Below are 70,145 nucleotides of genomic sequence, written 5' to 3'. Positions count from 1 at the left end.
GCACAATTGCACTCATCTCACACGCTAGTACAGTCATGCTCAAAATTCTCCAAGCCAGGCTTCAGCAATATGTGATCCGTGAACTCCCAGATGTTCAAGCAGGTTTTAGAAAAGGCAGAGGCACCAGAGATCAAATTGCCAACATCCGCTGGATCATGGAGAAAGCGAGAGAGTTCCAGAAAAACATCTATTTCTTCTTCATTGACTATGCCAAAGCCTTTGACTGTGTGGATCACAATAAACTGTGGAAGATTCTGAAAGAGATGGGAATACGAGACCACCTGACCTGCCTCTTTAGAAACCTGTATGCAGGTCAGGAAGCAACAGTCAGAACTGTGCATGGAACAACAGACTGGTTCCAAATAGGAAAAGGAGTACGTCAAGGCTGTATATTGTAATCTTGCTTATTTAACTTATATGCAGAGTGCATCATGAGAAATGCTGGGCTGGAAGAAGAACAACTGGAATCAAGATTGCTGGGAGAAATATCAATAACCTCAGATATGCAGATGACACCACCTTTAGGGCAGAAAGTGAGGAGGAACTCAAAAGCCTCTTGATGAAAGTGAAAGAGGAGAGTGAAAAGGTTGGCTTGAAGCTCAACATTCAGAAAACAAAGGTGATGGAATCTGGTCCCAACACTTCACGGGAAATAGATGGAAAAACAGTGGAAACAGTGTCACACTTTAGTTTTTGGGGCTCCAAAATCACTGCAGATGCTGATTGAAGCCATGAAATTAAAAGGCGCTTACTCCTTGGAAGGAAAGTTATGATCAACCTTGATAGTACATTAAAAAGCAGAGACATCACTTTGCCAAAAAAGCTCCATCTAGTCAAAGCTATGGCTTTTCCCGTGGTCATGTATGGATGTGAGAGTTGGACTGTGAAGAAAGCTGATCGCCAAAGAACTGATGCTTTCGAACTGTGGTATTGGAGAAGACTCTTGAGAGTCCCTTGGACTGCAAGAAGATCCAACCAGTCCATTCTAAGGGAGATCAATCGTCGGTGTTCATTGGAAGGACTGATGCTAAAGCTGAAATTGCAATACTTCGGCCACCTCATGCGATGAGTTGACTCACTGGAAAAGATTCTGATGCTAGGAGAGGTTGGGGGCTGAAGGAGAAGGGGACGACAGAGAATGAGATGGCTGGATAGCATCACCGACTCTGTGGCCATGAGTTTGAGTGAACTCCGGGAGTTGGTGTAGGACAGGGAGGCCTAGCGTACAGTGATTCATGGGGTCGCGGAGAGTCGGACACGACTGAGCGACTGAACTGAACTGAACTGAATAAAGTGTGTCAAATACCCTTTTCCCTTTCAGGCGGGAATGTGGGATTTCTCTTGAAATTCTGCAGCGCAAAATTTCTTCATCTCGCATTGAGGGGATAATTTTGGGGTGATTCTCGACTTGCGGCGGGAAGCAGGGGGTATTCCTCGAGATGCGAAGGGGACCTCAGGAACTCACTCGAGTTACTTCAGGGAAGTCAGGTCCCCGATTGTGCTGGAAGGGGAACTTCCGGATTACTCTCGAGCCGTTAAATGGGAATATTGCCTCTTCTCGATTTGAGTCCTTAAAGTGTGTTCTCCTCTCCACTGAGGACGGATGTTAGGGACCCGTCTGATTCGCCTAAAGGGAGTCAAGTTCCCTTTTGCCTTTCAAGCGGGAATGTGGGCTATCTCTTGAGATTCTGCAGTGCAAAATTTCCTCATCTCGCATGGAGGGGATAATTATGTGCTGTTACACGAATTGGGCTGGGAAGCTGGGGGTGCTTCTAGAGTTGTGATGGGGACCTCAGGAACTCGCTGGGGTTGCTTCAGGGAAGTCAGGTCCCCTTTGGTGTTGGAAGGGGAACTTCCGGTTTCCTCTCGAGCCCTTCAATGTGCACAGGGTCTCCTCCCGAATTGAGTCCGTAAAGTGTGTTCTCCTCTCCAAAGGGGACGGCTGTGTGAGGCAACTTTCTGAGTCGAATAAAGGGTGTCAAGTACCTTTTTGCCTTTCTAGAGGGAATGTGGTATTTCTCTTGAGATGCTGCATCGCCAAATTTCCTCATCTCGCATGGAGGGGATAATTTTGGGGTGTTTCTCGAGTTGCGGCAGGAAATTGGGGGTGCTTCTCGAGTTGCGACGGGGACCTCAGGAACTCGCTGGGGTTTCTTCAGGGAAGTCAGGTCCCCTTTGGTGTTGGAAGAGGATCTTGCGGTTTCCTCTCGAGCCCTTAAATGTGAACAGGGTCTCATCTCGAATGGAGTCCATAAAGTGTGTTCTCCTCTCTAACGTGGATGGCAGTGAGAAAACTTTCTGAGTCGAATAAAGGGTGTCAAGTACCTTTTTGCCTTTCAAGAGGGAATGTGGTATTACTCTTGAAATTCTGCATCGTAAAAATTTCCTCATCTCGCTTAGAGGGGATAATTTTGTGGTGTTTCTCGAGTTGAAACGGGAAGCTGGGGGTGCTTCGCGAGTTGCGGCGGGACTTCAGTAACTCGCTGGTGTTACTTCAGGGAAGTCAGGTCCCAATGGAGTTGGAAGGGGAACGTCCGGTTTCCTCTCGAGCCCTTCAATGTGCACAGGGGCTCCTGTCGAATTGAGTCCATAAAGTGTGTTCTCCTCTCCAAAGGGGAAGGCTGTGTGAGTGAACTTTCTGAGTCGAATAAAGGGTGTCAAGTAACTTTTTGCCTTTCCAGAGGGAATGTGGTATTTCTCTTGAGATGCTGCATTGCAAAATTTCCTCATCTCACATTGAGGGGATAATTTTGGGGTGTTTCTCCAGTTGCGGCGGGAAGCAGGGGGTGCTTCTCGAGTTGCGACGGGGACCTCAGGATCTCGCTGGGGTTGCTTCAGGGAAGTCAGGTCCCGTTTTGTGCTGGAAGGGGAACTTCCGGATTGTTCTCGAGCCCTTTAATGGGAATAGGGCCTCCTCTCGATTTGAGTCCATAAATTGTGTTCTCCTCTCCAATGGGTACGGATGTTAGGGAAATTTCTGAGTGGCATAAAGTGTGTCAAGTACACTTTTGCCTTTCAAGCGGGAATGTGGGATTTCTCTTGAGATTCTGCAGCGCAAAATTACCTCATCTCGCATTGAGGGGATAATTTTGTGGTATGTCTCGAGTTGCAGAGGGAAGCAGGGGATACTTCTCGACTTGCAACGGGGACCTCAGGAACTCGCTCGGGTTTCTTCAGTGAAGTCAAGTCCCCTTCTGTGTTGGAAGGGGAACTTCCAGATTACTCTCGAGCCGTTAAATGGGAACATTGCCTCTTCTCGATTTGAGTCCAGAGAGTGTGTTCTCCTCTGCACTGAGGACGGATGTTAAGGAACACTCTGAGTCGCCTAAAGGGAGTCAAGTACACTGTTGCCTTTCAAGCGGGAATGTGGGATTTCTCTTGAGATTCTGCAGCGCAAAATTTCTTCATCTCGCATGGAGGGGATAATTTTTTGGTGTTTCACGAATTGGGTTGGGAAGCTGGGGGTACTTCTGCAGTTCCGACGAGTACCTCTGGACTACACTCGAGTTACTTCAGAGAAGTCTGGTCCCATTTTGTGCTGGAAGGGGAACTTCCCTATTACTCTCGAACCCTTTAATGTGAATAGGGCCTCTTCTCGAATAGAGTCCATAAAGTGTGTACTCCTCCCAATGGGGACGGTTGTGTGAGGGAAATTTCAGAGTTGCATAAAGGGTGTTTTGTACCCTTTTGCCTTTTATGAGGAAATGTGGTATTTCTCTTGAGATTCTGTAGCGCAGAATTTCCTCATCTCGCATTGAGGGGATAATTTTGGGGTGTTTCTCGAGTTGCGACGGGAAGCTGGGGGTGCTTCTAGAGTTGCGATGGGGACCTCAGGAACTCGCTGCGGTTGCTTCAGGGAAGTCAGGTCCCCTTTGATGTAGGAAGGGGAACTCCGGTTTCCTCTCGAGGCCTTAAATGTGAACAGGGGCTCATCTCGAATTGAGTCCATAAAGTGTGTTTTCCTCTCCAAAGGGGACGGCTGTGTGAGGGAACTTTCTGAGTCGAATAAAGGGTGTCAAGTACCTTTTTGCTTTCAAGAGGGAATGTGGTATTTCTCTTGAGATTCTGCATCGCAAAATTTCCTCCTCTCACATTGAGGGGATAATTTTTGGGTGTTTCCCGAGTTGCTGCGGGAAGCTGGGGGTGCTTCTCAGGTTGCGACGGGGACTTCAGCAACTCGCTCGGGTTGCTTCACGGAAGTCAGGACCCCTATTTTGTTGGAAGGGGAACCTCCGGTTTACTCTTGAGCCGTTAATGGGATAGGGGCTCATCTTGAATTGAGTCCATAAAATGTGTTCTCCTCTCCAATGGGGACTCATATTACTGAAATTTCTGAGTCGAATAAAGGGTGTCAAGTACCCATTTCCTTTCAAGAGGGAATGTGGTATTTCACTTGAGATTCTGAAGCGCAAAATTTCCTCATCTCGCATTGAGTCTCTAATATTGTGGTGTTTCTATAGTTGCGGCGAGAAGCTGGGGGTACTTCTCGAAGTGCGTCGGGGACCTCAGGAACTCGCTCGGGTTGATTCAGGGAAGTCAGGTCCCCTTTCGTTTTGGAATAGGAACGACTGGTTTACTCTGGAGCCGTTAAATGGGAATAGGGCCTCCTCTGGAACTGAGTCCTTAAAGTGTGTTCTCCTCTCTAATTGGGACGGCTGTGTGAGGGAACATTTTGAGTCGCATAAAGGGTGTCAAGTACCCTTTTGCCTTTCAAGAGGGAATGTGGTAATTCTCTTGAGATGCAGCACAAAATTTCCTCACCTCGCATTGCGGGGAAAATTTTGTGGTTTTTCTCGTGTTGCAGCGGGAAGCTGGGGTAACTGCTCCAGTTGCGACGGGGACCCCAGGAAGTCGCTCTGGTTGCTTCAGGGAAGTCAGGTCCCCATTGGAGTTGGAAAGGGAACTTCCGGTTTACTCTCGAGCCGTTAAATGGGTATAGGGGCTCATCTCGTATTGAGTGCATAAAGTGTGTTATCCTATCCAACGCGGATGGCTCTGTGAGGGAAATTTCTGAGTCGCAAAAAGGGTGTCCTGTACCCTTTTGCCTTGCAAGAAGGAATGTGGTATTTCTCTTGAAATTCTGCAGTGCAAAATTTCTTCATCTCGCATTGAGGGGATAATATTGGGGTGTTTCTCGAGTTGCGGCTGGAAGATGCGGGTGCTTCTCGAGTTGCGACGGGGACCTCAAAAAGTCGCTCGGGTTGCCTCACAGAAGAAAGGTCCCCTTTGTTGTTGGAAGGGGAACTTCCGGTTTACTTCCTAGCCCTTAATTGTGAGCTGGGGCTCATCTCGAACTGAGTCCATAAAGTGTGTTCTCCTCTCCAATGGGGACGGCTGTGTGAGGAAACTTTCTGAGTCCAATAAAGGGTGTCAAGAAACTTTAAGTATTTCAAGAGGGAATGTGGTATTTCTCTTGAAATTCTGCATCACAAAATTTCCTCATCTCTCATTGAGGGGATACTTTTGTGGTGTTTCTCAAGTTGCGGCGGGATGCTGGGGTGCTTCTCGAGTTGCGACGGGGACCTCAGGAACTCGCTGGGGTTTATTCAGGGAAGTCAGGTCTCCTTTGGTGTTGGAAGGGGATCTTGCGGTTTCCTCTCGAGTCCTTAAATGTGAACAGGGGCTCATCTCGAATGGAGTCCATAAAGTGTGTTCTCCTCTCTAACGTGGATGGCAGTGAGAAAACTTTCTGAGTCGAATAAAGGGTGTCAAGTAGCTTTTTGCCTTTCAAGAGGGAATGTGGTATTTCTCTTGAAATTTTGCATCGTAAAAATTTCCTCATCTCGCTTAGAGGGGATAATATTGTGGTGTTTCTCGAGTTGAAACGGGAAGCTGGGGGTGCTTCGCGAGTTGCGTCGGGACTTCAGTAACTCGCTGGGGTTGCTTCAGGGAAGTCAGGTCCCATTTGGAGTTGGAAGGGGAACTTCCGGTTTCCTCTCGAGCCCTTCAATGTGCACAGGGGCTCCTCTCGAATTGAGTCCGTAAAGTGTGTTTCCTCTCCAAAGGGGACGGCTGTTTGAGGGAACTTTCTGAGTCCCATAAAGGGTGTCAAGTACCTTTTTGCCTTTCCAGAAGGAATGTGGTATTTCTCGTGAGATGCTGCATCGCCAAATTTCCTCATCTCGCATGGAGGGGACATTTTGGGGTGTTTCTCTAGTTGCGGTTGGAAGCTGGGGGTGCTTCTCGAGTTGCGACTGGGACCTCAGGAACTCGCTGGGGTTGCTTCAGGTAAGTCAGGTCCCCTTTGTTGTTGGAAGGGGAAATTCCGGTTTACTCTCGAGCCCTTCAATGTGCACAGGGGCTCCTGTCGAATTGAGTCCGTAAAGTGTGTTCTCCTCTCCAAAGGAGATGGCTGTGTGAGGGAACTTCCTGAGTCGAACGAAGGGTGTCAAGTACTTTTTGCCTTTCCAGAGGGAATGTGGTATTTCTCGTGAGATGGTGCATCGCCAAATTTCCTCATCTCGCATGGAGGGGATAATTTTGGGGTGTTTCTCGAGTTGCGGTGGGAAGCTGGGGGTGCTTCTCGAGTTGCGACGGGGACCTCAGGAACTCGCTGGGGTTGCTTCATGGAAGTAGGGTCCCTTTGATGTTGGAAGGGGAACTTCCGGTTTCCTCTTAAGCCCTTCAATGTGCACAGGGGCTCATCTCGAATTGAGTCCATGAAGTTTGTTCTCCTCTCGAAAGTGGACGGCTGTGTGAGGGAACTTTCTGAGTCGAATAAAGGGTGTCAAATACCTTTTTGCCTTTCAAGAGGGAATGTGGTATTTCTCTTGTGATGCTGCATCGCAAAATTTCCTCATCTCGCATGGAGTGGTTAATTTTGGGGTGTTTCTCGAGTTGCGGCGGGAAGCTGGGGTTGCTTCTCGAGTTGCGACGGGGACCTCAGGAACTCGCTGATGTTGCTTCAGGGAAGTCAGATCCCCTTTGGTGTTGGAAGGGGAACTTCCGGTTTGCTCTCAAGCCCTTAAATGTACACAGGGTCTCATCTCGAATTGAGTCCGTAAAGTGTATTCTCCTCGCCAAAGTGGACGGCTGTGTGAGGGAACTTTGAGAGACGAATAAAGGGTTTCAAGTACCTTATTTCCTTTCAAGAGGAAATGTGGTATTTCTCTTGAGATGCTGCATCGCAAAATTTCCTCCTCTCGCATGGAGGTTGTTTCTCGAGTTGCGGCGGGTAGCTGGGGGTGCTTCTCGAGTTGCGGCTGGGACCTCGGAAACTCGCTGGGGTTGCTTCAGAAAAGTCAGGTCCACTTTGGTGTTGGAAGGGGAACTTCCGGGTTCCTCTCGAGCCATTAAAGGTGCACAGGGGCTCATCTCGAATTGAGTCCATAAAGTGTGTTCTCCTCTCCAAAGGGGACGGCTGTCTGAGGGACCCGCCGAGTCGAATAAAGGGTGTCAAGTACCTTTTAGCCTTTGAAGAGGGAATGTGGTATTTCTCTTCAGATGCTGCATCGCAAGATTTCCTCATCTGGAATTGAGGGGATAATTTTAGGTTGCTTCTCGGGTTGCGACGGGGAACGCAGGAACTCGCTGTGGTTGCTTCAGGGAAGTCAGGTCCCCTTTGGTGTTGGAAGGGGAACTTCCGGTTTCCTCTCGACCCTTAAATATGCACAGGGGCTCATCTCGAATTGAGTCCATAAAGGGTGTTCTCCTCTCCAAAGGGGACGGCTGTGTGAGGGAACTTTCGGAGTCGAATAAAAGGTGTCAAGGACCTTTTTGGCTTCCAAGAGAGAATGTGGTATTTCTCTTGAGATGATGCATCTCCAAATTTCCTCATCTCGCATGGAGGGGATAATTTTTGTGTGTTTCTCGAGTTGCGGCGGGAAACTGGGGGTGCTTCTCGAGTTGCGACGGGGAACTAAGGAACTCGCTGGGTTTGCTTCAGGGAAGTCAGGTCCCCTTTGCTGTTGGATGGGTAACTTCCGGGTTCTTCTCGAGCACTTCAATGTGCACAGGGGCTCATCTCGATTTGAGTCTGTAAAGTGTGTTCTCCTCTCCACAGGGGACGGCTGTGTGAGGGAACTTTCTGAGTCGAATAAAGGGTGTCAAGTACCTTTTTGCCTTTGAAGAGGGAAAGTGGTATTTCTCTTGAGATGCTTCATCGCCAAATTTCCACAACTCGCATGGAGGGGATAATTTTGGGGTGTTTCTCGAGTTGCGGTGGGAACCTGGGGGTGCTTCTCGAGTTGCCACGGGGACCTCAGGAAAACGCTGGGGTTGCTTCAGGGAAGTCAGGTCCCCTTTGGTGTTGGATGGGTAACTTCCGGGTTCCTCTCGAGCCCTTCAATGTGCACAGGGGCTCATCTGGAATTGAGTCCATAAAGTGTGTTCTCTCCAAAGGGGACGTCTGTGTGAGGGAACATACTGAGTCGAATGAAGGGTGTCAAGTACCATTTAGCCTTTCAAGAGGGAATGTGGTATTTCTCTTGAGATGCTGCATCGCAAAATTTCCTCATCTCGCATGGAGGGGATAATTTTGGGGTGTTTCTCGAGTTGCAGCGGGAAGCTGGGGTTGCTACTCGAGTTGCGACGGGGACCTCAGGAACTCGCTGGGGTTGCTTCAGGGAAGTCAGGTCCCCTTTGCTGTTGGAAGGGGAACTTCCGGTTTCCTCTCGAGCCCTTCAATGTGCACAGGGGCTCATCTCGAATAGAGTCCATAAAGTGTGTTCTCCTCTCCAGAGGGGACGGCTGTGTGAGGGAACTTTCTGAGTCGAATAAAGGGTGTCCAGTACCATTTTGCCTTTCATGAGTGAATGTGGTATTTCTCTTGAGATGCTGCATCGCAAAATATCCTCATCTCGAATGGAGGGGTTAATTTTGGGGTGTTTCTCGAGTTGCGGTGGGAAGCTGGGGGTGCTTGTCAAGTTGCGACGGGGAACTCAGGAACTCCCTGGGGTTGCTTCAGGGAAGTCAGGTCCCCTTTGCTGTTGGAAGGGGAACTTCCGGGTTCCTCTCGAGCTCTTAAATGAGCAAAGGGGTTCATCTCGAATTGAGTCCATAAAGTGTATTCTCCTCTCAAAGGCGACGGCTGTGTGAGGAAACTTTCTGAGTCGAATAAAGGGTGTCAAGTACCTTTTTGCCTTTCAAGATGGAATGTGGTATTTCTATTGAGATGCTGCATAGCAAAATTTCCTCATCTCGCATTGAGGGATTAATTTACGGGTGTTTCTTGAGTTGGCAGTGGAAGTTGGGGCTGCTTCGCGAGTTGCGACCAGGACCTCAGAAACTCGCTGGGGTTGCTTCAGGGAAGTCAGTTCTCCTTTGGTGTTGGATGGGGAACTTCCGGTTTCTTCTCGAGCCCTTAAATGTGCACAGGGGTTCATCTCGAATTGTGTCCATGAAGTGTGATCTCCTCTCCAAAGGGGATGGCTGTGTGAGGGAACTTTCTGAGTCGAAGAAAGGGTGTCAATTACCTTTTTTCCTTTCAAGAGGGAATGTGGTATTTCTCTTGAGATGCTGTATCGAAAAATTTCCTCATCTGGCAAGGAGGGGTTAATTTTGGGGTGTTTCTCGAGTTGCGGCGGGAAGCTGAGGTGCTTCTTGAGTTGCGACGGGGTCCTCAGGAACTGACTGGGGTTGCTTCAGGGAAGTAGGGTCCCCTTTGTTGTTGGAAGGGGAACTTCCGGTTTTCTCTCGAGCCTTTAAATGTGCACAGGGACTCATCTGGAATTGAGTCCATGAAGTGTGTTCTCCTCTCGAAAGGGGACGTCTGTGTGAGGGAACTTTCTGAGTCGAAGAAAGGGTGTCAAGTACCTTTTGACCTTTCAAGAGGAAATGTGGTATTTCACTTGAGATGCTGCATCGCCAAATTTCCTCCTCTCGCATGAAGGGGATAATTTTGGGGTGTTTCTCGAGTTGCGGCTGTAAGCTGGGGATGCTTCTCGAGTTGCGACGGGGACATCAGGACCTCGCTGGGGTTGCTTCAGGGAAGTCAGGTCCCCTTTGGTGTTGGAAGGGGAACTTCCGGTTTCCTCTCGAGCCCTTCAATGTGCACAGGGACTCCTCTCGAATTCAGTTCGTAAAGTGTGTTCTCCTCTCCAATGGGGACGGCTGTGTGAGGGAACTTTCTGAGTCGAATAAAGGGTGTCAAGTACCTTTTGGCCTTTCAAGAGGGAATGTGGTTTTTCTCTTGAGATGCTGCATCGCAGAATTTCCTCATCTCGCATGGAGGGGATAATTTTGGGGTGTTTCTCGAGTTGCCGCGGGAAGCAGGGTTGTTTCTCGAGTTGCGACGGGGACCTCAGGAACTCGCTGAGGTTTCTTCAGGGAAGTCAGGTCCCCTTTGGTGTTAGAAGGGGAACTTCCGGTTTCCTCTCGAGCCCTTCAATGTGCACAGGGGCTCCTTTCGAATTGAGTCCGAAAAGTGTGTTCTCCTCTCCAAAGGGGACGGTTGTGTGAGGGAACTTTCTGAGTCAAATAAAGGGTGTCAAGTACCTTTTTGCCTTTCAAGAGGGAATGTGGAATTTCTCTTGAGATGCTACATCGCCAAATTTCCTCAACTCGCATGGAGGGGATAATTTTGGGGTGTTACTCGAGTTGTGGCGGGAGGCTGGGTTGTTTCTCGAGTTGCGACGGGGACCTCAGGAACAGGCTGGGGTTGCTTCAGGCAAGTCAGGTCCCCTTTGGTGTTGGAAGGGGAACTTCCGGTTTCCTGTCGAGCCCTTCAATGTACACAGGGTCTCCTCTCGAATTGAGTCCGGAATGTGTGTTCTCCTCTCCAAAGGGGATGGCTGTGTGAGGGAACTTTCTGAGTCGAATAAAGGGTGTCAAGTACCTTTTTGCCTTTCCAGAGCGAATGTGGTATTTTTCTGGAGATGCTGCATCGCCAACTTTCCTCACCTCGCATGGAGGGGATCATTTTGGGGTGTTTCTCGAGTTGCGGCGGGAAGCTTGGGGTGCTTCTCGAGTTGCGACGGGGACCTTAGGAACTCGCTGGTGTTGCTTCAGGGAAGTCAGTTCCCCTTCGGTGTTGCAAGGGGAAATTCCGGTTTCCTCTCGAGCCCTTAAATGTGCCCAGGGGATCATCTCTAATTGATTCCTTAAAGTGTGTTCCCCTCTCCAAAGGGGACGGCTGTTGAGGGAACTTTCTGAGTCGAATAAAGGGTGTAAATTCCCTTTTTGCCTTTCAAGAGGGATGTGGTATTTCTCTTGAGATGCTGCATCGCAAAATTTCCTCATCTCACATGGAGGGGATAATTTTGGTGTGTTTCGCGAGTGGCGGCAGGAAGCTGGGGGTGCTTCTCGAGTTGCGACGGGGACCTCAAGAACTCGCTGGTGTTGCTTCAGGGAAGTCAGGTCCCCTTTGGTGTTGGAAGCGGAACTTCCGGTTTTCTCTCAAGCCCTTAAGTGTGCACAGGGTTACATCTCGAATTGAGTCCATGACGTGTGTTCTCCTCTCCAAAGGGGACGGCTGTGTAAGGGAACTTTCTCAGTCGAATATAGGGTGTCAAGTCCCTTTTTGCCTTTCCAGAGGGAATGTGGTATTTCTCTTGAGAGGCTGCATCGCCAAATTTCCTCATCTCGCATGGAGGGGATAATTTTGGGGTGTTTCTCGAGTTGCGGCGGGAAGCTGGGCGTGCTTCTCGAGTTGCGACGGGCACCTCAGGAACTCGCTGTGTTGCTTCAGGGAAGTGAGCTCCCCTTTGCTGTTGGAAGGGCAAATTCCGGGTTCCTCTCGAGCCCTACAATGTGCACAGGGGCTCATCTCGAATTGAGTCAATGAAGTGTATAGTCCTCTCAAATGGCACGGTTGTGTGAGGGAATTTTCTGAATCGAATAAGGGGTGTCAAGTACCTTTTTTCCTTTCAAGAGGGAACGTGGTATTTTTCTTGAGATGCTGCATCGCAAAATGTCCTCATCTCGCATTGAGTGGATAATTTTGGGGTATTTCTCGAGTTGCGGCAGGAACCTGGGAGTGCTTCTCGAGTTGCGACGGGGACCTCAGGAACTCGCTGGGGTTTCTTCAGCTAAGTCAGGTCCCCTTTGCTGTTGGAAGGGGAACTTCCGGGTTCCTCTCGAGCCCTTTAATGTACACAGGGCTCATCTCGAATTGAGTCCATAAAGTGTGTTCTCTCCAAAGGGTACTGCTGTGTGAGGGAAGTTTCTGAGTCGAATAAAGGGTGTCAAGTATCTTTTTGCCTTTCAAGAAGGAATGTGGTATTTCTCTTGAGATGCTGCATCTCAAAATTTCCTCATCTCGCATTGAGGGGATAATTTTGGGGTGTTTCTCGAGTTCCGGAAGGAAGCTGGGGGTGCTTCTCGAGTTGTGACGGGGACCTCAGGAACTCGCTGGGGTTGCTTCAGGGAAGTCAGCTCCCCTTTGCTGTTGGAAGGGGAACTTCCGGGTTCCTCTCGAGCCCATAAATGTGCTCAGGGACTCATGTCAAATTGAGTCCATAAAGTGTGTTCTCTCCAAAGGGGACGGCTGTGTGAGGGAACTTTCTGAGTCGAATAAAGGGTGTCATGTATCTTTTTGCCTATCAAGAGGGAATGTGGTATTTGTCTTGAGAAGCTTCATCGCAAAATTTCCTCATCTCGCATGGAGGGTATAATTTTGTGGTGTTTCTCGAGTTGCGGCGGAAAGCTGGGGGTGCTTCTCGAGTAACGACGGGGACCTCAGGACATCGCTGGGGTTGCTTCAGGGAAGTCAATTCTTCTTTGTTGTTGGAAGGGGAACTTCCGTTTTCCTCTGGAGCCCTTAAATGTGCACAGGGTCTCATCTCGAATTGAGTCCATAAAGTGTGTTCTCCTCTCCAAACGGGACGGCTGTGTGAGGGAACTTTCTGAGTCGAATAAAGGGTTGCCAGTACCTTTTTGCCTTTCAAGTGGGAATGTGGTATTTCTCTTGAGATGCTGCATCGCAAAGTTTCCTCATTTCGCATGGAGGGGATAATTTTGGCGTGTTTCTCGATTTGCGGTGGGAAGCTGGGGGTGCTTCTCGAGTTGCGACGGGGACCTCAGGAACTCGCTGGGGTTGCTTCAGGGAAGTCAGGTCACCTTTCGTGTTGGAAGGGGAACTTCCGTTTCCTCTCGAGCCCTTCAAAGTGCACAGGGGCTCCTCTCGAATTGAGTCCATAAAGTGTGTTCTCTCCAAAGGGGACTGCTGTGTGAGGGAATTTTCTGAATCAAATAAAGGGTGTCAAGTACCTTTTTCCCTTTTAAGAGGGAATGTGGTATTTCTCTTGAGATGCTGCATCTGAAAATTTCCCCATCTCGCATGGAGGGGATAATTTTGGGGTGTTTCTCGAGTTCCGGAAGGAAGTTGGGGGTGCATCTCGAGTTGTGACGGGGAACTCAGGAACTCGCTGGGGTTGCTTCAGGGAAATCAGGTCCCCTTTGCTGTTGGAAGGGGAACTTCCGGGTTCCTCTCGAGCCCTTAAATGGGCACAGGGGCTCATCTCGAATTGAGTCCATAAATTGTGTTCTCTCCAAAGGGGACGGCTGTGTGAGGGAACTTTCTGAGTCGAATAAAGGGTGTCAATTATCTTTTTGCCTATCAAGAGTGAATGTGGTATATCTCTTGAGATGCTGCATCGCAAAATTTCCTCATCTTGCATGGAGGGAGTAATTTTGTGGTGTTTCTCGAGTAGCGGCGGAAAGCTGGGCGTGCTTCTCGAGTTGCGACGGGGACCTCAGGACATCGCTGGGGTTGCTTCAGGGAAGTCAATACTTCTTTGTTGTTGGAAGGGGAACTTCCGTTTTCCTCTGTAGCCCTTACATGTGCACAGGGGCTCATCTCGAATTGAGTCCATAAAGTGTGTTCTCCTCTCCAAACGGGATGGCTGTGTGAGGGAACTTTCTGAGTCGAATAAAGGGTTGCCAGTACCTTTTTGCCTTTCAAGTGGGAATGTGGTATTTCTCTTGAGATGCTGCATCTGAAAATTTCCTCATTTCGCATGGAGGGGATAATTTTGGCGTGTTTCTCGAGTTGCGGCGGGAAGCTGGGGGTGCTTCTCGAGTTGCGACGGGGACCTCAGGAACTCGCTGGGGTTGCTTCAGGGAAGTCAGGTCCCCTTTGGTGTTGGAAGGGGAAATTCCGGTTTCCTCTCGAGCCTTTAAATGTGCACAGGGGCTCATCTCGAATTGAGTCCATAAAGTGTGTTCTCTCCAAAGGGGACTGCTGTGTGAGGGAATTTTCTGAGTCGAATCAAGGGTGTCAAGTACCTTTTTCCCTATTAAGAGGGAATGTGGTATTTCTCTTGAGATGCTGCATCTGAAAATTTCCTCATCTCGCATGGAGGGGATAATTTTGGGGTGTTTCTCGAGTTGCGGCTGGAAGCTGGGGGTGCATCTCGAGTTGTGCGGGTACCTCAGGAACTCGCTGGGGTTGCTTCAGGGAAATCAGGTCCCCTTTGCTGTTGGAAGGGGAACTTCCGGGTTCCTCTCGAGCCCTTAAATGTGCACAAGGTCTCATCTCGAATTGAGTCCATAAAGTGTGTTCTCCTCTCCAAACGGGACGGCTGTGTGAGGGAACTTTCTGAGTCGAATAAAGGGTTGCCAGTACATTTTTGCCTTTCAAGTGGGAATGTGGTATTTCTCTTGAGATGCTGCATCGCAAAATTTCCTCATTTCGCATGGAGGGGATAATTTTTGCGTGTTTCTCGAGTTGCGGTGGGAAGCTGGGGGTCCTTCTCGAGTTGCCACGGGGACCTCAGGAACTCGCTGGGGTTGCTTCAGGGAAGTCAGGTCCCCTTTGGTGTTGGAAGGGGAAATTCCGGTTTCCTCTCGAGCCTTTAAATGTGCACAGGGGCTCATCTCGAATTGAGTCCATAAAGTGTGTTCTCTCCAATGGGGACTGCTGTGTGAGGGAATTTTCTGAGTCGAATCAAGGGTGTCAAGTACCTTTTTCCCTTTTAAGAGGGAAAGTGGTATTTCTCTTGAGATGCTGCTACTGAAAATTTCCTCATCTCGCATGGAGGGGATAATTTTTGGGTGTTTCTCGAGTTGCGGTGATAAGCTGGGGGTGCTGCTCGAGTTGGGACGGAACCTCAGGAACTCTCTGGGGGAGCTTCAAGAAAGTCAGGTCCCCTTTGCTGTTGGAAGGGGAACTTCTGAATCCCTCCTCAGCACTTAAATATGCACAGGGGCTCATCTCGAATTGAGTCCATAAAATGTGTTCTCCTCTAAAAGGGGACGGCTGTGTGAGGGAACTTTCTCAGTCAAATAAAGGGTGTCAAGTACCTTTTTACCTTTCAAGAGGGAAGGTGTTATTTCTCTTGAGATGCTGCATCCAAAATTTCCTCATCTCGCATTGAAGGGATAATTTTGGGGTGTATCTCGAATTGCGGCGGGAAGCTGGGGGTCCTTCTCGGGTTGCGACGTGGATCTCAGGAACTGGCCTGGGTTGCTTCAGGGAAGTCAGGTCCCCTTTGCTGTTGGAAGGGCAAATTCCGGGTTCCTCTCGAGCCCTTCAATGTGCACAGGGGCTCATCTCGAATTGAGTCAATGAAGTGTATAGTCCTCTCAAATGGCACGGTTGTGTGAGGGAATTTTCTGAATCGAATAAAGGGTGTCAAGCACCTTTTTGCCTTTCAAGAGGGAACGTGGTATTTCTCTTGAGATGCTGCATCGCAAAATTTCCTCATCTCGCATTGAGCGGATAATTTTGGGGTATTTCTCGAGTTGCGGCGGGAAGCTGGGAGTGCTTCTCGAGTTGCGACGGGGACCTCAGGAACTCGCTGGCGTTTCTTCAGCTAAGTCAGGTCCCCTTTGCTGTTGGAAGGGGAATTTCCGGGTTCCTTTCGAGCCCTTTAATGTGCACAGGGCTCATCTCGAATTGAGTCCATAAAGTGTGTTCTCTCCAAAGGGTACTGCTGTGTGAGGGAAGTTTCTGAGTCGAATAAAGGGTGTCAAGTACCTTTTTGCCTTTCAAGAGGGAATGTGGTATTTTTCTTGAGATGCTGCATCTCAAAATTTCCTCATCTCGCATTGAGGGGATAATTTTAGGGTGTTTCTCGAGTTCCGGAAGAAAGCTGGGGGTGCTTCTCGAGTTGTGACGGGGACCTCAGGAACTCGCTGGTGTTGCTTCAGGGAAGGCAGCTCTCCTTTGCTGTTGGAAGGGGAACTTCCGGGTTCCTCTCGAGCCCTTAAATGTGCTCAGGGACTCATGTCAAATTGAGTCCATAAAGTGTATTCTCTCCAAAGGGGACGGCTGTGTGAGGGAAATTTCTGACTCGAATAAAGGGTGTCAAGTACCTTTTTGCCTTTCAAGAGCCAATGTGGTATTTCTCTTGAGATGCTGCATCACAAAATTTCCTCATCTCGCATTGAGGGGATAATTTAGGGGTTTTTCTCGAGTTGCGGCGGGAAGCTGGGGGTGCTTCTCAAGTTGTGACGGGGACCTCAGGAACTCGCTGGGGTTGATTCAGGAAGTCAGGTCCCCTTTGGTGTTGAAAGGGGAACTTCCGGTTTCCACTCGAGCCCTACAATGTGCACAGGGGCTCCTCTCGAATTGATTCTGTAAAGTGTGTTCTCCTCTCCAAAGGGGACGGCTGTGTGAGGGAACTTTCTGAGTCGAATAAAGGGTGTCAAGTACCTTTTTGCCTTTCCAGAGGGAATGTGGTATTTGTCTTGAGATGCTGCATCGCCAAATTTCCTCATCTCGCATGGAGGGGATAATTTTGGGGTGTTTCTCGAGTTGCGGCGGGAAGCTGGGGGTGCTTCTGGAGTTGCGACGGGGACCTCAGGAACTCGCTGGGGTTGCTTCAGGGAAGTCAGGTCCCCTTTGCTGTTGGAAGGGCAAATTCCGGGTTCCTCTCGAGCCCTACAATGTGCCCAGGGGCTCATCTTGAATTGAGTCAATGAAGTGTATAGTCCTCTCAAATGGCACGGTTGTGTGAGGGAATTTTCTGAATCGAATAAAGGGTGTCAAGCACCTTTTTGCCTTTCAAGAGGGAACGTGGCATTTCTCTTGAGATGCTGCATCGCAAAATTTCCTCATCTCGCATTGAGGGGATAATTTTGGGGTATTTCTCGAGTTGCGGCAGGAAGCTGGGAGTGCTTCTCGAGTTGCGACGGGGACCTCAGGAACTCGCTGGGGTTTCTTCAGCTAAGTCAGGTCCCCTTTGCTGTTGGAAGGGGAACTTCCGAGTTCCTCTCGAGCCCTTTAATGTGCACAGGGCTCATCTCGAATTGAGTCCATAAAGTGTGTTCTCTCCAAAGGGTACTGCTGTGTGAGGGAAGTTTCTGAGTCGAATAAAGGGTGTCAAGTATCTTTTTGCCTTTCAAGAGGGAATGTGGTATTTCTCTTGAGATGCTGCATCTCAAAATTTCCTCATCTCGCATTGAGGGGATAATTTTGGGGTGTTTCTCGAGTTCCGGAAGGAAGCTGGGGGTGCTTCTCGAGTTGTGACGGGGACCTCAGGAACTCGCTGGGGTTGCTTCAGGGAAGTCAACTCCCCTTTGCTGTTGGAAGGGGATCTTCCGGGTTCCTCTCGAGCCCTTAAATGTGCTCAGGGACTCATCTCAAATTGAGTCCATAAAGTGTGTTCTCTCCAAAGGGGACGGCTGTGTGAGGGAACTTTCTGAGTCGAATAAAGGGTGTCAAGTATCTTTTTGCCTATCAAGAGGGAACGTGGTATTTCTCTTGAGATTCTTCATCGCAAAATTTCCTCATCTTGCATTGAGGGGATAATTTTGGGGTGTTTCTCGAGTTGCGGCGGGAACCTGGGGGTACTTCTCGAGTTGCGACGGGGACCTCAGGACATAGCTGGGGTTGCTTCAGGGAAGTCAAGTCTTCTTTGGTGTTGGAAGGGGAACTTCCGTTTTCCTCTCGAGCCCTTAAATGTGCACTAGGGCTCATCTCGAATTGAGTCCATAAAGTGTGTTCTCCTCTCCAAACGGGACGCCTGTGTGAGGGAACTTTCTGAGTTGAATAAAGGGTTGCCAGTATCTTTTTGCCTTTCAAGTGGGAATGTGGTATTTCTCTTCAGATGCTGCATCGCAAAGTTTCCTCATTTCGCATGGAGGGGATAATTTTGGCGTGTTTCTCGAGTTCAGGAAGGAAGCTGGGGGTGCTTCTCGAGTTGTGACGGGGACCTCAGGAACTCGCTGTGGTTGCTTCAGGGAAGTCAGGTCCCCTTTGCTGTTGGAAGGGGAACTTCCGGGTTCCTCTCGAGCCCTTAAATGTGCACAGGGGCTCATCTCGAATTGAGTCCATAAAGTGTGTTCTCTCCAAAGGGGACGGCTGTGTGAGGGAACTTTCTTAGTCGAATAAAGGGTGAGAAGTATCTTTTTGCCTATCAAGAGGGAACGTGGTATTTCTCTTGAGATGCTGCATCGCAAAATTTCCTCATCTTGCATTGAGGGGATAATTTTGGGGTGTTTCTCGAGTTGCGGCGGGAACCTGGGGGTGCTTCTCGAGTTGCGACGGGGACCTCAGGAACTCGCTGGGGTAGCTTCAGGAATGTCAGGTCCCGTTTGCTGTTGGAAGAGGAAATTCCGGGTTCCTCTCGAGCCCTTAAATGTGCACAGGGGCTCATCTCGTATTGAGTCCATAAAGTGTGTTCTCTCCAAATGGGACGGCTGTGTGAGGAAAGTTTCTGAGTCGAATAAAGGGTGTCAAGTACCTTTTTGCCTTTCAAGAGGGAATGTGGTATTTCTCTTGAGATGCTGCATCGCAAAATTACCTCATCTCGCATTGAGGGGATAATTTTGGGGTGTTTCTCGAGTTGCGGCGATAAGCTGGGGGTGCTGCTCGAGTTGCGACGCGACCTCAGGAACTCACTGGGGTAGCTTCAAGAAAGTAAGTTCCCCTTTGCTGTTGGAAGGGGAACTTCCGAATCCCTCTCCAGCCCTTAAATGTGCACAGGGGCTCATCTCGAATTGAGTCCATAAAATGTGTTCTCCTCTAAAAGGGGACGGCTGTGTGAGGGAACTTTCTGAGTCGAATAAAGGGTGTCAAGTACGTTTTTACCTTCCAAGAGGGAAGGTGTTATTTCTCTAGAGATGCTGCATCCAACATTTCCTCATCTCGCATTGAGGGGATAATTTTGGGGTGTATCTCGAGTTGCGGCGGGAAGCTGGGTGTCCTTCTCAGGTTGTGACGTGGATCTCAGGAACTGGCCTGGGTTGCTTCAAGGAAGTCACGTCCCCTTTGCTGTTGGAAAGTCAAATTCCGGGTTCCTGTCGGGCCCTTAAATGTGCACAGGGGCTCATCTCAAATTGAGACAATGAAGTGTATAGTCCTCTCAAATGGCACGGTTGTGTGAAGGAATTTTCTGAATCGAATAAAGGGTGTCAAGTACCTTTTTGTCTTTCAAGAGGGAACGTGGTATTTCTCTTGAGATGCTGCATCGCAAAATTTCCTCATCTCGCATTGAGCGGATAATTTTGGGGTATTTCTCGAGTTGCGGCGGGAAGCTGGGAGTGCTTCTCGAGTTGCGACGGGGAAGTCAGGAACTCGCTGGGGTTTCTTCAGCTAAGTCAGGTCCCCTTTGCTGTTGGAAGGGGAACTTCCGGGTTCCTCTCGAGCCCTTTAATGTGCACAGGGCTCATCTCGAATTGAGTCCATAAAGTGTGTTCTCTCCAAAGGGTACTGCTGTGTGAGGGAAGTTTCTGAGTCGAATAAAGGGTGTCAAGTATCTTTTTGCCTTTCAAGAAGGAATGTGGTATTTCTCTTGAGATGCTGCATCTGAAAATTTCCTCATCTCGCATTGAGGGGATAATTTTGGGGTGTTTCTCGAGTTCCGGAAGGAAGCTGGGGGTGCTTCTCGAGTTGTGACGGGGACCTCAGGAACTCGCTGGGGTTACTTCAGGGATGTCAGCTCCCCTTTGCTGTTGGAAGGGGAACTTCCGGGTTCCTCTCGAACCCTTAAATGTGCTCAGGGACTCATCTCAAATTGAGTCCATAAAGTGTGTTCTCTCCAAAGGGGACGGTGTGTGAGGGAACTTTCTGAGTCGAATAAAGGGTGTCAAGTATCTTTTTGCCTATCAAGAGGGAATGTGGTATTTCTCTTGAGGTGCTTCATCGCAAAATTTCCTCATATCGCATGGAGGGTATAATTTTGTGGTGTTTCTCGAGTTGCGGTGGAAAGCTGGGGGTGCTTCTCGGGTTGCGACGGGGACCTCAGGAACTCGCTGGGGTTGCTTCAGGGAAGTCAGGTCCCCTTTGGTGTTGGAAGGGGAAATTCCGGTTTCCTCTCGAGCCTTTAAATGTGCACAGGGGCTCATCTCAAATTGCGTCCATAAAGTGTGTTCACTCCAACGGGGACTGCTGTGTGAGGGAATTTTCTGAGTCGAATAAAGGGTGTCAAGTACCTTTTTCCCTTTTAAGAGGGAATGTGGTATTTCTCTTGAGATGCTGCATCTGAAAATTTCCTCATCTCGCATGTAGGGGATAATTTTGGGGTGTTTCTCGAGTTCCGGAAGGAAGCTGGGGGTGCTTCTCGAGTTGTGACGGGGACCTCAGGAACTCGCTGGGGTTGCTTCAGGGAAATCAGGTCCCCTTTGCTGTTGGAAGGGGAACTTCCGGGTTCCTCTCGAGCCCTTAAATGTGCTCAGGGACTCATGTCAAATTGAGTCCATAAAGTGTATTCTCTCCAAAGGGGACGGCTGTGTGAGGGAAATTTCTGACTCGAATAAAGGGTGTCAAGTACCTTTTTGCCTTTCAAGAGCCAATGTGGTATTTCTCTTGAGATGCTGCATCACAAAATTTCCTCATCTCGCATTGAGGGGATAATTTAGGGGTTTTTCTCGAGTTGCGGCGGGAAGCTGGGGGTGCTTCTCAAGTTGTGACGGGGACCTCAGGAACTCGCTGGGGTTGATTCAGGAAGTCAGGTCCCCTTTGGTGTTGAAAGGGGAACTTCCGGTTTCCACTCGAGCCCTACAATGTGCACAGGGGCTCCTCTCGAATTGATTCTGTAAAGTGTGTTCTCCTCTCCAAAGGGGACGGCTGTGTGAGGGAACTTTCTGAGTCGAATAAAGGGTGTCAAGTACCTTTTTGCCTTTCCAGAGGGAATGTGGTATTTGTCTTGAGATGCTGCATCGCCAAATTTCCTCATCTCGCATGGAGGGGATAATTTTGGGGTGTTTCTCGAGTTGCGGCGGGAAGCTGGGGGTGCTTCTGGAGTTGCGACGGGGACCTCAGGAACTCGCTGGGGTTGCTTCAGGGAAGTCAGGTCCCCTTTGCTGTTGGAAGGGCAAATTCCGGGTTCCTCTCGAGCCCTACAATGTGCCCAGGGGCTCATCTTGAATTGAGTCAATGAAGTGTATAGTCCTCTCAAATGGCACGGTTGTGTGAGGGAATTTTCTGAATCGAATAAAGGGTGTCAAGCACCTTTTTGCCTTTCAAGAGGGAACGTGGCATTTCTCTTGAGATGCTGCATCGCAAAATTTCCTCATCTCGCATTGAGGGGATAATTTTGGGGTATTTCTCGAGTTGCGGCAGGAAGCTGGGAGTGCTTCTCGAGTTGCGACGGGGACCTCAGGAACTCGCTGGGGTTTCTTCAGCTAAGTCAGGTCCCCTTTGCTGTTGGAAGGGGAACTTCCGAGTTCCTCTCGAGCCCTTTAATGTGCACAGGGCTCATCTCGAATTGAGTCCATAAAGTGTGTTCTCTCCAAAGGGTACTGCTGTGTGAGGGAAGTTTCTGAGTCGAATAAAGGGTGTCAAGTATCTTTTTGCCTTTCAAGAGGGAATGTGGTATTTCTCTTGAGATGCTGCATCTCAAAATTTCCTCATCTCGCATTGAGGGGATAATTTTGGGGTGTTTCTCGAGTTCCGGAAGGAAGCTGGGGGTGCTTCTCGAGTTGTGACGGGGACCTCAGGAACTCGCTGGGGTTGCTTCAGGGAAGTCAACTCCCCTTTGCTGTTGGAAGGGGATCTTCCGGGTTCCTCTCGAGCCCTTAAATGTGCTCAGGGACTCATCTCAAATTGAGTCCATAAAGTGTGTTCTCTCCAAAGGGGACGGCTGTGTGAGGGAACTTTCTGAGTCGAATAAAGGGTGTCAAGTATCTTTTTGCCTATCAAGAGGGAACGTGGTATTTCTCTTGAGATTCTTCATCGCAAAATTTCCTCATCTTGCATTGAGGGGATAATTTTGGGGTGTTTCTCGAGTTGCGGCGGGAACCTGGGGGTACTTCTCGAGTTGCGACGGGGACCTCAGGACATAGCTGGGGTTGCTTCAGGGAAGTCAAGTCTTCTTTGGTGTTGGAAGGGGAACTTCCGTTTTCCTCTCGAGCCCTTAAATGTGCACTAGGGCTCATCTCGAATTGAGTCCATAAAGTGTGTTCTCCTCTCCAAACGGGACGCCTGTGTGAGGGAACTTTCTGAGTTGAATAAAGGGTTGCCAGTATCTTTTTGCCTTTCAAGTGGGAATGTGGTATTTCTCTTCAGATGCTGCATCGCAAAGTTTCCTCATTTCGCATGGAGGGGATAATTTTGGCGTGTTTCTCGAGTTCAGGAAGGAAGCTGGGGGTGCTTCTCGAGTTGTGACGGGGACCTCAGGAACTCGCTGTGGTTGCTTCAGGGAAGTCAGGTCCCCTTTGCTGTTGGAAGGGGAACTTCCGGGTTCCTCTCGAGCCCTTAAATGTGCACAGGGGCTCATCTCGAATTGAGTCCATAAAGTGTGTTCTCTCCAAAGGGGACGGCTGTGTGAGGGAACTTTCTTAGTCGAATAAAGGGTGAGAAGTATCTTTTTGCCTATCAAGAGGGAACGTGGTATTTCTCTTGAGATGCTGCATCGCAAAATTTCCTCATCTTGCATTGAGGGGATAATTTTGGGGTGTTTCTCGAGTTGCGGCGGGAACCTGGGGGTGCTTCTCGAGTTGCGACGGGGACCTCAGGAACTCGCTGGGGTAGCTTCAGGAATGTCAGGTCCCGTTTGCTGTTGGAAGAGGAAATTCCGGGTTCCTCTCGAGCCCTTAAATGTGCACAGGGGCTCATCTCGTATTGAGTCCATAAAGTGTGTTCTCTCCAAATGGGACGGCTGTGTGAGGAAAGTTTCTGAGTCGAATAAAGGGTGTCAAGTACCTTTTTGCCTTTCAAGAGGGAATGTGGTATTTCTCTTGAGATGCTGCATCGCAAAATTACCTCATCTCGCATTGAGGGGATAATTTTGGGGTGTTTCTCGAGTTGCGGCGATAAGCTGGGGGTGCTGCTCGAGTTGCGACGCGACCTCAGGAACTCACTGGGGTAGCTTCAAGAAAGTAAGTTCCCCTTTGCTGTTGGAAGGGGAACTTCCGAATCCCTCTCCAGCCCTTAAATGTGCACAGGGGCTCATCTCGAATTGAGTCCATAAAATGTGTTCTCCTCTAAAAGGGGACGGCTGTGTGAGGGAACTTTCTGAGTCGAATAAAGGGTGTCAAGTACGTTTTTACCTTCCAAGAGGGAAGGTGTTATTTCTCTAGAGATGCTGCATCCAACATTTCCTCATCTCGCATTGAGGGGATAATTTTGGGGTGTATCTCGAGTTGCGGCGGGAAGCTGGGTGTCCTTCTCAGGTTGTGACGTGGATCTCAGGAACTGGCCTGGGTTGCTTCAAGGAAGTCACGTCCCCTTTGCTGTTGGAAAGTCAAATTCCGGGTTCCTGTCGGGCCCTTAAATGTGCACAGGGGCTCATCTCAAATTGAGACAATGAAGTGTATAGTCCTCTCAAATGGCACGGTTGTGTGAAGGAATTTTCTGAATCGAATAAAGGGTGTCAAGTACCTTTTTGTCTTTCAAGAGGGAACGTGGTATTTCTCTTGAGATGCTGCATCGCAAAATTTCCTCATCTCGCATTGAGCGGATAATTTTGGGGTATTTCTCGAGTTGCGGCGGGAAGCTGGGAGTGCTTCTCGAGTTGCGACGGGGAAGTCAGGAACTCGCTGGGGTTTCTTCAGCTAAGTCAGGTCCCCTTTGCTGTTGGAAGGGGAACTTCCGGGTTCCTCTCGAGCCCTTTAATGTGCACAGGGCTCATCTCGAATTGAGTCCATAAAGTGTGTTCTCTCCAAAGGGTACTGCTGTGTGAGGGAAGTTTCTGAGTCGAATAAAGGGTGTCAAGTATCTTTTTGCCTTTCAAGAAGGAATGTGGTATTTCTCTTGAGATGCTGCATCTGAAAATTTCCTCATCTCGCATTGAGGGGATAATTTTGGGGTGTTTCTCGAGTTCCGGAAGGAAGCTGGGGGTGCTTCTCGAGTTGTGACGGGGACCTCAGGAACTCGCTGGGGTTACTTCAGGGATGTCAGCTCCCCTTTGCTGTTGGAAGGGGAACTTCCGGGTTCCTCTCGAACCCTTAAATGTGCTCAGGGACTCATCTCAAATTGAGTCCATAAAGTGTGTTCTCTCCAAAGGGGACGGTGTGTGAGGGAACTTTCTGAGTCGAATAAAGGGTGTCAAGTATCTTTTTGCCTATCAAGAGGGAATGTGGTATTTCTCTTGAGATGCTTCATCGCAAAATTTCCTCATATCGCATGGAGGGTATAATTTTGTGGTGTTTCTCGAGTTGCGGTGGAAAGCTGGGGGTGCTTCTCGGGTTGCGACGGGGACCTCAGGAACTCGCTGGGGTTGCTTCAGGGAAGTCAGGTCCCCTTTGGTGTTGGAAGGGGAAATTCCGGTTTCCTCTCGAGCCTTTAAATGTGCACAGGGGCTCATCTCAAATTGCGTCCATAAAGTGTGTTCACTCCAACGGGGACTGCTGTGTGAGGGAATTTTCTGAGTCGAATAAAGGGTGTCAAGTACCTTTTTCCCTTTTAAGAGGGAATGTGGTATTTCTCTTGAGATGCTGCATCTGAAAATTTCCTCATCTCGCATGTAGGGGATAATTTTGGGGTGTTTCTCGAGTTCCGGAAGGAAGCTGGGGGTGCTTCTCGAGTTGTGACGGGGACCTCAGGAACTCGCTGGGGTTGCTTCAGGGAAATCAGGTCCCCTTTGCTGTTGGAAGGGGAACTTCCGGGTTCCTCTCGAGCCCTTAAATGTGCACAGGGGCTCATCTCAAATTGCGTCCATAAAGTGTGTTCTCTCCAAAGGGGACGGCTGTGTGAGGGAACTTTCTGAGTCGAATAAAGGGTGTCAAGTACCTTTTTGCCTTTCAAGAGGGAATGTGGTGTTTCTCTTGAGATGCTGCATCGCAAAATTACCTCATCTCGCATTGAGGGTATAATTTTGGGGTGTTTCTCGAGTTGCGGTGATAAGCTGGGGGTGCTGCTCGAGTTGGGACGGAACCTCAGGAACTCTCTGGGGGAGCTTCAAGAAAGTCAGGTCCCCTTTGCTGTTGGAAGCGGAACTTCTGAATCCCTCCTCAGCACTTAAATATGCACAGGGGCTCATCTCGAATTGAGTCCATAAAATGTGTTCTCCTCTAAAAGGGGACGGCTGTGTGAGGGAACTTTCTCAGTCAAATAAAGGGTGTCAAGTACCTTTTTACCTTTCAAGAGGGAAGGTGTTATTTCTCTTGAGATGCTGCATCCAAAATTTCCTCATCTCGCATTGAGGGGATAATTTTGGGGTGTATCTGGAGTTGCGGCGGGAAGCTGGGGGTCCTTCTCGGGTTGCGACGTGGATCTCAGGAACTGGCCTGGGTTGCTTCAGGGAAGTCAGGTCCCCTTTGCTGTTGGAAGGGCAAATTCCGGGTTCCTCTCGAGCCCTTCAATGTGCACAGGGGCTCATCTCGAATTGAGTCAATGAAGTGTATAGTCCTCTCAAATGGCACGGTTGTGTGAGGGAATTTTCTGAATCGAATAAAGGGTGTCAAGCACCTTTTTGCCTTTCAAGAGGGAACGTGGTATTTCTCTTGAGATGCTGCATCGCAAAATTTCCTCATCTCGCATTGAGCGGATAATTTTGGGGTATTTCTCGAGTTGCGGCGGGAAGCTGGGAGTGCTTCTCGAGTTGCGACGGGGACCTCAGGAACTCGCTGGCGTTTCTTCAGCTAAGTCAGGTCCCCTTTGCTGTTGGAAGGGGAATTTCCGGGTTCCTTTCGAGCCCTTTAATGTGCACAGGGCTCATCTCGAATTGAGTCCATAAAGTGTGTTCTCTCCAAAGGGTACTGCTGTGTGAGGGAAGTTTCTGAGTCGAATAAAGGGTGTCAAGTACCTTTTTGCCTTTCAAGAGGGAATGTGGTATTTTTCTTGAGATGCTGCATCTCAAAATTTCCTCATCTCGCATTGAGGGGATAATTTTAGGGTGTTTCTCGAGTTCCGGAAGAAAGCTGGGGGAGCTTCTCGAGTTGTGACGGGGACCTCAGGAACTCGCTGGTGTTGCTTCAGGGAAGGCAGCTCTCCTTTGCTGTTGGAAGGGGAACTTCCGGGTTCCTCTCGAGCCCTTAAATGTGCTCAGGGACTCATGTCAAATTGAGTCCATAAAGTGTATTCTCTCCAAAGGGGACGGCTGTGTGAGGGAAATTTCTGACTCGAATAAAGGGTGTCAAGTACCTTTTTGCCTTTCAAGAGCCAATGTGGTATTTCTCTTGAGATGCTGCATCACAAAATTTCCTCATCTCGCATTGAGGGGATAATTTAGGGGTTTTTCTCGAGTTGCGGCGGGAAGCTGGGGGTGCTTCTCAAGTTGTGACGGGGACCTCAGGAACTCGCTGGGGTTGATTCAGGAAGTCAGGTCCCCTTTGGTGTTGAAAGGGGAACTTCCGGTTTCCACTCGAGCCCTTCAATGTGCACAGGGGCTCCTCTCGAATTGATTCTGTAAAGTGTGTTCTCCTCTCCAAAGGGGACGGCTGTGTGAGGGAACTTTCTGAGTCGAATAAAGGGTGTCAAGTACCTTTTTGCCTTTCCAGAGGGAATGTGGTGTTTCTCTTGAGATGCTGCATCGCAAAATTTCCTCATCTCGCATGGAGGGGATAATTTTGGGGTGTTTCTCGAGTTGCGGTGATAAGCTGGGGGTGCTGCTCGAGTTGGGACGGAACCTCAGGAACTCTCTGGGGGAGCTTCAAGAAAGTCAGGTCCCCTTTGCTGTTGGAAGGGGAACTTCTGAATCCCTCCTCAGCACTTAAATATGCACAGGGGCTCATCTCGAATTGAGTCCATAAAATGTGTTCTCCTCTAAAAGGGGACGGCTGTGTGAGGGAACTTTCTCAGTCAAATAAAGGGTGTCAAGTACCTTTTTACCTTTCAAGAGGGAAGGTGTTATTTCTCTTGAGATGCTGCATTCAAAATTTCCTCATCTCGCATTGAGGGGATAATTTTGGGGTGTATCTGGAGTTGCGGCGGGAAGCTGGGGGTCCTTCTCGGGTTGCGACGTGGATCTCAGGAACTGGCCTGGGTTGCTTCAGGGAAGTCAGGTCCCCTTTGCTGTTGGAAGGGCAAATTCCGGGTTCCTCTCGAGCCCTTCAATGTGCACAGGGGCTCATCTCGAATTGAGTCAATGAAGTGTATAGTCCCCTCAAATGGCACGGTTGTGTGAGGGAATTTTCTGAATCGAATAAAGGGTGTCAAGCACCTTTTTGCCTTTCAAGAGGGAACGTGGTATTTCTCTTGAGATGCTGCATCGCAAAATTTCCTCATCTCGCATTGAGCGGATAATTTTGGGGTATTTCTCGAGTTGCGGCGGGAAGCTGGGAGTGCTTCTCGAGTTGCGACGGGGACCTCAGGAACTCGCTGGCGTTTCTTCAGCTAAGTCAGGTCCCCTTTGCTGTTGGAAGGGGAATTTCCGGGTTCCTTTCGAGCCCTTTAATGTGCACAGGGCTCATCTCGAATTGAGTCCATAAAGTGTGTTCTCTCCAAAGGGTACTGCTGTGTGAGGGAAGTTTCTGAGTCGAATAAAGGGTGTCAAGTATCTTTTTGCCTTTCAAGAAGGAATGTGGTATTTCTCTTGAGATGCTGCATCTGAAAATTTCCTCATCTCGCATTGAGGGGATAATTTTGGGGTGTTTCTCGAGTTCCGGAAGGAAGCTGGGGGTGCTTCTCGAGTTGTGACGGGGACCTCAGGAACTCGCTGGGGTTACTTCAGGGATGTCAGCTCCCCTTTGCTGTTGGAAGGGGAACTTCCGGGTTCCTCTCGAACCCTTAAATGTGCTCAGGGACTCATCTCAAATTGAGTCCATAAAGTGTGTTCTCTCCAAAGGGGACGGTGTGTGAGGGAACTTTCTGAGTCGAATAAAGGGTGTCAAGTATCTTTTTGCCTATCAAGAGGGAATGTGGTATTTCTCTTGAGATGCTTCATCGCAAAATTTCCTCATATCGCATGGAGGGTATAATTTTGTGGTGTTTCTCGAGTTGCGGTGGAAAGCTGGGGGTGCTTCTCGGGTTGCGACGGGGACCTCAGGAACTCGCTGGGGTTGCTTCAGGGAAGTCAGGTCCCCTTTGGTGTTGGAAGGGGAAATTCCGGTTTCCTCTCGAGCCTTTAAATGTGCACAGGGGCTCATCTCAAATTGCGTCCATAAAGTGTGTTCACTCCAACGGGGACTGCTGTGTGAGGGAATTTTCTGAGTCGAATAAAGGGTGTCAAGTACCTTTTTCCCTTTTAAGAGGGAATGTGGTATTTCTCTTGAGATGCTGCATCTGAAAATTTCCTCATCTCGCATGTAGGGGATAATTTTGGGGTGTTTCTCGAGTTCCGGAAGGAAGCTGGGGGTGCTTCTCGAGTTGTGACGGGGACCTCAGGAACTCGCTGGGGTTGCTTCAGGGAAATCAGGTCCCCTTTGCTGTTGGAAGGGGAACTTCCGGGTTCCTCTCGAGCCCTTAAATGTGCACAGGGGCTCATCTCAAATTGCGTCCATAAAGTGTGTTCTCTCCAAAGGGGACGGCTGTGTGAGGGAACTTTCTGAGTCGAATAAAGGGTGTCAAGTACCTTTTTGCCTTTCAAGAGGGAATGTGGTGTTTCTCTTGAGATGCTGCATCGCAAAATTACCTCATCTCGCATTGAGGGTATAATTTTGGGGTGTTTCTCGAGTTGCGGTGATAAGCTGGGGGTGCTGCTCGAGTTGGGACGGAACCTCAGGAACTCTCTGGGGGAGCTTCAAGAAAGTCAGGTCCCCTTTGCTGTTGGAAGCGGAACTTCTGAATCCCTCCTCAGCACTTAAATATGCACAGGGGCTCATCTCGAATTGAGTCCATAAAATGTGTTCTCCTCTAAAAGGGGACGGCTGTGTGAGGGAACTTTCTCAGTCAAATAAAGGGTGTCAAGTACCTTTTTACCTTTCAAGAGGGAAGGTGTTATTTCTCTTGAGATGCTGCATCCAAAATTTCCTCATCTCGCATTGAGGGGATAATTTTGGGGTGTATCTGGAGTTGCGGCGGGAAGCTGGGGGTCCTTCTCGGGTTGCGACGTGGATCTCAGGAACTGGCCTGGGTTGCTTCAGGGAAGTCAGGTCCCCTTTGCTGTTGGAAGGGCAAATTCCGGGTTCCTCTCGAGCCCTTCAATGTGCACAGGGGCTCATCTCGAATTGAGTCAATGAAGTGTATAGTCCTCTCAAATGGCACGGTTGTGTGAGGGAATTTTCTGAATCGAATAAAGGGTGTCAAGCACCTTTTTGCCTTTCAAGAGGGAACGTGGTATTTCTCTTGAGATGCTGCATCGCAAAATTTCCTCATCTCGCATTGAGCGGATAATTTTGGGGTATTTCTCGAGTTGCGGCGGGAAGCTGGGAGTGCTTCTCGAGTTGCGACGGGGACCTCAGGAACTCGCTGGCGTTTCTTCAGCTAAGTCAGGTCCCCTTTGCTGTTGGAAGGGGAATTTCCGGGTTCCTTTCGAGCCCTTTAATGTGCACAGGGCTCATCTCGAATTGAGTCCATAAAGTGTGTTCTCTCCAAAGGGTACTGCTGTGTGAGGGAAGTTTCTGAGTCGAATAAAGGGTGTCAAGTACCTTTTTGCCTTTCAAGAGGGAATGTGGTATTTTTCTTGAGATGCTGCATCTCAAAATTTCCTCATCTCGCATTGAGGGGATAATTTTAGGGTGTTTCTCGAGTTCCGGAAGAAAGCTGGGGGAGCTTCTCGAGTTGTGACGGGGACCTCAGGAACTCGCTGGTGTTGCTTCAGGGAAGGCAGCTCTCCTTTGCTGTTGGAAGGGGAACTTCCGGGTTCCTCTCGAGCCCTTAAATGTGCTCAGGGACTCATGTCAAATTGAGTCCATAAAGTGTATTCTCTCCAAAGGGGACGGCTGTGTGAGGGAAATTTCTGACTCGAATAAAGGGTGTCAAGTACCTTTTTGCCTTTCAAGAGCCAATGTGGTATTTCTCTTGAGATGCTGCATCACAAAATTTCCTCATCTCGCATTGAGGGGATAATTTAGGGGTTTTTCTCGAGTTGCGGCGGGAAGCTGGGGGTGCTTCTCAAGTTGTGACGGGGACCTCAGGAACTCGCTGGGGTTGATTCAGGAAGTCAGGTCCCCTTTGGTGTTGAAAGGGGAACTTCCGGTTTCCACTCGAGCCCTTCAATGTGCACAGGGGCTCCTCTCGAATTGATTCTGTAAAGTGTGTTCTCCTCTCCAAAGGGGACGGCTGTGTGAGGGAACTTTCTGAGTCGAATAAAGGGTGTCAAGTACCTTTTTGCCTTTCCAGAGGGAATGTGGTGTTTCTCTTGAGATGCTGCATCGCAAAATTTCCTCATCTCGCATGGAGGGGATAATTTTGGGGTGTTTCTCGAGTTGCGGTGATAAGCTGGGGGTGCTGCTCGAGTTGGGACGGAACCTCAGGAACTCTCTGGGGGAGCTTCAAGAAAGTCAGGTCCCCTTTGCTGTTGGAAGGGGAACTTCTGAATCCCTCCTCAGCACTTAAATATGCACAGGGGCTCATCTCGAATTGAGTCCATAAAATGTGTTCTCCTCTAAAAGGGGACGGCTGTGTGAGGGAACTTTCTCAGTCAAATAAAGGGTGTCAAGTACCTTTTTACCTTTCAAGAGGGAAGGTGTTATTTCTCTTGAGATGCTGCATTCAAAATTTCCTCATCTCGCATTGAGGGGATAATTTTGGGGTGTATCTGGAGTTGCGGCGGGAAGCTGGGGGTCCTTCTCGGGTTGCGACGTGGATCTCAGGAACTGGCCTGGGTTGCTTCAGGGAAGTCAGGTCCCCTTTGCTGTTGGAAGGGCAAATTCCGGGTTCCTCTCGAGCCCTTCAATGTGCACAGGGGCTCATCTCGAATTGAGTCAATGAAGTGTATAGTCCCCTCAAATGGCACGGTTGTGTGAGGGAATTTTCTGAATCGAATAAAGGGTGTCAAGCACCTTTTTGCCTTTCAAGAGGGAACGTGGTATTTCTCTTGAGATGCTGCATCGCAAAATTTCCTCATCTCGCATTGAGCGGATAATTTTGGGGTATTTCTCGAGTTGCGGCGGGAAGCTGGGAGTGCTTCTCGAGTTGCGACGGGGACCTCAGGAACTCGCTGGCGTTTCTTCAGCTAAGTCAGGTCCCCTTTGCTGTTGGAAGGGGAATTTCCGGGTTCCTTTCGAGCCCTTTAATGTGCACAGGGCTCATCTCGAATTGAGTCCATAAAGTGTGTTCTCTCCAAAGGGTACTGCTGTGCGAGGGAAGTTTCTGAGTCGAATAAAGGGTGTCAAGTATCTTTTTGCCTTTCAAGAGGGAATGTGGTATTTCTCTTGAGTTGCTTCATCTGAAAATTTCCTCATCTCGCATTGAGGGGATAAATTTAGGGTGTTTCTCGAGTTCCGGAAGGAAGCTGGGGGAGCTTCTCGAGTTGTGACGGGGACCTCAGCAACTCGCTGGGGTTGCTTCAGGGAAGGCAGCTCTCCTTTGCTGTTGGAAGGGGAACTTCCGGGTTCCTCTCGAGCCCTTAAATGTGCTCAGGGACTCATGTCAAATTGAGTCCATAAAGTGTGTTCTCCCCAAAGGGGACGGCTGTGTGAGGGAACTTTCTGAGTCGAATAAAGGGTGTCAAGTATCTTTTTGCCCCCTCAAGAGGGAATGTGGTATTTCTCTTGAGATGCTTCATCGTACAATTTCCTCATCTCGCATGGAGGTTATAATTTTGTGGTGTTTCCCGAGTTACGGCGGAAAGCTGGGGGTGCTTCTCGAGTTTCGAAGGGGACCTCAGGACATCGCTGGGGTTGCTTCAGGGAAGTCAAGTCTTCTTCGGTGTTGGAAGGGGAAATTCCGTTTTCCTCTCGAGCCCTTAAATATGCACAGGGGCACATCTCGAATTGAGTCCATAAAGTGTGTTCTCCTCTCCAAACGGGACGGCTGTGTGAGGGAACTTTCTGAGTCGAATAAAGGGTTTCCAGTACCTTTTTGACTTTCAAGTGGGAATGTGGTATTTCTCTTGAGATGCTGCATCGCAAAGTTTCCTCATTTCGCATGGAGGGGATAATTTTGGCGTGTTTCTCGAGTTGCGGCGGGAAGCTGGGTGTGCTTCTCGAGTTGCTACGGGGACCTCAGGAACTCGCTGGGGTTGCTTCAGGGAAGTCAGGTCCCTTTTGGTGTTGGAAGGGGAACTTCCGGTTTCCTCTCGAGCCTTTAAAAGTGCACAGGGGTTCATCTCGAATTACGTCCATAAAGTGTGTTCTCTCCAAAGGGGAATGCTGTGTGAGGGAAGTTTCTGAGTCGAATAAAGGGTGTCAAGTACCTTTTTGCCTTTCAAGAGGGAATGTGGTATTTCTCTTGAGATGCTGCATCTCAAAATTTCCTCATCTCGCATTGAGGGGATAATTTTGGTGTGTTTCTCCAGTTCCGGTAGGAAGCTGGGGGTGCTTCTCGAGTTGTGACGGGGACCTCAGGAACTCGCTGGGGTTGCTTCAGGGAAGTCAGGTCCCCTTTGCTGTTGGAAGCGGCACTTCCGGGTTCCTCTCGAGCCCTTAAATGTGCACAGGGGCTCATCTCGAATTGAGTCCATAAAGTGTGTTCTCTCCAAAGGGGACAGCTGTGTGAGGGAACTTTCTGAGTCGAATAAAGGGTGTCAAGTACCTTTTTGCCTTTCAAGAGCGAATGTGGTATTTCTCTTGAGATGCTGCATCACAAAATTTCCTCATCTCGCATTGAGGGGATAATTTAGGGGTTTTTCTCGAGTTGCGGCGGGAAGCTGGGGGTGCTTCTCGAGTTGCGACAGGGACCTCAGGAACTCGCTGGGGTTGCTTCTGGTAAGTCAGGTCCCCTTTGCTGTTGGAAGGGGAACTTCTGGGTTCCTCTCGAGCCCTTAAATGTGCACAGGGGCTCATCTCGAATTGAGTCCATAAAGTGAGTTCTCTCCAAACGGGAGGGCTTTTTGAAGGCAATTTCTGAGTAGAATAAAGGGTCTCAAGTACCTTTTTGCCTATCAAGAAGGAATGTGGTATTTCTCTTGAGATGCTGCATCGGAAAAATTCCTCATCTTGCATTGAGGGGATAATTATGGGGTGCTTCTCGAGTTGCGGCGAGAAGCTGGGGGTGCTTCTCGAGTTGCGACGGGGACCTCAGGAACTCGCTGGGGTTGCTTCAGGGAACTCAGGTCCTCTTTGGTGATGGAAGGGGAACTTCCGGGTTCTTCTCGAGCCGTTAAATGTGCACAGGGTCTCATCTCGAATTGAGTTCATAAAGTGTGTTCTCCTCTAAAAAGGGACGGCTGTGTGAGGGAACTTTCTGAGTCGAATAAAGAGTGTCAAGTACCTTTTTGCCTTTCAAGATGAAATGTGGTATTTATCTTGAGATGCTGCATCGCAAAATTTCCTCATCTCGCATTCAGGGAATAATTTTGGTGTGTTTCTCGAGTTGCAGCGGGAAAATGGGGTGCTTCTCGAGTTGCGACCGGGACCACAGGAACTCACTGTGGTTGCTTCAGTGAAGTCAGGTCCCCTTTGGTGTTGGAAGGGGAAATTCCGGTTTCCTCTCCAGCCCTTAAATGTGCACAGGGGCTCATCTCGAATTGAGTCCATAAAGTGTGTTCTCCTATCCAAAGGGGACGGCTGTGTGAGGGAACTTTCTGAGTCGAATAAAGGGTGCCAAGGACCTTTTTGCCGTTCAAGAGGGAATGTGGTGTTTCTCTTGAAATGCTGCATCGCCAAATTTCCTCATCTCGCATGGAGGGGATAATTTTTGGGTGTTTCTCGAGTTGCGGCGGGAAGCTGGGGGTGCTTCTGAAGTTGCGACGGGGACCTCAGGTACTCGCTGGGGTTGCTTCAGGGAACTCAGGTCCTCTTTAGTGATGTAAGGGGAACTTCCGGGTTCTTCTCGAGCCGTTAAATGTGCACAGGGGCTCATCTCGAATTGAGTTCATAAAGTGTGTTCTCCTCTAAAAGGGGACGGCTGTGTGAGGGAACTTTCTGAGTCGAATAAAGAGTGTCAAGTACCTTTTTGCCTTTCAAGAGGAAATGTGGTATTTCTCTTGAGATGCTGCATCGCAAAATTTCCTCATCTCGCATTCAGGGAATAATTTTGGTGGTGTTTCTCGAGTTGCAGAGGGAAAATGGGGTGCTTCTCGAGTTGCGACCAGGACCACAGGAACTCACTGTGGTTGCTTCAGTGAAGTCAGGTCCCCTTTGGTGTTGGAAGGGGAACTTCAGGTTTCCTCTCCAGCCCTTAAATGTGCACAGGGGTTCATCTCGGATTGAGCCCATAAAGTGTGTTCTCCTCTCCAAAGGGGACGGCTGTGTGAGGGGAATTTCTGAGTCGAATAAAGAGTGTCAAGAACCTTTTTTCCTTTCAAGACGGAATGTGGTATTTCTCTTGAGATGCTGCATCGCAAAATTTCCTCATCACGCATGGTGGGGATAATTTTCGGGTGTTTCGCGAGTTGTGGCGGGAAGCTGGGGGTGCTTCTCGAGTTGCGACGTGGACCTCAGAAACTCGCTGGGGTTGCTTCAGCGAAATCAGTTCCCCTTTGGTGTTGGAAGGGGAACTTCCGGTTTCCTCTCGAGCCGTTAAATGTGCACAGGGGCTCATCTCAAATTGAGTCCATAAAGTGTGTTCTCCTCTCCAAAAAAGACAGCTGTGTAAGGGAACTTTCTGAGTCGAATAAAGGGTGTCAAGTACCTTTTTGCCATTCAAGAGGGAATGTGGTATTTCTCTTGAGATGCTGCATCGCAAAGTTTCCTCATTTCGCATGGAGGGGATAATTTTGGCGTGTTTCTCGAGTTGCGGCGGGAAGCTGGAGGTGCTTCTCGAGTTGCGACGGGGACCTCAGGAACTCGCTGGGGTTGCTTCAGGGAAGTCAGGTCCCCTTTGATGTTGGAAGGGGTACTTCCGGTTTCCTCTCAAGAATTTAAATGTGCACAGGGGCTCATCTCGAATTGAGTCCATAAAGTGTGTTCTCTCCAAAGGGGACTGCTGTGTGAGGGAATTTTCTGAGTCGAATAAAGGGTGTCAAGTACCTTTTTGCCTTTCAAGAGGGAATGTGGCATTTCTCTTGAGATGCTGCATCTGAAAATTTCCTCATCTCGCATTGAGGGGATAATTTTGGGGTGTTTCTCGAGTTCCGGAAGGAAGCTGGGGGTGCTTCTCGAGTTGTGACGGGGACCTCAGGAACTCGCTGGGGTTGCTTCAGTTAAGTCAGGTCCCCTTTGCTGTTGGAAGGGGAACTTCCGGGTTCCTCTCGAGCCCTTAAATGTGCTCAGGGACTCATCTCGAATTGAGTCCATAAAGTGTGTTCTCTCCAAAGGGGACGGCTGTGTGAGGGAACTTTCTGAGTCGAAGAAACGGTGTCAAGTATCTTTTTGCCTATCAAGAGGGAATGTGGTATTTTTCTTGAGATGCTGCATCGCAAAATTTCCTCATCTTGCATGGAGGGGATAATATTGGTGTGTTTCTCGAGTTGCGGCGGGAAGCTGGGTGTGCTTCTCGAGTTGTGACGGGGACCTCAGGAACTCGCTAGGGTTGCTTCAGGGAAGTCAGTTCCCCTTTGCTGTTGGAAGGGGAACTTCCGGTTTCCTCTCCAGCCCTTAAATGTGCACAGGGGCTCATCTCGAATTGAGTCCATAAACTGTGTTCTCCTCTCCAAAGGGGACGGCTCTGTGAGGGAACTTTCTGAGTCAAATAAAGGGTGTCAAGTACATTTTCCTCTCAAGAGGGAATGTGGTATTTCTCTTGAGATGCTGCAAGGCAAAATTTCCTCATCTCGCATGGAGGGGCTAATTTTGGGATATTTCTCGAGTTGCGGTGGGAAGCTGGGGGTGCTTCTCGAGTTGCGACGGGGACCTCATGAACTCTCTGGGGTTACTTCGGGGAAGTCAGTTCCCCTTTATTGTTCGAAGGGGAACTTCCAGGTTCCTCTCGAGACATTAAATGTGCACAGGGGCTCATCTCTAATTGAGTCCATAAAGTGTGTTCTCTCCAAAAGGGACGGCTATGTGAGGGAACATTCTCAGTCTTATAAAGGGTGTCAAGTACCTTTTTGCCTTTCAAGAGGGAATGTGTTATTTCTCTTGAGATGCTGCATCGCAAAATTTCCTCATCTCGCATTGAGGGGATAATTTTTTGGTGTTTCCCGAGTTGCAGAAGGAAGCTGGGGGTACATCTCAATTTGCTACGGGGACCTCAGGAACTTGCTCGGGTCGATTCAGGGAAGTCAGGTTCCCTTTGGTGTTGGAAGGGGAACTTCCGGTTTCCTCTCGAGCCCTTAAATGTGAACAGGGGCTCATCTCGAATTGAGTCCATAAAGTGTGTTCTCCTCTCCAAAGGGGACAGCTGTGTGAGGGATTTTTATGAGTCGAATAAAGGGTGTCAAGTAACTTTTTGCCTTTCAAGAGGGAATGTGGTATTTCTCTTGAGAAGCTGCATCGCAAAATTTCCTCATCTCGCATTGAGGGGATAATTTTGGGGTGTTCCTCGAGTTGCGGCGGGAAGCTGGGGGTCCTTCTTTAGTTGCGACGGAGACGTCAGGAATTCGCTGGGGTTGCTTCAGGGAAGTCAGGTTCCCTTTCGTGTTGGAAGGGGACCTTCTGGTTTCCTCTCAAGCCCTTAAATTTGAACAGGGGCTCATCACGAATTGAGAACATAAAGTGTGTTCTCCTCTCAAAGGGGACGGCTGTGTGAGGGAACTTTCTGAGTCGCATAAAAAGTGTCAAGTACCTTTTTGCCTTTCAAGAGGGAATGTGGTATTTCACTTGAGATTCTGCATAGAAAAATTTCCTCATCTCGCATTGAGGGGATAATTCTGGGGTGTTTCTCGAGTTGGGGCGGGAAGAAGGGTGTGCTATTCGAGTTGCGACAGGACCTCAGGAACTCACTGGGGTTGCTTCAGGGAAGTCAGGTCCACTTTGGTGTTGGAAGGGGAACTTCCGGGTAACTCTTGAGACCTTAAATGTGCACAGGGACTCATCTGGAATTGAGTCCATAAAGTGTGTTCTCCTCTAAAAGGGGACGGTGTGTGAGGGAACTTTCTGAGTCGAATAAAGGGTGTCAAGTACCTTTTGCCTTTCAAGAGGGAATGTGGTATTTCTCTTGAGATGCTGCATCGCAAAATTTCCTCATCTCGCATTGAGGGGATAATTTTTGGGTGTTTTTCGAGTTGCGGCTGGAAGTTGGGGGTGCTTCTCGAGTTGAGAAGGGGACCTCAGGAACCTGCTGGTGTTGCTTCAGGGAAGTCAGGTCCCCTTTGGTGTTGGAAGTGGAATTTCCGGGTTCATCTGGAGCCCTTTAATGTGCACAGGGGCTCATCTTGAATTGAGTCCATAAAGTGTGTTCTCCACTAAAAGGGGACGGCTGTGTGAGGGAACTTTATGAGTGGAATAAAGGGTGTCAAGTACCTTTTTGCCTTTCAAGAGGGAATGTGGTATTTCTCTTGAGATGCTGCATCGCAAAAATTCCTCATCTCGCATTGAGGGAATAATTTTGGGTTGTTTCTCGAGTTGCCTCGGGAAGCTGGGGGTGCTTCAAGAGTTGAGACGGGGACCTCAGGGACTCGCTGGGGGTGCTTCAGGGAAGTCAGGTCCTCTTTGGTGTTGGAAGGGGTACTTCTGGGTTCCTCTCGAGCCCTTAAATATGCACAGGGGCTCATCTCGAATTGAGTCCATAAAGTTTGTTCTCTTCTAAAAGGGGACGGCTGTGTGAGGGAACTTTATGAGTCAAATAAAGGGTGTCAAGTACCTTTTTGCCTTTCAAGAGGGAATGTGGTATTTCTCTTGAGATGCTGCATCGCAAAATTTCCTCATCTCGCATTGAGGGGATAATTTTGGGCTGTTTCACGAGTTGCGGCGGGAAGCTGGGGTTGCTCCTCGAGTTGCGTCTGGAACCTCAGGAAGTCGCTGGGGTTGCTTCAGGGAAGTCAGGTCCCCTTTGGTGTTAGAAGGGGAATTTCCGGGTTCCTCTGGAGCCCTTAAATGTGTACAGGGGCTTATCTCGAAATGAGCAGATAAACTGTGTTCTCCTCTAAAAGGGGACGGCTGTGTGAGGTAACTTTCTGAGTCAAATAAAGGGTGTCAAGTACCATTTTGCCTTTCAAGAGGGAATGTGGTATTTCTCTTTAGATGCTGCAACGAAAAATTTCCTCATCTCGCATTGAGGGGATAATTTTGGGGTGTTTCTCGACTTGCGGCAGGAAGCTCGGGGTCCTTCTCGAGTTGCGACGGGGACCTCAGGAACTCGCTGTGGTTGCTTCAGAGAAGTCATGTCCCCTTTGGTGTTGGAAGGGGAACTTCCGGGTTCCTCTCAAGCCCTTAAATGTGCACAGGGGCTCATCTCGAATTGATTCCATAAACTGTGTTCTCTCCAAAGGTGACGGCTTTGTGAGGGAACTTTCTGAGTGGAATAAAGGGTGTCAAGTACTTTTTGCCTTTGAAGAGGGAATGTGGTATTTCTCTTGAGATGCTGCATCGCATAATTTCCTCATCTCACATTGAGGGGATAATTTTGGGGTGTTTTTCGAGTTGCGGCGGGAAGCTGGGGGTGCTTCTCGAGTTGTGACGGGGACCTCAGGAACTCGCTGGAGTTGCTTCAGGTAAGTCAGTTCCTCTTTAATGTTGGAAGGGGAACTTCCGGGTTCCTCTCGAGCACTTAAATGTGCACAGGGGCTCATCTCGAATTGAGTCCATAAATCTGTTTTATCTCCAAAGGGGACGGCTGTGTGAGGGAACTTTCTGAGTCTAATAAAGGGTGTCAAGTACCTTTTTGCCTTTCAAGAGGGAATGTGGTATTTCTCTTGAGATGCTGCATCGCAAAATTTCCTCATCTCGCATTGAGGCGATAATTTTGGGGTGTTTCTCGCGTTGCGGCGGGAAGCTGGGGGTGCTTCTCGAGTTGCGACGGGGACCTCAGGAACTCGCTGGGGTAGCTTTAGGGAAGTCAGGTCCCCTTTGGTGTTGGAAGGGGAAGTTCCGGTTTCCTCTGGAGCCCTTAAATGTGCATAGGGGCTCATCTCGAATTGATTCCATGAAGTGTGTTCTCCGCTCAAAAGGGGACGGCTGTGTGATGGAACATTCTGAGTCGAATAAAGGGTGTCAAGTTCCTTTTTGCCTTTCTTTTTTTTTTGGATTAAACAACATAAATTTATTTTCTTAAAATACTGATGATTAGAATTCCAATATCTAGGTGCAGCAGGGTTGTTATTTTCTGAGACCCTCTAAGCTTTCAGCTCCTTATTGCTGTGTTTTCAGATGGTCTTCCCTCTGTAGCTCTCTGTGCCCTGATCTATTCTTTTTTTTTTTTAATTTTCTTTTTTTTCCTTATTTATTTATTTATTTGCATTACAATAGTTTAATATGAACAATCAGAACTAATTAACAGTATAACAATATTTTACAACTGAAATAATTAAAATAAACTATAAAATTACTACATAAAACAGGTCTGATCTAGCTTATTTACTTTCTATAATCTCTTCAGTGCTGCAAAACCATTTATTTCTTTTTCTTTTTTCATGTTTTAATAAACACTTCGTCTTTTTGTATTGTTTTCTTTTTCATCACAATAATAGAAATATAACACCATATATCACTGTAAAACACATTTCCACATAAATGATGATAAGCACAAAATATTTTTCATCATTTACATTTTAACTGTAATAATATATGGCAGGATTAAATCTGCATCCATCATGTGTCTAACTAACCTTGCTGTAATGAATTTTTTTTTAAACTTTTAACAATATATAAAAGACTGTGCTGTTTATTTTTTATTTTTTTTAAATCAAATAATCCAATTTTATTTATTTTTTTTTCAAGTTGAACAGACTAAATTTCTTTAAACAAACTTACTTATACTCCAGAGTCCTTTAAAAACTTAATAGCATTTATACATTGAAGGTATGTGATTTTCTTGTAACTAGCACTTCAAATGCAACAAGCATTTGAAGCAACAAGCATTTGACCCAACAAGTAAAACTTCCTACAGTTCATAACTTTAATAAATAAAATAAATTAAATGTACAGTGAATAAGTTCTCTGAAATATTTCAATATTTCTGCAGGTTTAGTAACATCGTAAAATACATTTCAACTAAAATTCACAATTCTAAAAACCTGTTAGGCATTTTTAGGCATTTTAAGTTGGAAATGAAGACCAATGTTACATTGTAATATGCCAATTACAAATAATACTTCAAATAGCAAATACTACAGTTTGTCCCAAACTTTAAAAACTATTCATGAACTCAACACTGAACTATTGATGGCTATGAGAATTGTTTCCTAGCCTTTTTGAAAATTTCAACCCATTTACGTTTAAGGTAATTATTGATAAGTACGATCCCGTAGCCATTTTCTTTATTGCTTTGGGTTCAAGTTTATACACTTTTTCTGTGTTTCCTATCTATAGAAGATCCTTTAGCATTTGTTGGAGAGCTGGTTTGGTGATGCTGAATTCCCTCAGCTTTTGCTTGTCTGTAAAGCTTTTTTTTGATTTCTCCTTCATATTTGAATGATATCCTTGCTGGGTATAGTAATCTGGGCTGTAGGGTATTTTCTTTCATCACTTTAAGTATGTCTTGCCACTCCCTTCTGGCCTGAAGAGTTTCTGTTGAAAGATCAGCTGTTATCCTTATGGGAATCCCCTTTTGTGTTATTTGCTGCTTTTCCCTTGCTGCTTTTAATATTTGTTCTTTGTGTTTGATCTTTGTTAATTTGATTAATATGTGTCTTGGAGTATTTCGCCTTGGGTTTATCCTGTTGGGGACTCTCTGGGTTTCTTGGACTTGGGTGATTATTTCTTTCTCCATTTTAGGGAAGTTTTCAACTATTATCTCCTCAAGTATTCTCTCATGGTCTTTCTTTTTGTCTTCTTCTTCTGGGACTCCTATGATTCGAATGTTGGAGCGTTTAACATTGTCCCAGAGGTCTCTAATATTGTCCTCATTTCTTTTAATTCGTTTTTCTTTTTTCCTCTCTGTTTCATTTATTTCTACAATTCTATCTTCTAGATTTCTTATCCTGTCTTCTGCCTCTGTTATTCTACTGTTTGTTCCCTCCAGAGTGTTTCTGATCTCATCTATTGCATTATTCATTGTATATTGACTCTTTTTTATTTCTTCTAAGTCATTATTAAATCTTTCTTCCATCTTCTCAGTCCTTTTCTCCAGGTTATTTATCTGTAACTCCATTTTGCTTTCAAGATTTTGAATCATTTTCACCATCAAAATTTGAAATTCTTTATCAGGTAAATTCCCTATATCTTCTTCTTTTGTTTGTGTTGGTGGGCAATTATCTTGTTCCTTTACTTGCTGGATATTTCTCTGCCTCTTCATCTTGCTTATATTGCTTTGCTTGGGGTGGCCTTTCCCTCTTCATGCAGTTTGTGGAGTTCTCTTTATTATGTAGTTTCTTCGCTGTGTGTGGGGTTGGACGGGTGACTTGTCCGGGTTCCCTGGTTAGGGAAGCATGTGTCGGTGTTCTGGTGGGTACAGCTGGATTTCTTCTCTCTCCTTTAGAAGACAACGGGCTGCTTTTCTGGGAGCCTGATGTCCTCTGCCAGTATTCATAAGTTGTTCTGTGGACTTTACTCCGCGTTCAAATGTTCTTTTGATGAATTTGTGGGGGAGAAAGTGGTCTTGCCATCTTATCCCTCCGCCATCTTGTTCCTTCCTCCCCAGAACACTGGATTCTTATATTCCACTTGGTCGTGGAGTATCTCTTCCCAGCTGCTCCAGCAAGGTGCAGCCGCTGTACCTTACCTTGGACGAGGGGTATCTCCTCAAGGCCGCCTCTCCTGCTTTGAATGTGGATCAGCTCCTCTCGGCCCTCCAGTGCCCAAGCAGCCACCGCCTCCTGGACGTGGTACAGCTCCTCTCGGCCACCGCCCCAACCCTGGGCGCGGAGTAGCTCATCTCAGCCACGATTCTGCACGTGGTCGGTTGCGCCGGAGCCGGGCGTCTCCCGCGCCTGCGCCACCGGAGCCGGGCGTCTCCCGAGCCTGCGCCTGCGCCGCCGGAGCCGGGCGTCTCCTGCGTCTCAATTCCCCTTTTTGCCTTTCAAGAGGGAATGTGGTATTTCTCTTGAGATGCTGCATCGCAAAATTTCCTCATTTCGAAATTGAGGGAATAATTTTCGGGTGTTTCACGAGTTCTGGCGCGAAGCTGGGGGTGCTTCTCTATTTGTGACTGGGACTACAGGAATTCACTGGGGTTGCTTCAGGGAAGTCAGGTCCCCTTTGGTGTTGGAAGGGGAACTTCCGGTTTCCTCTCGAGCCCTTAAATGTGCACAGGGGCTCTTCTCGAATTGAGTCCATAAAGTGTTTTCTCCTCTCCAAAGGGGAAGGCTGTGTGAGGGAACTTTCTGAGTCTAACAAAGGGTGTCAAGTACCTTTTTGCCTTTCAAGAGGGAATGTGGTATTTCTCTTGAGATGCTTCATCGCAAAATTTCCTCATCTCGCATTGAGGGGATAATTTTGGGGTGTTACTCGAGTTGCGGCGGGAAGCTGGGAGTGCTTCTCGAGTTGCGACGGGGACCTCAGGAACTCGCTTTGGTAGCTTCAGGGAAGTCAGGTCCACTTTGGGGTTGGAAGGGGAAATTCCAGTTGCCTCTGGAGCCCTTAAATGTGCATAGGGGCTCATCTCGAATTGATTCCATAAAGTGTGTTCTCCTCTCAAAAGGGGACGGCTGTGTGAGGGAACATTCTGAGTCGAATAAAGGGTGTCAAGTACATTTTTGCCATTCAAGAGGGAATGTGGTATTTCTCTTGAGATGCTGCATCGCAAAATTTCCTCACTCGAAATTGAGGGAATAATTTTCGGGTGTTTCACGAGTTGCGGCGCGAAGCTGGGGGTGCTTCTCTATTTTGACTGGTACTACAGGAATTCACTGGGGTTGCTTCAGGGAAGTCAGGTCCCCTTTGGTGTTGGAAGGGGAACTTCCGGTTTCCTCTCGAGCCCTTAAATGTGCACAGGGGCTCATCTCGAATTGAGTCCATAAAGTGTTTTCTCCTCTCCAAAGGGGAAGGCTGTGTGAGGGAACTTTCTGAGACGAATAAAGGGTGTCAAATATCTTTTTGCCTTTCAAGAGGGAATGTGGTATTTCTCTTGAGATGCTGCGTCGCAAAATTTCCTCATCTCGCATTGAGGGGATAATTTTGGGGTGATTCTCGAGTTGCAGCGGGAAGCTGTGGGTGCTTTTCGAGTTGCGACGGGGACCTCAGGAACTCGCTGATGTTACTTCAGGGAAGTCATGTCCCCTTTGGTGTTGGAAGGGAACATCCGTTTGCCTCTCGAGCCCTTAAATGTGCATAGGGGCTCATCTGGAACTGATTCCATAAAGTGTGTTCTCCTCTCCAAAGGGGACGGCTGTGTGAGGGAACTTTCTGAGTCGAATAAAGGATGTTAAGTATCGTTTTGCCTTTGAAGAGGGAATGTGGTATTTCTCTTGAGATGCTGCATCGGAAAATTTCCTCATCTCGCAAGGAGGGGAGAATTTTGCGGTGTTTCTCTAGTTGCGGCGGGAAGCTGGGGGTGCTTCTCGAGTTGCGATGGGGACCTCAGTTACCCGCTGGGGTTGCTTCTGGGAAGTCAGATCCCCTTTGCTGTTGGAAGGGGAACTTCCGGTTTCCTCTGGAGCCCTTCAATGTGCACAGGGGCTCATCTCGAATTGTGTCAATAAAGTGTGTTCTCCTCTAAAAGGGGACGGCTGTGTGAGGGAAGTTTCTGAATCGAATAAAGCGTGTCAAGTACCTTTTTGCCTTTCAAGAGGGAATGTGGTATTTCTCTTGAGATGTTGCATCGCAAAATTTCCTCATCTCGCATGGAGGGGATACCTTTGGGGAGTTACACGAGTTACGGCGGGAAGCTGGGGGTGCTTCTGGACTTGCGAAGGGGATCTCAGGAACTCGCTGATGTTCCTTCAGGGAAGTCAGGTCCCCTTTGTTGTTAGAAGGGGAACTTCCGGTTTCCTCTCGAGAGCTTAAATGTGCACAGGGGCTCATCTCGAATTGAATCCATAAAGGGTTTTCTCCTCCCCAAAGGGACGGCTGTGTGAGGGAACTTTCTCAGTCGAATAAAGAGTGTCAAGTACCGTTTTGCCTTTCAGGAGGGAATGTGGTATTTCTCTTGAGGTGCTGCATCGCAAAATTTCCTCATCTCGCATGGAGGGGATAAATTTGGGGTGTTTCTCGAGTTGTGGTGGGAAACTAGGGGTGCTACTTGAGTTGAGACGGGGACCTCAGCAACTCTCTGGGGTTGCTTCAGGGAAGTCAGGTCCCCTTCGGTGTTGGAAGGGGAAATTCCGGTTGCCTCTGGAGCCCTTAAATGTGCATAGGGGCTCATCTCGAATTGATTCCATAAAGTGTGTTCTCCTCTCAAAAGGGGACGGCTGTGTGAGGGAACATTCTGAGTCGAATAAAGGGTGTCAAGTACATTTTTGCCATTCAAGAGGGAATGTGGTATTTCTCTTGAGATGCTGCATCGCAAAATTTCCTCATGTCGAAATTGAGGGAATAATTTTCGGGTGTTTCACGAGTTGCGGCGCGAAGCTGGGGGTGCTTCTCTATTTTGACTGCTACTACAGGAATTCACTGGGGTTGCTTCAGGGAAGTCAGGTCCCCTTTGGTGTTGGAAGGGGAATTTCCTGTTTCCTCTCGAGCCCTTAAATGTGCACAGGGGCTCATCTCGAATTGAGTCCATAAAGTGTTTTCTCCTCTCCAAAGGGGAAGGCTGTGTGAGGGAAATTTCTGAGACGAATAAAGGGTGTCAAATATCTTTTTGCCTTTCAAGAGGGAATGTGGTATTTCTCTTGAGATGCTGCGTCGCAAAATTTCCTCATCTCGCTTTGAGGAGATAATTTTGGGGTGATTCTCGAGTTGCAGCGGGAAGCTGGGGGTGCTTTTCGAGTTGCGACGGGGACCCCAGTTACCCGCTGGGGTTGCTTCTGGGAAGTCAGATCCCCTTTGCTGTTGGAAGGGGAACTTCCGGTTTCCTCTGGAGCCCTTCAATGTGCACAGGGGCTCTTCTCGAATTGTGTCAATAAAGTGTGTTCTCCTCTAAAAGGGGACGGCTGTGTGAGGGAAGTTTCTGAATCGAATAAAGCGTGTCAAGTACCTTTTTGCCTTTCAAGAGGGAATGTGGTATTTCTCTTGAGATGTTGCATCGCAAATTTTCCTCATCTCGCATGGAGGGGATACCTTTGGGGTGTTACACGAGTTACGGCGGGAAGCTGGGGGTGCTTCTGGACTTGCGAAGGGGATCTCAGGAACTCGCTGATGTTCCTTCAGGGAAGTCAGGTCCCCTTTGTTGTTAGAAGGGGAACTTCCGGTTTCCTCTCGAGAGCTTAAATGTGCAAAGGGGCTCATCTCGAATTGAATCCATAAAGGGTTTTCTCCTCCCCAAAGGGACGGCTGTGTGAGGGAACTTTCTCAGTCGAATAAAGAGTGTCAAGTACCGTTTTGCCTTTCAAGAGGGAATGTGGTATTTCTCTTGAGATGCTGCATCGCCACATTTCCTCATCTCGCATTGAGGGGATAATTTTGGGGTGTTTCTCGAGTTTCGGCGGGAAGCTGGGGGTGCTTCTCGAGTTGCGACGGGGAGCTCAGGAACTCGCTGGGGTAGCTTTAAGGAAGTTAGGTCCACTTTGGTGTTGGAAGGGGAAGTTCCGGTTGCCTATGGAGCCCTTAAATGTGCATAGGGGCTCATCTCGAATTGATCCCATAAAGTGTGTTCTCCTCTGAAAAGTGGACGGCTGTGTGAGGGAACATTCAGAGTCGAATAAAGGGTGTCAAGTACCTTTTTGCCTTTCAAGAGAGAATGTGGTATTTCTCTTGAGATGCTGCATCGCAAAATTTCCTCATCTCGAAATTGAGGGAATAATTTTCGGGTGTTTCACGAGTTGCGGCGCGAAGCTGGTGGTGCTTCTCTATGTGTGACTGGGACTACAGGAATTCACTGGGGTTGTTTCAGGGAAGTCATGTCCCCTTTGGTGTTGGAAGGGGAACATCTGTTTGCCTCTCGAGCCCTTAAATGTGCATAGGGGCTCATCTCGAACTGATTCCATAAAGTGTGTTCTCCTCTACAAAGGGGACGGCTGTGTGAGGGAACTTTCTGAGTCGAATAAAGGCTGTTAAGTATCGTTTTGCCTTTGAAGAGGGAATGTGGTATTTCTCTTGAGATTCTGCATTGCAAAATTTCCTCCTCTCGCATTGAGGGGATAATTTTGGGGGTGTTTCGCGAGTTGCGGCGGGGTCTGGGGGTGCATCTCGAGTTACGACGGGGACCTCAGGAACTCGCTGGGGTTGCTTCAGGGAAGTCAGGTCCACTTTGGTGTTGGAAGGGGAAATTCCGGTTTGCTCTCGAGCCCTTAAATGTGCACAGGGGCTAATCTCGAATTGAGTCCATAAAGTGTGTTCTCCTCTCCAAAAGGGACGGTTGTGTGAGGGAACTTTCGTAGTCGAGTAAAGGGTGTCAAGTACCTTTTTGCCTTTCAAGAGAGAATGTGGTATTTCTCTTGAGTTGCTGCATCGTAAAATTTCCTCATCTCGCAATGAGGAGATAATTTTGGGGTGTTTCTCGAGTTGCGCCTGGAAGCTGGGGGTGCTACTCGAGTTGCGACGGGGACCTCTGGAACTCGCTGGGATTGCTTCAGGGAAGTCAGTTCCCCTTTGGTGTTGGAAGGGGAACTTCCGGTTTCCTCTCGAGCCCTTGAGTGTGCACAGGGGCTCCTGTCGAATTGAGCCCGTAAAGTGTGTTCTCCTCTCCAAAGGGACGGCTGTGTGAGGGAACTTTCTGAGTCGAATAAAGGGTGTCAAGTACATTTTTGCCTTTCCAGAGGGAATGTGGTATTTCTCTTGAGATGCTGCATCGCAAAATTTCCTCATCTCGCATCGAGGGGATAATTTTGTGGTGTTTTCGAGTTGTGGCGGGAAACTTGGGGTGCTACTTGAGTTGCGACGGGGACCTCAGCAACTCGTTGGGGTTGCTTCAGGGAAGTTAGGTCCCCTTTGGTGTTGGAAGGGGAACTTCCGGTTTCCTCTCGAGCCCTTCAATGTGCACAGGGGCTCCTCTCGAATTGAGTCCGTAAAATGTGTTCTACTCTCCAAAGGGGACGGCTGGGTGGGGGAACTTTCTGAGTGGAATAAAGGGTGTCAAGTAACTTTATGCCTTTCCAGAGGGAATGTGGTATTTCTCTTGAGATGCTGAATCGCAAAATTTCCTCATCTCGCATGGAGGGGATAAATTTGGGGTGTTTCTCGAGTTGTGGCGGGAAGCTGGGAGTGCTTCTCGAGTTGCGACGGGGACCTCAGAAACTCGCTGAGGTTTCTTCATGGAAGTCAGGTCCCCTTTGCTGTTTGAAGGGGAACAACTTCCGGTTTCCTCTCGAGCCCTTCAATGTGCACAGGGGCTCCTCTCGAATTGAGTCCGTAAAGTGTGTTCTCCTCTCCAAAGGGGACGGCTGTGTGAGGAAACTTTCTGAGTCGAATAAAGGGTGTCAAGTAACTTTTTGCCTTTCCAGAGGGAATGTGGTATTTCTCTTGAGATGCTGCATCGACAAATTTCCCTATCTCGCATGGAGGAGATAATTTTGGTGTGTTTCTCGAGTTCTGGCGGGAAGCTGGGGTGCTTCTCGAGTTGCGACGGGGACCTCAGGAACTCGCTGGGGTTGCTTCAGGGAAGTCAGGTCCCCTTTGGTGTTGGAAGGGGAACTTCCGGTTTCCTCTCGAGCCCTTCAATGTGCACAGGGGCTCCTCTCGAATTGAGTCCGTAAAGTGTGTTCTCCTCTCCAAAGGGGACGGCTGTGTGAGGGAACTTTCTGAGTGGAATAAAGGGTGTCAAGTAACTTTTTGCCTTTCAAGAGAGAATGTGGTATTTCTCTTCAGATGCTGCATCGCCAAATTTCCTCATCTCGCATGGAGGGGATAATTTTGGGGTGTTTCTCGAGCTGCGGCAGGAAGCTGGGGGTGCTTCTCGAGTTGCGACGGGGACCTCAGGAACTCGCTGGGGTTGCTTCAGGGAAGTCAGGTCCCCTTTGGTGTTGGAAGGGGAACTTCCGGTTTCCTCTCGAGCCCTTCAATGTGCACAGGGGCTCCTCTCGAATTGAGTCCGTAAAGTGTGTTCTCCTCTCCAAAGGGGACGGCTGTGTGAGGGAACTTTGTGAGTGGAATAAAGGGTGTCAAGTAACTTTTTGCCTTTCAAGAGAGAATGTGGTATTTCTCTTCAGATGCTGCATCGCCAAATTTCCTCATCTCGCATGGAGGGGATAATTTTGGGGTGTTTCTCGAGCTGCGGCAGGAAGCTGGGGGTGCTTCTCGAGTTGCGACGGGGACCTCAGGAACTCGCTGGGGTTGCTTCAGGGAAGTCAGGTCCCCTTTGGTGTTGGAAGGGGAACTTCCCGTTTCCTCTCGAGCCGTTCAATGTACACAGGGCCTCCTCTCGAATTGAGTCCGTAAAGTTTGTTCTCCTCTCCAAAGGGGACGTCTGTGTGAGGGAACTTTCTGAGTCGTATAAAGGGTGTCAAGAACCTTTTTGCCTTTCAAGAGGGAATGTGGTATTTTTCTTGAGATGCTGCATCGCCAAATTTCGTCATCTCGCATGGAGGGGAAAATTTTGGGGTGTTTCTCGAGTTGCTGCGGGAAGCTGGGGGTGCTTCTCGAGTTGCGACGGGGACCTCCGGAACTCGCTGAGATTGCCTCAGGGAAGTCAGGTCCCCTTTGGTGTTGGAATGGGAACTTCCGGTTTCCTCTCGAGCCCTTCAAAGTGCACAGGGGCTCCTCTCGAATTGAGTCCGTAAAGTGTGTTCTCCTCTCCAAAGGGGACGGCTGTGTCAGGGAACTTTCTGAGTCGAATAAATGGTGTCAAGTACCTTTTTGCCTTTCCAGAGGGAATTTGGTATTTCTCTTGAGATGCTGCATCTCCAAATTTCCTCATCTCGCATGGAGGGGATAATTTTGCGGTGCTTCTCGAGTTGCGGCGAGAAGCTGGCGGTGCTTCTCGAGTTGCGACGGGGACCTCAGGAACTCGCTGGGGTTGCTTCAGGGAAGTCAGGTCCCCTTTGGTGTTGGAAGGGGAACATCCGGTTTCCTCTCGAGCCCTTCAATGTGCACAGGGGCTCCTCTCGAATTGAGTCCAGAAAGTGTGTTCTCCTCTCCAAAGGGGACGGCTGTGTGAGGGAACTTTCTGAGTCGAATAAAGGGTGTCAAGAACCTTTTTGCCTTTCAGGAGGGAATGTGGTATTTCTCTTGAGATGCTGCATCGCCAAATTTCCTCATCTCGCATGGAACGGATAATTTTGGGGTGTTTCTCGAGTTGCGGCGGGAAGCTGGGGGTGCTTCTCGAGTTGCGACGGGGACCTCAGGAACTCGCTGGGGTTGCTTCAGGGAAGTCAGGTCCCCGTTGGTGTTGGAAGGGGAGCTTCCGGTTTCCTCTCGAGCCCTTCAATGTGCACAGGGGCTCCTCTCGAATTGAGTCCGTAAAGTGTGCTCTCCTCTCCAAAGGGGACGGCTGTGTGAGGGAATTTTCTGAGTCGAATAAATTGTGTCAATTACGCTTTTGCCTTTCAATTGGGAATGTGGGATTTCTCTTCAGATTCTGCAGCGCAAACTTTCCTCATCTCCCATTGAGGGGATAATTTTGTGGTGTTTCCCGAATTTAGGCGGGAAGCTGGGGGTACTTCTCGAGTTTCAACGGGGACCTCAGGAACTCACTGGAGTTACTTTAGGGAAGTCAGTTCCCCTTTAGTGCTGGACGGGGAACTTCCGGATTACTCTCGAGGCCTTTAAGGGAATAGGGGCTCTTCTGGAGTTGTGTCCATAATTTGTGTATGCCTCTGCAATGGGGATGGATTTTAGGGAACTTTCTGAGGGGCATAAAGTATGCCAAGTTCCCTTTTGCCTTTCAAGCGGGAATGTGGGATTTCTCTTGAGATTCTGCAGCGCAAAATTACCTCATGTCGCATTGCGGGGATAATACTCTGTTGTTTCTCGAGTTGTGGTTGGAAGTAGGGGATACTTCTGGAGTTGAAACGGGAACCTCAGGAACTCTCTCAGGTTGCTCCAGGGAAGTCAAGTCCCCTTTTGTGTTGGAAGGGGAACTTCTTGATTACTCTTGAGCTTTTAAATGGGAATATTGCCTCTTCTCGATTTGACTGCATGAAGAGTGTTCTCCTCTCCACTGAGGATGGATGTTAGGGAACATTCTGATTCTCATAAAGGGAGTCAAAAACCCTTTAGCCTTTCAAGAGGGAATGTGATATTTCTCTTGAGATTCTGCAGAGCAATATTTCTTCATCTCGCATTGAGGTGATAATTTTGTGGAGTATGTCCAGTTGCGGCGGGAAGCTGGGGGTACTTCTCGAGTTGGGATGGGGACATCAGGAACTCGCTCGGGTTTCTTCAGGTAAGGCAGGTCCCGTTTTGTGTTTGAAGGGGAACTTCCGGTTCACTATCGAGCCGTTAAGTGGGAATCGGTCCTCATCTCGAATTGAGTCCATAAAGTGTGTTCTCCTCTCCAATGGGCACTGCTCTGTGAGGGAACTTTCTGAATCGCATAAAGGGTGTTAAGAGTCCTTTTGCCTTTCAAGAGGGAATGTGGTATTTCTCTTGAGATTCTGCATCTCAAAATTTCCTCATCTCGCACTGAGGGGATAATTTTGTGGTGTTTCTCGAGTTGCGTCTGGAGGCTAGGGTATTTCTCGAGTTGCGACGGGGACCTCAGGAACTCGCTTGGGTTGCTTCAGGGAAGTCAGGTCCCCTTTGGTGTTGGAAGGGGAACTTCCGGTTTACTCTCGAGCCGTTTAATGGGAATAGGGCCTCATCTTGATTTGAGTCCGTAAAGTGTGTTCTCCTGTCCAATGAGGACGGCTGTGTGAGGGAACTTTCTCAGTCGCATAAAGGGTTTCAAGAACCGTTTTGCCTTTCAAGAGGGAATGTGGTATTTCTCTTGAGATTCTGTAATGCAAAATTTCCTATTCTTGCATTGACGGGATATTTTGTGGTGTTTCTCGAGTTGGGGCGGGAAGCTGGTGGTACTTCTCAAGTTGCTATTCGTACCTCAGTAACTCACTCGGGTTTCTTCAGGTAAGGCAGGTCCCCTTTTTGTTGGAAGGGGAACTTCTGATTTACTCTCGAGCAGTTAATTGTCAATAGTGCCTCATTTTGAATTGAGTACATAAAGTTCGTTCACCTCTCCAATGGGGACTGATGTTAGTGAAATTTCTGAGTCGCATAAAGGATGTCAAGTACCCTTTTGCATTTCAAGAGGGAATGTGGTATTTCTCTTGAGATTCTGCAGCGCAAAATATCCTCATCTCGCATTGAGGAGATAATTTTGTGGTGTATGTCAAGTTGTGGCGGGAATTTTGGATTACTTCTCGTGTTGCGACGGGGACCTCAGGAATTTGCTCGAGTTGCTTCTGGAAAGTCAGGTCCCCTTTTGTGTTGGAAGGGGAACTTCCGGTTTAGTCTGGAGCCGTTAAATGGGAATAGGGCCTCATCTCGAATTGAGTCCATAAAGTGTGTTCTCCTCTCCTATGGGGAATGATATTAGTGAAATTTCTGAGTCGCATAAACGGTATCAAGTACTTTTTGCCTTTCAAGAGGGAATACTGGTATTTCTCTTGAGATTCTGCAGCCCAAAATTTCCTCTTCTCGCATTGAGGGGATAATTTTGTGGTGTTTCTCTAGTTGCGGCAGGAAGCTTGGGGTACTTCTCGAGTTGCCATGTGGACCTCAAGAACTTGCTTGGGTTTCTTCAGGTAAGGCAGGTCCCCTTTTGTGTTGGAAAGGGCACTTCCTGTTTACTCTCCAGCCATTAAATGGGAATAGGGCTTCATCTCGAATTGAGTCCATAAAGTGTGTTCTCCTCTCCAATGGGGACGGCTGTGTGAGGGTACTTTCTGAGTCGCATACAGGGTGTCAAGTACACTTTTGCCTTTCCAGAGGGAATGTGGTATTTCTCTTGAGATTCTGCAGCACACAATTTCCTCATCTCGCATTGAGGGGATAATTCTGTGATGTTTGTCGAGTTGCTGCGGGATGCTGGGGGTGCTTCTCGAGTTGCAACGGGGACCTCAGGAAGTGGCTCGGGTTGCTTCAGGGAAGTCAGGTCCCCTTTTGTGTTGGAACGGGAACTTCCGGTTTACATTCAAGCCGTTCATTGGGAATAGGGATTCATCTGGAGTTGAGTCCAAAAGGTGTTTTTTCCTCTCCAATGGGTACGGCTCTGTGAGCGAACTTTCTGAGTCACATAAAGTGTGTCAAGTGACCTCTGGCCTTTCAAGCGGGTATGTGGGACTTCTCTTGAGATTTCGGAGCGCAAAATTTCCTCATCTCGCATTGAGGGGATAATTTTGGGGTGTTTCTCGTGTTGCGACGGGAAGCTGGGGGTGCTTCAAGAGTTGAGACGGGGACCTCAGGAACTCGCTGGGGTTGCTTCAGGGAAGTCAGGTCCCCATTGGTGTTGGAAGGGGAAATTCCGGTTTCCTCTAGAGCCCTTAAATGTGCACAGGAGCTCATCTCGAATTGAGTCCATAAAGTGTGTTCTCCTCTAAAAGGGGACGGCTGTGTGAGGGAGCTTTCTGAGTCGAAGAAAGGGTGTCAAGTACATTTTTGCCTTTAAAGAGGGAATGTGGTATTTCTCTTGAGATGCTGCATCGCAATATTTCCTCATCTTGCATTGAGGGAATTATTTTGGGGTGTTTCTCGAGTTGCGGCGGGAAGCTGATGGTTCTTCAAGACTTGCGACGGGGACCTCAGGAACTCGCTGGGGTTGCTTCAGGGAAGTCAGGTCCCCTTTGTTGTTGGAAGGGGAACTTCCGGCTTCCTCTCGAGCCCTTAAATGTGCACAGAGGCCCATCTCGAATTGCGTCCATAAAGTGTGTTCTCTCCAAAAGGGACGGCTGTGTGAGGGAACTTTCTGAGTCAAATAAAGGGTGTTAAGTACATTTTGCCTTTCAAGAGGGAATGTGTTATTTCTCTTGAGATGCTGCATCGCAAAATTTCCTCATCTCGCATTGAGGGGATAATGTTGGGGTGTTTTTCGAGTTTCGGCGGGAAGCTTGGGGTGCTTCTCGAGTTGCGACGGGGACCTCAGGAACTCGCTGGGGTTGCTTCAGGGAAGTCAGGTCCCCTTTGCTGTTGGAAGGGGAACTTCCGAGTTCCTCTCGAGCCCTTAAACGTGCACAGGGATTCATCTCGAATTGAGTCCATAAAGTGTGTTCTCTCCAAAGGGGACGGCTGTGTGAGGGAACTTTCTGAGTCGAATAAAGGGTTTCAAGTAACTTTTTGCCTTTCAAGAGGGAATGTGGTATTTCTCTTGAGATGCTGCATCGCAAAATTTCCTCATCTAGCATTGAGGGGATAGTTTTGGGTTCTATCTCGAGTTGCGGAGGGAAGCAGGCGGTGCTTCTCGAGTTGCGACGGGGACCTCAGGAACTCGCTGGGGTTGCTTCAGGGAAGTCAGGTCCACTCTGGTATTGGAAGGGGAACTTCCGGGTTCCTCTCGATCCCTTAAATGTGCACAGGGGCTCATCTCGAATTGAGTCCATAAGCTGTGTACTCTCCAAAGGGGACGACTGTGTGAGGGAACTTTCTCAGACAAATAAAGGGTGTCAAGTTCCATTTTGCCTTTCCAGAGGGAATGTGGTATTTCTCTTGAGATGCTGCATCGCAAAATTTCCTCACATCGCATTGAGGGGACAATTTTGGTGTGTTTCTCAAGTCGCGGCGGGAAGCTGGGGGTGTTTCTCGAGTCGCGACGGGAAGCTGGGGGTCCTTCTCGAGTTGCGACGGGGCCCTCAGGAACTCGCTGTGGTTGCTTCAGGGAAGTCAGTTCCCCTTTGTTGTTGGAAGGGGAACTTCCGGCTTCCTCTCGAGCCCTTAAATGTGCACAGAGGCCCATCTGGAATTGAGTCCATAAAGTGTGTTCTCTCCCTAGTAAACGGCTGTGTGAGGGAACTTTCTGAGTCAAATAAAGGGTGTCAAGTACATTTTGCCTTTCAAGAGGGAATGTGGTATTTCTCTTGAGATGCTGCTACGCAAAATTTCCTCATCTCGCATTGAGGGGATAATTTTTGTGTGTTTCTCAAGTTGCGGCGGGAAGCTGGGGGTGCTTTTCGAGTTGCGACGGAGACCTCAGGTACTCGCTGGGGTTGTTTCAGGGAAGTCAGCCCCCTTTGTTTTTGGAAGGGGAACTTCCGGTTTCCTCTCGAGCCCTAAATGTGCACAGGGGCTCATCTCGAATTGAGTCCATAAAGGGTGTTGTCCTCTAAAAGGGGTCGGCTGTGTGAGGGAACTTTCTGAGTCGAATAAAGGGTGTCAAGTACCTTTTTGCCTTTCAAGAGGGAATGTGGTATTTCTCTTGAGATGCTGCATCGCAAAATTTCCTCATCTCGCATGGAGGGGATAATTTTGGGGTGTTTCTCGAGTTGCGGCGGGAAGCTGGGTGTGCTTCTCGAGTTGCGACGGGGACCTCAGGAACTCGCTGGGTTTGCTTCAGGGAAGTTAGGTCCCCTTTTGTGTTGGAAGGGGAAATTCCGGTTTCCTCCGAGCCCTTCAATGTGCACAGGGGCTCCTCTCGAATTGAGTCCATAAAGTGTGTTCTCCTCTCCAAAGGGGACGGCTGTGTGAGGGAACATTCTGAGTCGAATAAAGGGTGTAAAGTATCTTTTTGCCTTTCAAGAGGGAATGTGGTATTTCTCTTGAGATCCTGCATCGCAAAATTTCCTCATCTCGCATTGAGGGGATAATTTTGGGGTGTTTCTCAAGTCACGGCGGGAAGCTGGGGTTGCTTCTGAGTTGCGTCGGGGACCTCAGGAACTTTCTTGAGTTACTTCAGGGAATCAGGCCCTTTTTTTCCTGGAAGGAGAACTTCCGGATTACTCTTGAGCCCTTTAATGGGAATAGGGCCTCTTGTGGAGTTGAGTCCATAAAGTGTGTTATCCTCTACAGTGAGGACGAATGTTAGGGGCCATTCTGAGTCGCCTAAAGGGAGTCAAGTACCGTTTTGCCTTTCAAGCGGATATCTGGGATTTCACTTGAGATTCTGCAGCGCAAATTTTCCTCATCTCACATTGTGGGGAAAATTTTGTGGTGTTTCTCCAGTTGCGATGGGGACCTCAGAAACTTACTCGAGTTACTTCAGCGAATCAGGTACCATTTGTGCTGGAAGCGGAAGTTCCGGAATACTTTTGAGCCCTTTAATGGGAATAGGGCCTCTTCTCCAGTTGAGTCCCTAAAGTGTGTTATCTTCTCCAATGGGACAGATATTATTGAACACTCTGAGTGGCATAAAGTTTGTCAAGTACGCTTTTGCCTTTCAAGCGGGAATGTGGGATTTCTCTTGAGATGCTGCAGCGCAAAATCCTCATCTTCCATTGAGGGGATAATTTTGTGGTGTTTCTCGAATTGCGGTGGGAAGCTGGGGTACTTCTCGAGTTGCGGCGGGGACCTCAGGAACTCGCTCGGGTTGCTTCAGGGAAGTCAGTTCCCCCATTGTGCTGGACGGGGAACTTCCGGATTACTCTGGAGCCCTTTAATGGGAATAGGGGCTCTTCTGGAGTTGAGTCCATAAATTGAGTACGCCTCTGCAATGGGGACGGATTTTAGGGAACTTTCTGAGGGGCATAAAGTATGCCAAGTTCCCTTTTGCCTTTCAAGCGGGAATGTGGGATTTCCCTTGAGATTCTGCAGCGCAAAATTACCTCATGTCGCATTGAGGGGATAATATTGTGTTGCTTCTCGAGTTGTGGTGGGAAGTAGGGGATACTTCTGCAGTTGAAACGGGAACCTAAGGAACTCTCTCGGTTTGCTCCAGGGAAGTCAAGTTCCCTTTTGTGTTGGAAGGGGAACTTCTTGATTACTCTTGAGCCTTTAAATGAGAATATTACCTCTTTTCGATTTGAGTCCATGAGGTGTGTTTTCCTCTCCACTGAGGAAGGATGTTAGGGAACATTCTGAGTCGCATAAGCGGAGTCAGTACCATTTTGCCTTTCAAGCCGGAATGTAGGATTTCTCTTGAGATTCTGCAGCGCAAAATTTCCTCATCTCGCAGTGAGGGGAATATTTTGTGGTGTTTCTCGAGTTGCGAAGGGGACCTCAGAAACTTACCCGAGTTACTTCAGGAAATCAGGCCCCTTTTTTCCTGGAAGGAGAACTTCCGGATTACTCTTGAGCCCTTTAATGGGAATATGGCCTCTTCTGGAGTTGAGTCCATAAAGTGTGTTTTCCTCTCCACTGAGGACAAATGTTAGTGACCATTCTGAGTCGCCTAAAGGGAGTCAAGTAACTTTTTGCCTTTCAAGCGGAAATGTGGGATTTCACTTGAGATTCTGCAGCGCAAAATTTCCTCATCTCACATTGTGGGGATAATTTTGTGGTGTTTCTCGAGTTGCGAATACCTCAGAAACTTACCCGAGTTACTTCAGGGAATCAGGTGCCATTTGTGCTGGAAGGGGAACTTCCGGAATACTTTTGAGCCCTGTAATGGGAATAGGGCGTCTTCTCCAGTTGAGTCCCTAAAGTGTGATATCCTCTCCAGTGGAGACGGAGCTTAGGGAACTTTCTGAGTGGCATAAAGTGTGTCAAGTAAGCTTTTGCCTTTCAATGGTAATGTGGATTTCTTTTGAGATTCTGCAGCGCAAAATTTCCTCATCTCGCATTGAGGTGATAATTTTGTGGTGTTTCTCCAGTTGTGGTGGGAAGCAGGGGGCACTTCTCTAGCTATGGCGGGCACCTCAGGAACTCGCTCGGGTTGATTCAGGGAAGTCAAGTCGCCTTCTGTGTTGGAAGGGGAACTTCCGGATTACTGTCAAGACGTTAAAAGGGAATATTGCCTCCTCTCCATTTAAGTCCATAAATTATGTTCTCCTCTCCACTGAGGATGGATGTTAGGGAACATTCTGAGTCGCCTAAAGGGAGTCAAGTACCCTTCTGCCTTTCAAGCGGGAATGTGGGATTTCTCTTGAGATTCTGCAGCGCAAAATTTCCTCATCTCCAATTGAGGGGATAATTTTGTCGTGTTTCTCGAGTTGTGGCGGGAAGCTGGGGTACTTCTCGAGTTGCAGCGGGGACCTCAGGAACTCGTTCGGGTTGCTTCAGGGAAGTCAAGTCCTTTTTTGTGTTGGAAGGGGAACTTCCGAATTACTCTCGAGCTGTTAAATGGGAAAAATGCCTCTTCTCGATTTGAGTCCATAAAGTGTGTTTTCCTCTCCACTGAGGAAGGATGTTAGGGAATATTCTGAGTCGCATAAACGGAGTCAGTACCCTTTTGCCTATCAAGCCGGAACGTGGGATTTCTCTTGAGATTCTGCAGCACAAAATTTCCTCATCTCGCAGTGAGGGGAATATTTTGTGGTGTTTCTCAAATTGCGGCGGGACGCTGGGGGTACTTCTTGAGTTTAGATGGGGACCTCAGGAACTCACTCGAGTTTCTTCAGGGAAGTCAGGTCCCCTTTTGTGCTGGAAGGGGAACTTCCGGATTAGTCTCGAGCCCTTTAATGGGAATAGGGCCTCTTCTGGAGTTGAGTCCATAAAGTGTGTATACCTCTCCAATGGGGAAGGATGTTAGGGAACTTTCTGAGTGACATAAAGGGAGTCAAGTATGCTTTTGCCTTTCAATTGGGAATGTGGGATTTCTCTTCAGATTCTGCAGCGCAAAGTTTCCTCATCTTGCATTGAGGGGATAATTTTGTGGTGTTTCCCGAATTTCAGCGGGAAGCTGGGGGTACTTGTCTTGTTTCAACGGGGACCTCAGGAACTCACTGGAGTTACTTTAGGGAAGTCAGGTCCCCTTTAGTGCTGGACGGGGAACTTCCGGATTACTCTCGAGGCCTTTAAGGGAATAGGGGCTCTTCTGGAGTTGAGTCCATAAATTGTTTATGCCTCTGCAATGGGGATGGATTTTAGGGAACTTTCTGAGGGGCATAAAGTATGCCAAGTTCCCTTTTGCCTTTCAAGCGGGAATGTGGGATTTCTCTTCAGATTCTGCAGCGCAAAATTACCTCATGTCGCATTGCGGGGATAATACTGTGTTGTTTCTCGAGTTGTGGTTGGAAGTAGGGGATACTTCTGGAGTTGAAACGGGAACCTCAGGAACTCTCTCAGGTTGCTCCAGGGAAGTCAAGTCCCCTTTTGTGTTGGAAGGGGAACTTCTTGATTACTCTTGAGCTTTTAAATGGGAATATTGCCTCTTCTCGATTTGACTGCATGAAGAGTGTTCTCCTCTGCACTGAGGATGGAGGTTAGGGAACATTCTGAGTCGCATAAAGGGAGTCAAGAACCCTTTTGCCTTTCAAGAGGTAATGTGATATTTCTCTTGAGATTCTGCAGAGCAATATTTCTTCATCTCGCATTGAGGTGATAATTTTGTGGTGTATGTCCAGTTGCGGCGGGAAGCTGGGGGTACTTCTCGAGTTGCGATGGGGACATCAGGAACTCGCTCGGGTTTCTTCAGGTAAGGCAGGTCCCGTTTTGTGTTTGAAGGGGAACTTCCGGTTCACTATCGAGCCGTTAAGTGTGAATCGGTCCTCATCTCGAATTGAGTCCATAAAGTGTGTTCTCCTCTCCAATGGGCACTGCTGTGTGAGGGAACTTTCTGAATCGCATAAAGGGTGTTAAGAGTCCTTTTGCCTTTCAAGAGGGAATGTGGTATTTCTCTTGAAATTCTGCAGCGCAAAATTTCCTCATCTCACACTGAGGGGATAATTTTGTGCTGTTTCTCGAGTTGCGGCTGGAGGCTAGGGTATTTCTCGAGTTGCGACGGGGACCTCAGGAACTCGCTTGGGTTGCTTCAGGGAAGTCAGGTCCCCTTTGGTGTTGGAAGGGGAACTTCCGGTTTACTCTCGAGCCGTTTATTGGGAATAGGGCCTCATCTTGATTTGAGTCCGTAAAGTGTGTTCTCCTGTCCAATGAGGACGGCTGTTGAGGGAACTTTCTGAGTCGCATAAAGGGTTTCAAGAACCGTTTTGCCTTTCAAGAGGGAATGTGGTATTTCTCTTGAGATTCTGTAACGCAAAATTTCCTATTCTTGCATTGAGGGGACAATTTTGTGGTGTTTCTCGAGTTGCGGCGGGAAGCTGGGGGTACTTCTCAAGTTGCTATGCGTACCACAGGAACTCACCCGGGTTTCTTCAGGTAAGGCAGGTCCCCTTTTTGTTGGAAGGGGAACTTCCGATTTACTTTCGAGCAGTTAATTGGCAATAGTGCCTCATTTTGAATTGAGGACATAAAGTTCGTTCACCTCTCCAATGGGGACTGATGTTAGTGAAATTTCTTGAGTCGCATAAAGGATGTCAAGTACCCTTTTGCCTTTCAAGAGAGAATATGGTATTTCTCTTGAGATTCTGCAGCGCAAAGTATCCTCATCTCGCATTGAGGAGATAATTTTGTGGTGTATGTCAAGTTGTGGCGGGAATTTTGGATTACTTCTTGTGTTGCGACAAGGACCTCAGGAATTTGCTCGAGTTGCTTCTGAAAGTCAGGTCCCCTTTTGTGTTGGAAGGGGAACTTCCGGTTTAGTCTGGAGCCGTTAAATGGGAATAGGGCCTCATCTCGAATTGAGTCCATAAAGTGTGTTCTCCTCTCCTATGGGGAATGATATTAGTGAAATTTCTGAGTCGCATAAACGGTATCAAGTACTTTTTGCCTTTCAAGAGGGAATAGTGGTATTTTTCTTGAGATTCTGCAGCCCAAAATTTCCTCTTCTCGCATTGAGGGGATAATTTTGTGGTGTTTCTCTAGTTGCGGCAGGAAGCTTGGGGTACTTCTCGAGTTGCCATGTGGACCTCAAGAACTTGCTTGGGTTTCTTCAGGTAAGGCAGGTCCCCTTTTGTGTTGGAAAGGGCACTTCCTGTTTACTCTCCAGCCATTAAATGGGAATAGGGCTTCATCTCGAATTGAGTCCATAAAGTGTGTTCTCCTCTCCAATGGGGACGGCTGTGTGAGGGTACTTTCTGAGTCGCATAAAGGGCGTCAAGTACCTTTTTGCCTTTCAAGCGGGAATGTGGTATTTCTCTTGAGATTCTGCAACGCACAATTTCCTCATCTCGCAATGAGGGGATAATTCTGTGGTGTTTGTCGAGTTGCGGCGGGATGCTGGGGGTGCTTCTCGAGTTGCAACGGGGACCTCAGGAAGTGGCTCGGGTTGCTTCAGGGAAGTCAGGTCCCCTTTTGTGTTGGAACGGGAACTTCCGGTTTACTTTCGAGCAGTTCATTGGGAATACGGATTCATCTGGAGTTGAGTCCAAAAGGTGTATTTTCCTCTCCAATGGGTACGGCTCTGTGAGCGAACTTTCTGGGTCACATAAAGTGTGTCAAGTGACCTTTTGCCTTTCAAGCGGGTATGTGGGAATTCTCTTGAGATTTCGGAGCGCAAAATTTCCTCATCTCGCATTGTGGGGATAATTTTGTTGTGTCTCGAGTTTCTGCTTGGATCTGGGGGTACTTCTCGAGTTGCAGCGTGGACCTCAGGAACTCGTTCATGTTGCCTCAGGGAAGTCAGGTCCCCTTTTTTTGGATGTGGAACTTCCAGATTACTCTCGAGCCCTTAAATGGGAATAGGTCCTCTTCTAGATTTGAGTCCATGAAGTGTGTTCTCCGCTCCAATAAGTACGGGTGTTAGGAAACTATCTGAATCGCATAAAGTGTGTCAAGTGCCCTTTTGCCTTTCAAGCGGGAATGTGGGATTTCTATTTAATTGTGCAGTGCAAAATTTCCTCATCTCACATTGAGCGGATAATTTTTTGGTGTTTCCCCTTTTGAGGCGGGAAGCTGGGGGTACTTCTCGAGTTGCGACGGGGACCTCAGGAACTCGCTTGTGTTGCTTCAGGGAAGTTAGTCACCCTTTTCTACTGGAACGGGAAGTTCGGGATTACTCTCGAGCCGTTAAATGGGAATAGGGCCTCTTCCCAAGTTGAGTCCATAAATTGTGTTCTCCTCTCCAATGGGGATGGCTGTGTGAGGGAATTTTCTGAGTCGCATAAAGGGTGTCAAATACAGTTTTGCCTTTCCAGCGGAACGTGGGATTTCGCTTGAATTGTGCAGCGGAATATTTTCCTAATCTCGCATTGAGGGGATAATTTTGTGGTGTGTCTAGAGTTACGGCGGGAACCTGGTTGAACTTTTCAGGTAGCGAACAGGACCTCAGGAATTCTCTCTGGGTGCTTCAGGGAAGTCAGGAATCCTTTTGTGTTGGAAGGGGAATTTCAGGATTACTGTTGAGCCTTTAAATGGGAATAGGGCCTCTTCTCGAGTTAAGTCCGTCAAGTGTGTTCTCCTCTCCAATGGGGACGACTGTTTGAGGGAATTTTTTGAGTCTCACCCGGCTGTGCAAACGGGAGAAATACCAGCCCCACCCGCGCAGACAGGAGAGATGCCGGCCCAGGCGGCTGAGACGCCAGAGACACGGGCCTTGCCGGCGCAGACGCGAGAGAGGCCTTCCCCACCCGCGCAGACGGGAGAGAACCCGGCCCCACCCGCGCAGACTCGAGAGACCCCGGCCCCGCCCGCTCAGACGCGAGAGACCTCGGCCCCGCTGGCTCAGATGCTATTGTTGCTGGCGCCGCCCGCGCAGAGGCAAGAGAAGCCGGCCCCGCCTGCGCAGATGCGAGAGACCCCGGGCCCGCCCGCCCAGATGGGAGAGACCCCAGCCCCGCCCACCAGATGCGGGATACGCAGGCCCCGCCTGCGCAGACTGGAGAGAAGCCGGCCCTGGCACAACTGACCATGCAGAGATGCGCAGCGGTGAGGAGCTACCCCATGCCTGAGGCCAGGGCAGCCGGCCGAGAGGAGGTACCCCACCTCCAATAGGCGGTGGCTGTGCGGGGGAGGGCCGAGAGGAGGTACTCACGTTCAAGGTCAGGAGGGGCGGCCTTGAGGACATACCCCTCATCCAAGGTAAGGTGCAGCAGCTGTGCTTTCTTGGAGCAGCTGTGAAGAGATATCCCACACCCAAGGTAAGAGAAACTCAAATCAGATGGTAGGTATTGTGAGGGGGCTTCAGATGGCAGACACACTGAAATCATAATCACAGGAATCTACTCGATCTGATCACAGGACCACAGCCGAATGTGGTCCACTGGAGAAGGGAATGGCAAACCACTTCAGTATATTTGCATTGAGAACCCCATGAACAGTATCAAAGGGCAAAATGACAGGATACTGAATGAGGAATTCCCCAGGTCTGTAGGTGCCCAGTATGCTACTGGAGATCAGTGGAGAAATAACTCTAGAAGGAATGAAGGGATGGAGCAAAAGCAAAACCAGTACCCAGTTGTGGATGTGACCGGTGATAGAAGCAAGGTCTGGTGCTGTAAAGAGCAATATTGCATAGGAACCTGGAATGTAAGGTCCAGGAATCAAGGCAAATTGGAAGTGGTCAAACAGGAGATGGCAAGAGTGAACATAGACATTCTAGGAATCAGTGAATTAAAATGGACTGGAATGTGTGAATTTAACTCAGATGACCATTATATATATACTACTGTGGGCAGAAATCCCTTAGAAGAAATGGAGTAGCCATCATGGTCAACAAGAGACTCCTAAATGCAGTACTTGGATGCAATCTTAAAAACGACAGGATGATTTCTGTTCGTTTCCAAGGCAAACCATTCAACATTACAGTAATCCAGGCCTATGCCCCAACCACTAACGCTGAAGAAGCCGAAGTTGAACGGTTCTATGAAGACCTACAAGACCTTTTAGAACTAACACCCAAAAAGATGTCCTTTTCATTCTAGGGGACTGGAATGCAAAAGGAGGAAGTCAAGAAACACCTGGAGTAACAGGCAAATTTGGCCTTGGAGCACGGAATGAATCAGGGCCAAGTCTAATAGAGTTTTGTCAAGAGAACGCACTGGTCATAGCAAACTCCCTCTTCCAACAACACAAGAGAAGACTCTACACGTGGACATCACCAGATGGTCAACACCGAAATCAGATTGATTATATTCTTTGCAGCCAAAGATGGAGAAGCTGTAAACAGTTAGCAAAAACAAGACCAGGAGCTGACTGTGGCTCAGATCATGAACTCCTTATTGCCAAATTCAGACTTAAATTGAAGAAAGTAGGGAAAACCCCTAGACCCTTCAGATATGACCTCAATCAAATCCCTTATGATTATACAGTGGAAGTGAGAAATAGATTTAAGGCACTAGATCTGATAGATAGAGTGCCTGATGAACTCTGGATGGAGGTTCGTGACATTGTACAGGAGACAGGGACCAAGAGCATCCCCATGGAAAAGAAATGCAAAAAAAAGCAAAATGGCTGTCTGAGGTGGCCTTACAAATAGCTGTGAAAAGAAGAGAAGCGAAAAGCAAAGGAGAAAGGGAAAGATATAAGCATTAGAATGCAGAGTTCCAAAGAATAGCAAGGAGAGATAAGAAAGCCTTCCTCAGTGATCAATGCAAAAAATAGAGGAAAACAACAGAATAGGAAAAACAAGAGATCTCTTCAAGAACATTAGAGATTCCAAGGGAACATTTCATGCAAAGATGGGCTCGATAAAGGACAGAAATGGTATGGACCTAACGGAAGCAGAAGATATTAAGAAGAGGTGGCAAGAATACACAGAAGAACTGTACAAAATAGATCTTCAAGACCAGGATAGTCACGAAAATGTGATCACTGGCCTAGAGCGAGACATCTTGGAATGTGAATTCAAGTGTGCCTTAGAAAGCAACACTATGAACAAAGCGCTAGTGGAAGTGATGGAATTCCAGTTGAGCTATTTCAAATCTTGAAAGATGATGCTGTGAAAGTGCTGCACTCAATATGCCAACAAATTTGGAAAACTCAGCAGTGGCCACAGGACTGTAAAACGTCAGTCTTCATTCTAATCCCAAAGAAAGGCAATGCCAAAGAATGGTCAAGCTACCGCACAATTGCACTCATCTCACACGCTAGTACAGTCATGCTCAAAATTCTCCAAGCAAGGCTTCAGCAATATGTGATCCGTGAACTCCCAGATGTTCAAGCAGGTTTTAGAAAAGGCAGAGGCACCAGAGATCAAATTGCCGACATCCGCTGGATCATGGAGAAAGCGAGAGAGTTCCAGAAAAACATCTATTTCTGCTTCATTGACTATGCCAAAGCCTTTGACTGTGTGGATCACAATAAACTGTGGAAGATTCTGAAAGAGATGGGAATACCAGACCACCTGACCTGCCTCTTTAGAAACCTGTATGCAGGTCAGGAAGCAACAGTCAGAACTGTGCATGGAACAACAGACTGGTTCCAAATAGGAAAAGGAGTACGTCAAGGCTGTATATTGTAATCTTGCTTATTTAACTTATATGCAGAGTGCATCATGAGAAATGCTGGGCTGGAAGAAGAACAACTGGAATCAAGATTGCTGGGAGAAATATCAATAACCTCAGATATGCAGATGACACCACCTTTAGGGCAGAAAGTGAGGAGGAACTCAAAAGCCTCTTGATGAAAGTGAAAGAGGAGAGTGAAAAGGTTGGCTTGAAGCTCAACATTCAGAAAACAAAGGTGATGGAATCTGGTCCCAACACGTCACGGGAAATAGATGGAAAAACAGTGGAAACAGTATCACACTTTATTTTTGGGGGCTCCAAAATCACTGCAGATGCTGATTGAAGCCATGAAATTAAAAGGCGCTTACTCCTTGGAAGGAAAGTTATGATCAACCTTGATAGTATATTAAAAAGCAGAGACATCACTTTGCCAAAAAAGCTCCATCTAGTCAAAGCTATGGCTTTTCCCGTGGTCATGTATGGATGTGAGAGTTGGACTGTGAAGAAAGCTGATCGCCAAAGAACTGATGCTTTCGAACTGTGGTATTGGAGAAGACTCTTGAGAGTCCCTTGGACTGCAAGAAGATCCAACCAGTCCATTCTAAGGGAGATCAATCGTCGGTGTTCATTGGAAGGACTGATGCTAAAGCTGAAATTGCAATACTTCGGCCACCTCATGCGATGAGTTGACTCACTGTAAAAGATTCTGATGCTAGGAGAGGTTGGGGGCTGGAGGAGAAGGGGACGACAGAGAATGAGATGGCTGGATAGCATCACCGGCTCTGTGGCCATGAGTTTGAGTGAACTCCGGGAGTTGGTGTAGGACAGGGAGGCCTAGCGTACAGTGATTCATGGGGTCGCGGAGAGTCGGACACGACTGAGCGACTGAACTGAACTGAACTGAATAAAGTGTGTCAAATACCCTTTTCCCTTTCAGGCGGGAATGTGGGATTTCTCTTGAAATTCTGCAGCGCAAAATTTCTTCATCTCGCATTGAGGGGATAATTTTGTGGTGTTTCTCGAATTGCGGCGGGAAGCTGGGGGTATTCCTCGAGGTGCGAAGGGGACCTCAGGAACTCACTCGAGTTACTTCAGGGAAGTCAGGTCCCCGATTGTGCTGGAAGGGGAACTTCCGGATTACTCTCGAGCCGTTAAATGGGAATATTGCCTCTTCTCGATTTGAGTCCTTAAAGTGTGTTCTCCTCTCCACTGAGGACGGATGTTAGGGACCATTCTGATTCGCCTTAAGGGAGTCCAGTTCCCTTTTGCCTTTCAAGTGGGAATGTGGGATTTCTCTTGAGATTCTGCAGTGCAAAATTTCCTCATCTCGTATGGAGGGGATAATTATGTGCTGTTACACGAATTGGGCTGGGAAGCTGGGGGTGATTCTCCAGGTGCGACGAGGACCTCTGGAACACACTCGGATTACTTCAGGGAAGTCAGGTCCCCTTTTGTGCTGGAAAGGGAACTTCCGGGTTGTTCTCAAGCCCTTTAATGGGAATAGGGCCTCCTCTCGATTTGAGTCCATAAATTGTGTTCTCCTCTCCAATGGGGACGGATGTTAGGGAAATTTCTGAGTGGCATAAAGTGTGTCAAGTACCCTTTTGCCTTTCAAGCGGGAATGTGGGATTTTTCTTGAGATTCTGCAGCGCAAAATTACCTCATCTCGCATTGAGGGGATAATTTTGTGGTATTTCTCGAGTTGCAGAGGGAAGCAGGGGATACTTCTCGACTTGCAACGGGGACCTCAGGACTCGCTCGGGTTGCTTCAGCGAAGTCAAGTCCCCTTTTGTGTTGCAAGGGGAACTTCCAGATTACTCTCGAGCCATTAAATGGGAACATTGCCTCTTCTCGATTTGAGTCCAGAGAGTGTGTTCTCCTCTGCACTGAGGACGGATGTTAGGGAACACTCTGAGTCGCCTAAAGGGAGTCAAGTACACTGTTGCCTTTCAAGCGGGAATGTGGGATTTCTCTTGAGATTCTGCAGCGCAAAATTTCCTCATCTCTCATGAAGGGGATAATTTTTTGGTGTTTCACGAATTGGGTTGGGAAGCTGGGGGTACTTCTCCAGTTCCGACGAGTACCTCTGGACCACACTCGAGTTACTTCAGAGAAGTCTGGTCCCATTTTGTGCTGGAAGGGGAATTTCCCTATTACTCTCGAACCCTTTAATGTGAATAGGGCCTCTTCTGGAATAGAGTCCATAAAGTGTGTTCTCCTCCCAATGGGGACGGCTGTGTGAGGGAACTTTCATAGTTGCATAAAGGGTGTTTAGTACCCTTTTGCCTTTTATGAGGAAATGTGGTATTTCTCTTGAGATTCTGCAGCGCAAAATTTCCTCATCTCCCATTGAGTGGATAATATTGGGGTGTTTCTCGAGTTGCGGCGGGAAGCTGGGGGTGCTTCTAGAGTTGCGATGGGGACCTCAGGAACTCGCTGGGGTTGCGTCAGGGAAGTCAGGTCCCCTTTGATGTAGGAAGGGGAACTTCCGGTTTCCTCTCGAGGCCTTAAATGTGAACAGGGGCTCATCTCGAATTGAGACCATAAAGTGTGTTCTCCTCTCCAAAGGGGACGGCAGTGTGAGGGAACTTTCTGAGTCGAATGAAGGGTGTCAAGTACATTTTTGCCTTTCAAGAGGGAATCTGGTATTTCTCTTGAGATTCTGCATCGCAAAATTTCCTCCTCTCACATTGAGGGGATAATTTTGGGGTGTTTCTTGAGTTGCTGCGGGAAGCTGGGGGTGCTTCTCAGGTTGCGACGGGGACTTCAGCAACTCGCTCGGGTTGCTTCACGGAAGTCAGGACCCCTATTTTGTTGGAAGGGGAACCTCCGGTTTACTCTCGAGCCGTTAATGGGAATAGGGGCTCATCTTGAATTGAGTCCATAAAATGTGTTCTCCTCTCCAATGGGGACTCATATTACTGAAATTTCTGAGTCGAATATAGGGTGTCAAGTACCCATTGCCTTTCAAGAGGGAATGTGGTATTTCACTTGAGATTCTGCAGCGCAAAATTTCCTCATCTCGCATTGAGTCTATAATATTGTACTGTTTCTATAGTTGCGGGGAGAAGCTGGGGGTACTTCCCGAAGTGCGTCGGGGACCTCAGGAACTCGCTCGGGTTGATTCAGGGAAGTCAGGTCCCCTTTCGTTTTGGAATAGGAACGACCGGTTGACTCTGGAGCCGTTAAATGGGAATAGGGCCTCCTCTGGAATTGAGTCCTTAAAGTGTGTTCTCCTCTCCAATGGGGACGGCTGTGTGAGGGAACAGTTTGAGTCGCATAAAGGGTGTCAAGTACCCTTTTGCCTTTCAAGAGGGAATGTGATATTTCTCTTGAGATGCAGCACAAAATTTCCCCACCTCGCATTGCGGGGAAAATTTTGTGGTTTTTCTCGTGTTGCGGCGGGAAGCTGGGGTAACTGCTCGAGTTGCGACGGGGACCCCAGGAAGTCGCTCTGGTTGCTTCAGGAAAGTCAGGTCCCCATTGGAGTTGGAAGGGGAACTTCCGGTTTACTCTCGAGCCGTTAAATGGGAATAGGGGCTCATCTCGTATTGAGTGCATAAAGTGTGTTCTCCTATCCAACGCGGACGGCTGTGTGAGGGAAATTTCTGAGTCGCGAAAAGGGTGTCCTGTAACCTTTTGCCTTGCAAGAAGGAATGTGGTATTTCTCTTGAAATTCTGCAGCGCAAAATTTCTTCATCTCGCATTGAGGGGATAATATTGGGGTGTTTCTCGAGTTGCGGCCGGAAAATGCGGGTGCTTCTCGAGTTGCGACGGGGACCTCACAAACTCGCACGGGTTGCCTCACAGAAGAAAGGTCCCCTTTGTTGTCGGAAGGAGAACTTCCGGTTTACTTCCTAGCCCTTAATTGTGAGCTGGGGCTCATCTCGAATTGAGTCCATAAAGTGTGTTCTCCTCTCCAATGGGGAATGCTGTGTGAGGAAACTTTCTGAGTCCAATAAAGGGTGTCAAGTACGTTTTTGTCTTTCAAGAGGGAATGTGGTATTTCTCTTGAAATTCTGCATCACAAAATTTCCTCATCTCTCATTGAGGGGATAATTTTGTGGTGTTTCTCGAGTTGCGGCGGGATGCTGGGGGTACTTCTCGAGTTGCGACGGGGACCTCAGGAACTCGCTCGGGCTTCTTCAGGGAAGTCAGGTCCCATTTCGTGTTGGAAGGGAATCTTGCGGTTTCCTCTCGAGCCCTTAAATGTGAACAGGGGCTCATCTCGAAAGGAGTCCATAAAGTGTGTTCTCCTCTCTAATGTGGATGGCAGTGAGAAAACTTTCTGAGTCGAATAAAGGGTGTCAAGTACATTTTTGACTTACAAGAGGGAATGTGGTATTTCTCTTGAAATTCTGCATCGCAAAATTTCCTCATTTCGCTTAGAGGGGATAATTTTGTGCTGTTTCTCGAGTTGAAACGGGAAGCTGGGGGTGCTTCGCGAGTTGAGAGGGGACTTCAGGAACTCGCTGGGGTTGCTTCAGGGAAGTCAGGTCCCATTTGGAGTTGGAAGGGGAACTTCCGGTTTCCTCTCGAGCCCTTAAACGTGAACAGGGGCTCATCTCGAATTGAGTCCATGACGTGTGTTCTCCTCTCCAAAGGGGACGGTTTTGTGAGGGCACTTTCTGAGTCGAATAAAGGGTGTCAAGTACCATTTTGCCTTTCGAGAGGGAATGTGGTATTTCTCTTGAGATGCTGCATCGCAAAATTTCCTCATCTCGCATGGAGGGGATAATTTTGGGGTGTTTCACGAGTTGCGGCGGGAAGCTGGGGGTGCTTCTCGAGTTGCGACAGGGACCTCAGGAACTCGCTGGGGTTGCTTCAGGGAAGTCAGGTCCTCATTGGCGTTGAAAGGGGAACTTCCGTGTTCCTTTGGAGCCCAAAATGTGCACAGGGGCTAATCTAGAATTGAGTCCATACAGTGTGTTCTCCTCTAAAAGGGGACGGCTGTGTGAGGGAACTTTCTGAGTGGAATAAAGGGTGTCAAGTACTTTTTGCCGTTCAAGAGGGAATGTGGTATTTGTCTTGAGATGCTGCATCGCAAAATTTCCACATCTCGCATTGAGGGGATAATTATGGGGTGTTTCTCGAGTTCCGGCGGGAAGCTGGGGGTGCTTCTCGAGTTGCGACGGGGACCTCAGAAACTCACTGGGGTTGCTTCGGGGAAGTCAGGTCCCCTTTGGTGTTGGAAGGGGAACTTCTGGGTTCCTCTCGAGCCCTGAAAAGTGCACAGGGTCTCATCTCGAAATGAGTCCATAAAGTGTGTTCTCTCCAAGGGGACGGCTCTGTGAGGGAACTTTCTGAGTTGAATAAAGGGTGTCTAGTAGCTTTTTGCCGTTCAAGAAGGAATGTGGTATTTCTCTTGAGATGCTGCATCGCAAAATTTCCTCATCTCGCATTAAGGGAATAATTTTGGGGTGTTTCTCGGGTTGCGGCGGGAAGCTTGAGGGGCTTCTCGAGTTGCGACGGGGACCTCAGGAACTCGCTGGGGTTGCTTCAGGGAAGTCAGGTCCCCTTTGGTGTTGGAAGGGGAAATTCCGGGTTCCTTTGGAGGCCTTAAATGTGCACAGGGGCTCATTTCGAATTGAGTCCATAAAGTGTGTTCTCTCCAAAGGGGACGGCTGTGTGAGGGAATTTTCTGAGTCGAATAAAGGGTGTCAAGTAGCTTTTTGCCGTTCAAGAGGGGATGTGGTATTTCTCTTGAGATGCTGCATCGCAAAATTTCCTCATCTCGCATTGAGGGGATAATTTTGGGGTGTTTTA

The sequence above is a fragment of the Moschus berezovskii genome, chromosome 7 (genome assembly GCF_049115385.1).
Source record: "Moschus berezovskii isolate FMDL1 chromosome 7, NW_MosBer_1.0, whole genome shotgun sequence".
Lineage (NCBI taxonomy): Eukaryota > Metazoa > Chordata > Mammalia > Artiodactyla > Moschidae > Moschus > Moschus berezovskii.
This window is presented reverse-complemented; position numbering follows the sequence as displayed.